Source organism: Lytechinus pictus, chromosome 11, assembly GCF_037042905.1.
Source record: "Lytechinus pictus isolate F3 Inbred chromosome 11, Lp3.0, whole genome shotgun sequence".
NCBI lineage: Eukaryota > Metazoa > Echinodermata > Echinoidea > Temnopleuroida > Toxopneustidae > Lytechinus > Lytechinus pictus.
The window spans coordinates 12,505,740-12,577,828 of NC_087255.1; the positions used below are offsets into that span (position 1 = coordinate 12,505,740).

Sequence of the window (72,089 nt, forward strand, 5' to 3'; positions counted from 1 at the left end):
ATGCAATGTCAATCGGCAATATCACAAATGCATTTTACAACTATAATCTCAGTTTTCTGAATTCATCGGTTCACTTGCGTAATGCATTGGTGTAGATTCCTTGCATTAACTATCTAGAGTAGATCGTATACATCGTTTATATACAAATTAATCTCCATTATTGTTTAATATTACTGAAAAATAGCGAATTTAAGTGCTCTTCACCAACAACCTTAAAACAAGCCTTAAGAAGGACAAAAAATCCCCAAATTTATCTTAATCCCCAAATATTTTTTCATCTCCAAAGGATTCTAAAAACAAAATTTAAAAAAATTGGGAAACTGATGGAAACCCCCAGATGGCAACGCTGATGACACGGCATTCTACGGTATATGTACTACAAAACAAGACCAGTTCATAGATACAATCTGCACATTGACATTCAGTAAAACTTATTTTTGTAAAATCAAATTACAAAATGCTACTGAAAAGCCCGCTGAAAAGTGCCTTTGTTAACTACTCGGTGCGTGACTGCGCGTAACGTCTTCGTACACGGTCGATATACCGATTAAATTAGCTATTCTTCAGCCAAAGGCCACACACACAAAAGGTGCATTTTGGTTGAGATAATCTTAAAAAAGGGACTTTTTTCACTGAGTGGGATCAGATGATATATTTAGGGGTCATTCATATTGAATTTATAGTCTTGGTTTGTACGCAGGCTTTGTAGCGTGCGCCTGTAATCCAAGCTGCATGGGGTAAGTTATAAATACGAATCAATGCCGAGGTTCGAGTCCCTGTCACGTCTTTTGGATGGTGAAGGTTTGCCCAGACGTAGATATTCGTACCGATTGAAGTCTCTAAACACTCATTTTTGTTTCCATTGATCTTCAAGAATATTTCTACAGAATTCACATCGATCTACATGTATATTGTTTGTTACATAATTTGACCATCCCCTCCATGACCCCCTCTCTTAATCACCTTCTTTCGCTTCTATATCCTCTCAGTCAACCCCCCTCTCCCCTACACTATACCTCTCTCGATTTGGTGACACGACAATTGCTCCTACGACATTTGCTCCGGGTTCAGTATCTCAGAGGGTTATAAGAGTTGGGATTGTGATAAAGTTTTTGGTATAATATAAAAATGATGACAGGTTTATTTAGTTATTTATGTTAGATTTTATGTGACTGTATCTTAACTTAGATATTTACTATCGGAGCAATTGTCGCCGGAACAAATGTCATGGAACCCACGATTTACCCAATCTCTTATAGACCCCTCCCCCCCTCATGACACTTTCTCTTGTCTCCCTCGAGGCATGATCGCTAGTCAATGAAGCATGAATCAACATTTCGTATTCGGGAGAAAGGAGAATGACGAATGCGTCAATCCCCTTTTGTTATTATTGCGTAATAAATAAAGTTTCTCTTTGTATTCAACTCACAGGAAAAGGAAGTAGATAGCAAGAAATCTCCAAACGAGGAAAAGCGATGTATATCACTTCTTCCCCGTTTAGAAGTAATCTCTATTTTTCTAATTTCGGTCGCCATTTAACGAGATTGGTGGTTTGGTGTTACGCACAGTCATGATGTTCTTTTTGAGTTTGTCTTTGTAACTGCTTCACTGTTGATTATTCATTCCTGTTTTTTCTTGTTCGAAACTTCTGATTTGTATACAAATTAAAGTGTGTCGAAGGAAACCGAGTTGAAGATGAATTATTTCTTCACAGAAACCCAAACTACATTGTGTTATTTGTTGTTTCTGATGTGTGTCTTTCAAGGTAATTCATTAATCTTTTATTTAATTATTTAATATAAAGTTTGATTTGTCATATTACATATTGCACACAAGATTGGGTCCGTTTATGGGTGTCTCATAAGCTGAATTCAAATTGAAATAAATTATCTTCAAGATTTAATTAATAACCCGGCAATCGGTATTGAATGGCAATAGTGATGATTCATTTTACAATCCAATGATTTGGGGGTGTTTTTATCAAGTAGAGTTAAATTTAAAATCGATTTAAAGGTTGAACCCCTGATTGTTTTTTGTTGATATTGTACTTAAGTTTCATTCCACTCTTATTCAGGAATCATCCCATTTTTCTGATAGAACATCCCTCATTTATATTCACCCTTATCATATTAACTTCCAATCCTTCATGTACAGCTAGCTCTCTTACACATTAACACATGCATGCTGTACACTCCTCACACAAGGTCCTTTTGTAAAAACTCAGCTTTTTTCACTCCTCTCTCTCTTTCTCTCCCTCTCCTTCTACCTCTCCCTTTCTGATTGGTTTAAGAGGATGCAGTCAAGCTTAGACAACAATTTGCATATAGTTTGAATAGTCAATTTATTTAGCAATTTATTAAGCAAAAAAAGAAATTGCATATGCGTTCAGCTTCGAGACATGTCTGTTCACCTTATAATAAGATAACGAATATCCCTGTATTCTTGTTGAGTATCATTTTGTTTCCCTTCAATGATGGCTAGTTTTATGTACAAATACGTGTAGGCCTAAACAAGCTTGAGGGTAATACTATTATGTAGGTCTATACATGTAGGCATTTACATCTAGGCCTATACATGTAGGCTTACACATTAACGCAGTTAAAATGATTTAAACAATGTTGTTCACTATGTGAATCGCACAGTAGTTGTTTAAACATGTTAAACAAGTGTTATAATCTTTAACAACAAAGTTTGATGTACAAATACGTGTAGGCCTAAACACGCATGAGGGTAATAATATTATGTAGGTCTATACATGTAGGCATTTACATCTAGGCCTATACATGTAAGCTTACACATTTACGCAGTTAAAAATGATTTAAACAATGTTGTTCACTATGTGAATCGCACAGTAGTTGTTTAAACATGCTAAACAAGTGTTTAAAATCTTCAACAACAAAGTTTGAATTAAAATATTAAATCATCAATTATTTAAGCACGGTTGTTTAAGATTTTAAGCACTTGCTTAAACTGTTTAAACAACTACTGTGCGATCCACATAGTAAACAACGTTGTTTAAATTATTTTTTAACAGGGTAGGCCTATACATGAAGGTCTGTACAAAAAAGCCTATAAAAAGTAAAGGAGAAGTCACACACTAGTTGGCGAATTGGTTAGCTTGACGAAGGCACCACAACATCTATAAATAAATCCTAGTTCTTGATATCCAGAATTAAATTCTTGATATAAAAAATGTCAAATATTACATCACAAACTGATTTCTTTATATCAAATATTAACCTTTTTACAAAATTTTCATTAATTCTGTATGTACACATTTATGACTATCTTCTGCAAATGTATCGATTAACGATTGTATTATAAACAAAACGATTAAATATTGTAAGCCAATGAAAAAAAAGATCAAACGAAAAAAAAGGCTTTTCAAAAGTTGTTTTCGATCAACAGACCTACATTTTAGACACTGGCGGATCCAGAGGATATGCCGTTCTAACACACGTGTGCCCCCCTCCCCCCTTTGAAAGCGAAGACATTTTTTGTCAATTTTCCTCGGGAAAATGTGCACCCCCCCCCATTTGGGAAATCCTGGATCCGCCCCTGACTTTAGACAAGCAATATCTCGAATGGTGACAACCTTTAGTGAGCTTACTTATCGTATTTTTAAAATTATTTGATCATTAATCTTCGTTTGTTGTCATATATCTGTTTTTTTTTTATTCAACTTGAAATTGAACTGGTACATGCTTACACATTATTGAGGCTTCGAAATCAGTATGCATACTAAATTAATAAATTAAAAGTATATTAGTTGGTAAGCATTATAAGTGGCCACAATTTGTAGTATTCGTAGTCTAATAGCAACATCAGACGTATATCGCCTGCGTTTAGCATAACAGCTGAAGGTGGAGGTGGAGGTGTCGAATCCGAGTGGTTTAAGGCGCCTGACTATACATTGAAAGTCCGGGGTTCGGTCCCCGGCCGCGGCACCTATGCCTGTGAGCAAGGCATTCAATCGACAATGCTATTTTATCCTGCATTGTCGATTAAATGGAAATGCTATACGCATTCTTGGTAACTAGGTGTGCACTTTATGTTTAAAAAAAAATTAAAAAAATAACAGCAAAGGCAAGTACAATAACTGCAGCCTCCGCCAAGATTATCGGCTCAGAGAGACCGCGGAGTGCCGGAGTATATCTAGACCCCTCCGTGTAGGGTGTTAACAAAAGGAAGACCAAAGACTTTAAAAAATCCCCCAAATTGTCTTAAATTCTTTGAATTCATCTTTTTACTGGGCAATCGTGTGACCCGGGGCAGATATTTTCATCTAAAATATCATATTTAATCAAATTTGGTAACACCTCATTCATTTACCCCGTGTTGCGCTTTTTTTTCTACAGTAAACATCTGATATGCCATTCAAATAGTTTTATTTTTCCCTTGCCACTTTGCCTAGTTTATAGTCAACAATGCCCTGATTCTTTCATCGAGTTCGGAGATGCAAAATACTGTTACCGCCATGGAGGAGTACCGTTTGACAGCGCACGGGTCTACTGCAAAGAAATCGGTGGAGATTTAACAATTATTACATCCCAGGAACAAAATGTAAGTAAAAATAATATTTATCACCAACAAATGTAAATCAATCGATTTATGGATTGCTTTCTTGGTTTTGTTTAAAATGCTTCTCTGTCAAATCTACTATTTTGTCACAGTGCTTGTTTTGGGACACTGGTGTCATTTTATATATTGTTTTAAATGTTTACTCTCGGTTGCGTAGAACATTTACAGATGTTGATTTGATATGTATTATCATTGTTGTTATTTCAATTATATCATCATCATTATTCTTCTTATTATTGCTTTAGTCAATATTGCCATAATTATAATTACTATCGTCATTCTGGTCACCTAATAATAATTTCCCAACATAAGCGAATAATTATATATTGATTCTTATTTTTGGTTATAATTATTTGAAAACTAAAGCGGCAGTTGTGGGTATCTTTTTCTACACCGGGGTCTCGTAGCAAAAAGGTTAGCGATTAATCGTATGGTTGGTTTTCACGATAGATTGTACATTGTAGTCAATGAAATCAATCGTAGACAAATGTTCTACGATCATTGCTAAGCTTTGTGTTACGGGCCCCTGCACCACTATTGCGCATAACGTTAGAACAAGCAACTTCATATAGTAATACACTGTGAAAACTGGACCCCGTCGTACAAAGAGTTGAGATCGATCCGATCAATCATAACTATGGACGGCTAGCAACATCAACATCTAAAATGCAAATTTGTTCAAAATATTTTCCAGGTATGACGTATATTGATACAATCGTCATTCTCTTGAAGATTCAGTGTGATTGTCTTTGTTTAATAAGGAGATGATAATAATAATAATAGCTGGATTTATAAAGCGTTTTTTGTCAGAGGATACAAAGCGCTGCTATTATTACCCCGGCTTTAGCTCGAGATTGTGCAAATTTCCTGTAGAAAAAAAAAGTTGAGATTGATTGGATAAATCGTAACTCTTTGTAGGACGGGGCCCTGATGTGTTTAAACAGGGGTGTTAAGAATGACAACTATTGGTGTCCCGAGAGGACCACACCATTGGGTGCTAAAATTACACCAAGAGATTGAATATAACACCAAAGAAGTAAAAGTAAGAACAAGCAATATAGAATAAACGCTGTGAAATTCTGATGTGTTTCAACCGGGGTTTTAAGAATGATACCAGTTGGTTTTCCGAGAGGACCACACCATTTGGTGTCAAAATTACACCAATAGATCGAACATAACACCAAAGAGTGTAAAAGTAAGAACAAGCAATATAGAATAATACACTGTGAAAAAACTGATGTGTTTAAACTGGGGTGTTAAGAATGATACCTATTGGTGTCCCGAGAGGACAACACCATTGGGTGTTAAAAGTACACCAATAGATTGAACATAACACCAAAGAGTGTAAAAGTAAGAACAAGCAATATAGAACAATACACTGTGAAAAACCGATGTGCTTACACTGGGGCGTTAAAAATGACACCAATTGATGTCGTCCCGAGAGGACCACACGATTAATTACACCAAGAGATTGAAAATAACACCAAAGAGTGTAAAAGTACGAACAAGCAATATAGAATAACACACTGTGAAAAAACGGGGGTGTTAAGAATGTCACCAATTTGTGTCCCGAGATGCATCACGCCATTGGGTGTTAAAAGTACACCAAGAGATTGAAAATAGCACCAAAGAGTAAGAGTTACAACCAAAGGTGTTGCAATAACACCCACAGGTGTTGAATTACCACCAACAATTTAAAACCGGAGTAGAATGACTGGTGCTATGTACACCGCTCAACAACATAGTGTTTGTTGTGCACTTTGAACATAATGCACCACATTTCAAGTATTTATGTTATGATTCTGAATGACGTTCATCCACAGGAATTTCTCGCAGAAAATTTGGTATCGGCACCTTCAAGCTCCAACGACAGATATCGTTACTGGATTGGCTTGAATAGAAATGACAATGGCAATCTGCGGTACATCAATGGAGACGCTCCAAGGTAAATGTTTAGAGAGAGAGGAATAATTTTTGGGAAAATTGGTGATGATAATAAACATAATGATGACGACGACGATGATGATGATGATGATAATAATAATAGTAGTTATATTGGCAATTTCCATATAGATACGGAGATATGGATATATTCAACTGAGCATTACATGGGAGATAACAATAAGATAAAATCATAAAGGATTACTTCCAATTAATAATTATTGATGTATAATCTCCTCAACCACATAAATACAATACTATTTAGCATTTTTCGTTGCCCCGACTGACTAATATTCCAATATTTCTTTAAAATGCAGCAGCTAATCAATGATACAAAATCATAAAGTTGATTATCATAATCGGATAGACAGAGAGATAAATCTGTATATAAATATTCTTCTATTTTTTTTTTATTCTGCATTTATATGTAATACAATACAGGGATAGAAGACCAAACATGTAATAATCCTAACGCACATTGCTCGATTTGACCGCGACCGTCACAGTCTTGAGTAGGCCTACTTTTTATTGAATACTGCTTTGTCTTACACATTTGCTTTGATCTGAAAAGTAAAAAAATGAAATAATAAAAAACCCTCAATATCGAGAGAAAGAGTGCCAAATAATTGATTGAAAATAGAAGAAAAGAAAAAGTTAGAGAGTGGTTGGTTGACTGGTCATTAAACTTGCAAACGCACTTTCATTCTAAAAATGATTTGTCAAAATAACCATTCTCTGGGTTAATATGATTGTGTCCGACCGCTGAAATTTGTCAAAATCAACCGAACACTTGCAAGTAGATTGTAGCCAACATGGGCGGAAATCCCAGGGGGGACAGGGGGGACGTGTCCCCCCTACTCAAAATAGTAGGGGGGACACAATATCAAATGTCCCCCCTACTATTTTTTGTCTGTTATGATGGTAAGAAATACATCATTCTAAATCGAAATAAAACATGTATTTTGGGACGAGTTGGGACGAGATGACCGTACTTTTGGGATGATAACCTTTTTTTTGCTTGTCAAATTTTCCCGCCCCTTGTCCTCATAGGCGGATCCAGGGGGGCCGAGGCCCCCCCCCCCCCCCCTATTGGCGGAGCAAAAAAAGGAAAAAACGGGAAAGAAAGAAGGAAAAAGGAAAAAAGGAGGGAAAAAGAGAGGAGAAAAAGAAGAGGAGGACGACCAGTGCATAAAATAAGATGAGGGGAAAACTTGGAAAATAAAAAGAATCTTTCGTGCCACTATATAAAATTTTCGCTCGCGCTTCGCGCTCGCATTGCCTGTTAGGTGATTTACATATCTTGTTCAATATGGAGCTCAAATATCAAGTGTAGAAGTCAATATACAAAACATATTTCACCTCGGAGATCGCACTTTCATTATTTTGTGTGATTTACAAATTGATTTTTAAAAAGTGCTCTGTAAAAATGTCAGTTTTATGGTCTGAATAATTTTATCAACATTTGCTGCTTGCGCTGCGCGCTTGCAAATTGTGATTTATCAGGTACCTATTATTTTCATATATTCCATAAAGTTTTCAAAATATCCCTTCTCAGGTCTGATTGTCAAGACGTATCAGCTAGCGCTGCACGCTGGCATTTTGATTGGCGAGTTATGTATGTTTTAATATTGATTATACAACAAACTACTTAAAATCCCCTTTTCATGACGGTTTATCAAAAATGTTAGCTCGCGATTTGCGCTCACATTAATGGTTAAAAATATATTAACTGATGCATCCTATTCATAATTACAAAAGTGAAATGTCCATTTCTTATGCCATAATATCATAAGATTTCGCGCCCTCATTAGGTGTTAATAAATATGATATTAATTTAATAATTAAATTGTCCCTTTTGTTTCATCTCGCGCTTAGCAAGAGGAATAGGAAGATAGTCATCATTTTCATGACATGTCGTAAGGATGTCCCGGTCCTATATAAAAACTCAAAGTAATAATAATGACAATTTTAGCTCTTTTTTTAAAGTGCAATCCATATCCACCTTACAATTTTCCTACAAAGTGCTTGAAATATAAAGCTGTAATTGACTCTTTTTTCAGATCGGAATATCAAAGTTTCATGATTTTCATGATTAAAGATGTATTTAGAATGCCTTGATTCTAGGTCTAAATATGAAACACGCGCGCGCATGTTTATTAAAATACTCAACTTGTTCTCTATTTAAATCATTATCCAGTTTCAGATCACAATATCAAAATTTTTCTGCTCGCGCTTTGTGCTCGCATTATTGATGTAGGAAGACCCCCTATTACTCATCCTTTTCATGATTTACAAAACATTGATTTTGATTGATTTATTTTATTTAAACACGGTAAATAGCCCTCGATCAGCCTATGGCTGTTTACAAAACATGAACAGGGTGGCCCATTTTTAGGTCTAAATCTCGATTTTTTTCTGCTCGCGCTTCGCGCTCGCATCAATTGTTGAATTATATAGCTATCCTGTTCACGATTACAAAAATTGATTAAAATTTTCCATTCTTTCTTTAGAAATTTTCAAAAATTTTCAGCTCGCGCTTCGCGCTCGCATTTTTTTATTGTTGAAATATGTAACGCCTTCATGGCTAAGTGCAAGTAGTCCTTAACAGGTACCTTTTCAACAGGTACGTATATAAAAATTTTCTGCTCGCGCTATGCGCTCGCATGACTAATACTCATCCTTTTCATGATTTACAAAACATGAATAGAGTGTCTCGTTCAGTAAATATTAAAGGACTAAATCTCGAAATTTTCCGCTCGCGCTTCGCGCTCGCATCAATTGTCTTCTTATATACCTATCCTGCTTGAGTTACAAAAAGTGCTTAGAATTTCTATTCTTTAGGTGAAAATTTCAAAATAATCAGCTCGCGCTCGCATTATTTGATTGTTAAATGCTAACTGCACGCAGTCTTTAAAAGGTATCTTTTCCATCAGTTCATTTCTGCTCGCGCTTTGCGTTCGTAGTAATTATTAAGTTGCATACAGATTTTTTTTCACGATAACAAACATTGCCCAGAATGTTCAAATTTTAAGAAAAAATACATGAAAATTTCCAAAATATTAGCTCGCGCTTCGCGCTCGCATCATATAATTAAGGATTATGATATTACATATGAATAAAGCTTAGAAGTGACTGATGAGGACTACCCCTTCAAAGAAACAAACACAAATCATCTTCGAGCTGCCGATCGGGGAAAATATGGCTGAAACAAATTTCCGAACCCCCCCTATTGGCGAAGGCTGGATCCGCCCCTGTGTCCCCCCTACCTTTTGGGAGAGATTTCCGCCCCTGGTAGCCAATAATTTGGTTAATTTTGGCCCATTTTCTCGTTCGGACACATAAAAACCAAAAAGAATGGTAATTTAAACTAATTCTTATTCGAGAGTACTAATAATTCTTTTTTTTGGTCTCTGTTAGCTATACAAACTGGGTATCACCAGCGGCAGAAAACGATTGTGCTTTTATCATAGGATCTCAGCTCGACATACATGGACAATGGGACAGAAATCCATGTTCAAACTTTCGCCGAAGTATTTGTCAAATATTTAAAGGTAAGGACAAATTAGAGGACGAAGCTGTGAAACAAATTTACTGAAAAAAAGCAATGACAAGAAATGTAAGGACCGACAGAAAACATGGTAGATAAAGCCAATACACTCTTAAAAATATCGAGCAAGATCTCGACTAGATTTTCTGGTCACTCTATTGGAACGACGTTTTAGTGTTTTTACCAGATTCTAGTCATTTCGACCAAAATTCTATTTACTCTCCAAAACGTTTGGCTATCTATAAATTATTACTAGTATTGTTTTGTGCTCTGACTAGTTTCGGTGACTAGAAATGATAAAGCGCTCAGGGGATCTTATAATATTCTAGTAGTTACACTCTAAAAAAAAGTTTACCCAATATTGGGTAAAATGGGAACGTGCATGTTTGTTAGGTAAAAAGATGCTAAATATTTTGTAAATTTACGTAATGTTGCGTTGAAATTTATCCTTAAAACATGCATTTTGCCCAATATGCGGTGAAAAAAATACCCAGCAAATATGCAGATTCTCTTTTTACCCAATATTGGGCAAAATTTTTTCCCCAGTGTTTTTAGAGTGTAGATATTACAACCTTCCATGCAAATTTGACTTAGTTTTTCTGAGGGGGTGTGTTGCACGTCAATTTTTGTTCCCAAAGTCAATCATAAATCTAGCAATTAATTGCAAATGTGCACTTGATCTTCTTCTTGCAACAAGAATTAAAAATAAAGTTTGCTTATAGTAAAAATTGATATATCAATTGTAAATTAGCAACAGAAATTTGCAATTGATTCCAAATATTTTATAGCAACACCCCCTCACAGTGTATCACACCTTAAATCAGGGCCGGTTTCATTATGGCAACTACCACTGTAAAAGTCGTAGAAGCCACTCACAATCAAGGTTTCCATGACAGTTACAACAAGGGCAAAGTTACCATAGTTGTATACAACCATAGTAACTCTTTATCAAACCGATACGGGATTTTGCAAATTGGGTTTAGTGATCTGTAATCATGGAGGGGTTGGGGGCTGGGGGCATTTCTGATACCTTTTATTGAATTTGTCTACAGAGCCAATTGCGGTTTGTGCGTTAAGAGAGTCAAACACATCAGTGGCGTAGTCAGCCAAAAACAAAATGAAGGGGCCAAACATGGCGTATGGGGCAAAATTCATAAAAAGCTGGAGCGATCTTTTAAAGAAAAAAATACCCAATGTTTAAGAAGATATAATATAATATTTTCCGTTTTTTTTCTACCCCCCCTTTTCCTTGGTTGTATTTTTTTTATATCTTTTTTTTGTGGGGGGGGGGGGGGGTGATCCATGGCCCCCATCTGTACGCCAGTGAAATACATGTCAATCGGAGATGGAATCGATTAATCTGTGACCCGATTTTGTTATCCATCCTGGTTTTCGACATGACTTTTGCTTAAAACTATATCAGAATATATGTCTATTCACTGTTTTATTCTCCCACGAAAGAAAACTCCTTTTTTGTATGTAACCTTCCTATTCCGTTATCACTGTTGCTGATATTCTTTTTTGAATGATTCCTTATTGAAAGATGAAGGCTTTTTAATTCCAACTAAGAAGGAGAGGGAGGAGAAGATCGAAAACGAAGAAAAAGAAGAAGAAGTAGAAGAAGAACACGAAGAAGAGAAAAGAGATAAAAGAGAATGTTCTTTTTACTCTTCAAATGCCTCAAATTCAACCACAATATACGTTTAAATTCCAAGGAAGTACAATAATCCCTCGTGTTAACAGTTGGATTTGTTAGATTTGCATTTTCTGACCATCTCTAAATCTTACTTTCGGAAGTTCATAGTCACTGTAGGGTTGGAGTTATGCAACGTGTCTGTTGACTTAACTGGTAAAAGTCGTCAAACTGATATTTTACTAACGACATTACTATCAAAATCTAAAAAGCAAATAGAGGATTAATCAAAGGAAGTATTTTTTTTTAATAAAAAAATTCTCTCATTTCACTTATTCAAGCTTTACCCTTGAACAGCTGGGTACCAATAGGAAACACTCTTTACCACGTGACAGAAGACTGGACCTCTCGAACTTATAACGGCGCCAAAGAATACTGTTTGAACCTTGGAGGGAGTCTCGCTCAACCACGATCTCAACGAGCCAACGTAAGTACAGAGCCTCTCTGCCAAAAAAAAATAATAAAAAATAACCTTTGCTATCCACTGGTAATAAGCTTTCGAGCTTTCATGGGTTATCCTGTTCAAGTCTACTGATTTTATTGTTATTGTATAAAACCCATTAATAGGGTTTGGTGACTTGGCTAATGAAATCAATCAGTCGATCAATGGCATTTAAAAAAGAGCAAATTTCATCTTATGGAACAAAGAACAGTGCTTGTAAATGTCACCCGGGGCCCGTAACACAAAACTTAGCAATGATCGTAGAACAGTTTTCTACGATTGATTCCATTGACTACAATTTACAATCAATCGTGAAAATCAAGCGTACGATCAATCGCTAACCTTTGTGTTACAGGACCCTGAAGGGGTTTTACCAGTGAGTTTCAATCCCAAATTTGAATTTTTTTTCCAGGGCCCCGTTGCATAAAAGTTACTCTTATGGTAACTTTGCCATCCAATGGTAACTACTGTGGTATCAACGCCAGTCAGAAGTAAGGATTCCTAGCAAGTTACCATTACATGGAAAAGTAACCATAATGGTAACTTTTATGCAACGGGGCCTTCGTCATGACAATTGTTGATGAAACGCGCCCTCAAAATCAAGTCGTTTTTTTTCCGCGTCCCCCTTTGGCAAGACGTTTGTCTGCATTTGCCACTCTCCACCCAGGTGCAGTAAATGGGTACCCGGTAGGAAGAACTCCTTGAATGCTGGAGCACCTAATCATGGTAGCCGTGCTAAAGTCGGATAATAGTATGCAGCGATAGATAAGCGCTAAATAATTGTTCATATCAATATTATTTATGATGATGATGATGATTATTATTATCATTATTTTTATTATCACCATCTCCATCATTATTATTATCGTTATCATTATCTTATTTGTGATTGATTGCAACTCGTTCTCCAAAGAGTCCCAGAACTGCAAGTGTGATCTAAATATATTATTCGAGATTATAATATGTATGTACGGTTTGCTCAAACCAACTACCATTCTCATAATTCATAGAAAAGCGTACGTGTCTCCTCGGAAGTGTCATAATCTGTTTGTATTTTGCATCACTTGCAGGATTTATTACAAGCTGATAGTGGAAGTTCTGGAGTATGGATTGGATTAAATGATATCAATGAAGAAGGAACATACCAATGGGAGGATGGTACACTGCTAGGAGGAAGGTACTCAGCTCTTCTCAATTTTTTTCTCGATATACACGTCTATAACAAAAAGTGTGGGTGTGTGTGTTGTGTGTGAGGTGCCGTAGCCGAGTGGTCTAAGGCGCCTGACCATAAATGGAAATTCCGGGGGTCGATCCCCGGCCGCGGCACCTAGGCATTTAATCGACCATGCTCTTTTATCCTGCATTCAAATAAATGAAAATGTATGCATTCTTGGTAACCAGGTGTGCACTTGTTAAAAAAAAAAGTGTGTGTATGCGTATGTGTGTGTGTGTGTGTGTGTGGGGGGGGGTGCTTCCGCGCAACCGCTGCTAACGAAAAACTTTTCTGGAATTATATCAAACCTTTGGACTATCCACCTATATAGAATTGTAGTTTTGGAAGCCTCATATATCATTAAAAGCTTTCAAAATGAGGATGATATAAGAAAACAGTGTCACTATGGCTTATATGCTTTTCACACTGCACATATTTTCCTTGACCTACGGGAACAAATAGTATGGGGCTAAGAAAAAAAGCTTAGCCCACTTCAGTTTCACACTACATTTTGGTAAAGTGGGCTAGCAGGGAAAATAGTACGGTACTGGCCCTGCAAAAAAGCAGGGTTAGCCGGCTTATTGCCGTGCTAATGCTAGCACCACAATTGTGCTTACAGATGCAGTGTGAAAAGAAACAGGGCTAAGGAAAACTGGGGCTAAGAATTAGCCAATCACAGAAGTCGAAATTGCACGTAAATCACGCTATGTGTGGCAAAAATCATTAATATTAATGAGCTGTGCGATAGTCCGGGGTTAAGGATAGTATGAGGTTAAGGAAATGCAGTGTGAAAAGCATATATCTGTGTTTATAGGGTCAACATGAGTGATTAAAAGCTCCCCAATAATAATTGATGAACTCAATATTGTTTACTTTTCTCTTAGTTCACCTTGGTGGGAAGATGGCGAGCCTACAGCGAACTCTGGTTTGGATTGTGTTCAATTGTCTCCGAATGGATGGAGAGTACAAACATGTTATGCTCAACTCAGATTTGCTTGTCAATTAAATCAAGGTACAATCAGTATTATCATCAATACGCTAATTTCATTTTTTTTTCATCATGTCATCTTATTGATGTTTTCGATCACCATAATTTATATCGATGTTACTTTCATCATTTTATCACTTAATTTTCTTGTTATAATCATTATCATTACTATTATTTAATTTTCATTGTTACAATAACTATCAGCATTTTATTGTATATCATATTATTATCATTATTGATTATATTATTGTTGCTATTATGATTAGTAGAATGATAATAATAATATAGATATAATTACCCAGGGTATCCACTACAGTTCTGAAAACTGTTCTCCCAGCGGGCCCTGCTATTATTATTACCTCGGCTTTAGCTGGGCTGCCTAGGCACTCAAGCATTCGAGGAATTTCTCCCTACCAGGTACCCATTCACCTCACCTGGGTTGAGTGCAGCACAATGTGGATAAATTTCTTGCTGAAGGAAATTACGCCATGGCTGGGATTCGAACCCTCGACCCTCCGTTTCAAAGGCAGAAGACTTATCCACTGGGCCACAACACTTATTATTATTACTATTATGATGATTATTATTATCACTATAAATAGTAATTAAATAGTGCATACATCTAATTTCCAGTTTAAATCTCACTGTGTCATTTCCCATTAGCACTTCCACTCGGTAATTGGATCCCATTTGGTAAGAACGACTACTTCAGGTTGCCATCTTGGCTGACTCTCCCCTTCCTAGATGCAAGGGATTATTGTCAAACTCTGGGCGGAGATATCGCACAACCGAAGGACGATCAGTCACACGTATGTATCCATTCTTATAATAATTAAAGGGATGGTCCGGGCTGAAAATATTTATATCTAAATAAATAGAGTAAAATTCACAGAGCAAAATGCTGAAAATTTCATCAAAATCGGATACCAAATAACGAAGTTATTGAATTTTAAAGTTCATCAATATTTTGATGAACATCGTCATGAATATTGATTAGGTGGTCTAAAGCTGTCACATCCCCTCTTTCCTTTTTCTTATGTTATTACATGAAATAATAAATGTTTCATATTTTCATACATGTGTAAATGATGTGTCTCCATTATGATGAAATAAGTTGCGGCAATAAATAACTAATGCCCTTAATCAGTTGTCAATCCAATTGTTATAGTTCTTGGTAGAAAAAAATTAAATAAACCTAATTTCATATAGTAAAATACAAAAGAACAAGTGGGGATATGACATCATCAGCCCACCTAATGAATATTTATAAAGACACGCCTAGAACTGTTTCACCGGAATAATGCAAATCTTGAAAATTCAATAACTTTGTTATTTGTTATCCGACTTTGATCAAATTTTCAGCATTTTGCTTTGTGAATTTTACTCTATTTATTGAGATATAAATATTTCCAGCCTGGACCATCTCTCGAACTTTCATGAGTTTTAACATTTTATGGTTCAGTCACGTCGGCCCTTATTAACCAATTTGTAAAAATTGAAATATTGTATAATTGTATAATTAATGAGTTCTGCATATAACTTTTTTTTGTGAAAAATAAGCGAAACTTTAGTTAAAATGTCATAACTTTCTTATTTACATCCGATTTTGATAAAATTTTCAACAATATGCTTGTTGGAATTTTCTCTATTGATTCAAATCAACATTTTTCTGGACTTGATTTTCAAAGGTGGACCACGCCTTAATCAGAGCGCGGATCGAGCTGGATTAAAATAGGCAGTACTATATAGGGTCATTTTGTTTTTGCACAACAGTCGGTTAATTCTCAAAGGTATTGTGTATAATCTAGCTGGATCCGCGCCTGCCTTCATTTTAGATAATTTTATTTCTACTTTCTGCATACGATAAAGCGACTGAGCGAAAAATTTGTATTCTATCAATCATATGCCTATCGATAAACTATAACCCCCCAAATGTTTAAAGTATTTCGACCATTTATGCTAGCCAACTAGTATAGCCTTGGTTTTGACATTACAATAACTTGGCTCCTGCAGTTTATATAAAATATATTACAGTAAACATCGTTATGTATGCCTCTCAAATTAATGCCAGGATTTCCTTCAAGAAACGGTCGATACAGCGTTTTGGATAGGATTATCTGACACGGAGGAAGAAGGGACATATTTATGGATAGATGGGACTATACAAGGAAACAGGTAATTATCCTTATATTTCATCTATCAAAACACCCACATTCTGTGATAAAAATCCTTGGAAACTCCATAAAATGATTCTCATTTGACTGTTATTCTGAAGAAACTTACATGTAGTTTGTCAACCTGTTGGATATTGATTTCTAAAAAAAATTACCAATAATGACCAAAATATATTATATTCTGGGCAATTATTATCCAATTGAGCAAATTTATTTCCCAAATTATTAGCTTTTATTACCTGATTTAGGCAGACTTTAACCACTAGTTGTGCGGACAGTATGTTGCCCATGCATGCAGGGTTGGTTAAAAGTTGGGCAAAAAATGTAAGCAACAAAACCCCTATACCTTGCGTGCGGGTAAAATTGCAAAATTATTCATGTGTCTACTCTAATTACGTCACAGTCGTTGTTTGACAGTTTAAACAATTAACCATTCTTATTTTAATGAATGTTTCTTGAAAAGATGTTAGACACTTTTTTAAAATGTTAAAGTGACGTTCATTTAGTGATCAGCGTTGTATAAAAGATAATTATGCACATGTTCAACAGAATTCTATTGGAGTACTAAGCGTTCTTGGGGAACGTTCCCGTCCTTCGTCGTAAAGTCCCTAAAGGCGACCGCACACCTAACGATTGGTCTACGACCCGATTTCATAATAAAATGTTGTAGAATTTGATGCTAATATTGAGACTTGGAATATCTTACTGTGTAATGTTCGAAATCACCGTACGAATACATATGTTCAAATCTGTGACTATGCTATCATCCACCTTAGAACAAAAGCGAATTTAATATTTGTTTGTTTGTTTGTTTGATTTCCGTCATAAAAAAAATACATAACAATATATATACAAGAGATACAAGGAGTAACATACACATACATAATGAAATAAATTCTAAACATTGATTAAAAAAGAAAAGAAAAAAAAATGATTGATTGAAACATGTTAAGGAAGTTAAAAGATCAAACTTAAGACAAGAGACGGTTGGATAACCCATATTCAGCTGCACCAATTATATGTGCGGCTGGTCTTCCATGGGGACCAAGTAAAAGAGAGTCATAGGGAGCGGAAAATGAGAACAGAAAAGAAAAGACAAAAGAGGGAAATGAAGGAAGAAAGAAAAGAAAAGGTAGAAAAAAAAAAGAAAAAAAATATATATATTGTCGTAATGACGTCATAGCAGTCGTACGATTGGCTACGATTTGAAACTAATTTGGCCTTTACTCAAAAATAAAGGTTTGCAATCTTTCAAAATGGTTATATTAGTATTCTTTCAATTAATCTTAACCTCAAATAAAATGATATGTTCCATTCACATTTTCAGAAAATGAGCAAAGTGCGATTTGTTCCAAAATCGGATCGCGAACAGTCGTAAGGTGTGCGGTGGCCTTAATACACGTACTATCTACTTTGTGAATTATTCTCCTGCAGCTTTCCTCCATGGGCACAGGGATCTACACCTCAACCCAGTGAAAACAATGACTGCGTTTACATTCGAAGAGCCGGTGGCTGGAGTGTCAGGGAGTGCACCGCAGCAACACGATTTGTCTGCGAAAAGTCGCGAGGTAAATTTTGATTGGTCAACCAATGTGAGACAAAACCCCGAACTGTAATTAATCAAAGTAGGGTTATGAGAGAAGATGGAATGAAACAAATATAAACTAGGCAAACAACCGCCGGATGAAACCTTCAACAAACTAATGATATAGCTTTTTACTCATTTACAGGTATTTTATTTGACTATAGGTGAGTTGCGTCTGTTCTGGGTATTTATCTAAACATTCCTGACATTTCACTGTCAGAGCAAATGGGTATAAGAGTAGCCAAAGTTAGTTCAGCGGAACAATCGATCCTACAGAGACGGAAGCTTTGGTACAGTAGAGAAGTTGCCATGAAAATTGAAATTGGTTGTTTTCTAATTAGATTAACCAAATTTTCTCGATTTGTTAATGCTTATAGAGTAACCAACCGAAAATTAATCTTGAAAATTATGAACCAGGTTATCTACTTCAATCAATAGAGATCATAATAAGACCATTTCAAATCCGTTTTAGGTCTACAAAAATATGGATTCATCTAGTTGACCTATTCGTTTAATATTTCTCCCATGCAGCTCCGGAGCCGATTCTACCTATCCGTCTAACCGCCGCAACCCAAACGCCATTCGGTTCCGACTCCGGAGCTCTGAGGTACCTGTGCCTCTTGAGCTCTCCTGATGCTGATGATCCTACCATCACTGTCACCACACAGAGACTTGTAAAGCTCAGCCAGTCATCTGTTGATGATGACCTGACCGTGCCTGGGGTCAATGAGGCCATGAACCCGGATTCCTTACCCGTAGTCATTGATCAGAGCTTACCCTTAGATGCTAATGGGATGGGTGTGTTCGAATGCAAGGCCTCATTGTCACCCGCCGGATCAACAACCTCGGTATCAACAGTCATATTGCTACATTCAAGTAAGTATAATTAATCTTTATTTTTATTCAATTTGATTTATGTAAAAAAGGCAAATAATAATGAATATAAGGGAATAGAATTTTGTTGGATCGTTCTTATAGCTGTGCCATCGCACTTTATTTTACTGTGGAGTAACGTTAGATAGTAATACATCTGTCTCTTTTTTTCCATCAATAAGGATAGAAATTGGTAGTAATGACAATTGCTATCATCCTTCTTACTGATAGTGCTACTGAGACTTATCCAATGAGTCACAACACCTCAAATATTCTAAGATATCTTCTGATGAAATTCCATGCCATATAGGACAGTATCAACCGGCTGATGGTCGATTCACGAAGTCAGTCTACCCTGGGGGTAACATATCACTGGGTGTCAGTAAACTAGAGATGGACATGGATCTCTCGAAGGTGATATGGCGGAGATTCTCAAACCTCAATTCATTGGACTCGACGCTGGGCCAGAGCATGGGACAGCTCCACCATGACGTCACAATGGCAGAGAGTCAAGATGCTGATGTCTACGGGACTTACACGGATGGAGAGATCATTAACCATGAACAAAGCTTCATTCGATTGATCGTGATTGGTGAGCTAATGATTTAAAAGTCTTTAAACCGTAACATGAATGACGTCAACAGTATTTCTGATATTTTTATTGGTATTAAAGGCAAAAAGAATGTGACACTGAGAAGAATCCCACTGCCACGACTGGGATGTTTCTTTTCTCATATTATTTTTCGCTGATTCTCCTAAATCCTAACAATTTGGTGTTATGCACAGGCGGTGATTTCATTAGATATTTTGTCCATGGGGTGGGGGGGGGGGTGGGAGAAGATGACCCTCTCCAATATAGCCTGTACAAGACACAAAAATCTAGAAAGGGGGGCACCTGGGATCGCAACAAATGGAATTGTGTTTCAGTGGTCATTCGATGTACTCTATGATCATTCAAAGGGCTAGCTTGTTTGTATTTCCATGATCTTTCGACAGACGCTCATTTTTTTTTTGGGGGGGGGGGATGGAGATCAAGAGATCCTTGAAATATCACTAAAAGAACAGCGAAAGAACGTAAGGCTTGTCTAACTTCAGAAAGACAAGAATTTTCAGTCAGTCCTTCAAAATTCTCTTCGGGCACTTGGTGACTTTTTCCGAGTTCTGTAAGTGGTCTTGGTTAGTCTTTTAGAGATTTTGAGTGATCTGTCAAACATCTCTGGCAGTACACAACATAATCGTTTAGTGATCTCTTACTCGTCCTAATGGTCTCTCATTGAACCTTCCACAGTATTCAATGACTTACAGGAATCTTATTGGGTTATCTTTGGCCTTTCAGTGGCCTTTCAGGAATTTTTAAAACCATTCTACAAAGACTGTTAATTCAGTAATCTTGGAGACTGCTCAAATAAGTATTAGTAGTAGTATTAGTAGTAGTAGTAGTAGTAGTAGTAGTAGTAGTAGTAGTAGAAGTAGTAGTTGTTGTTGTTGTAATCCTTAATCTGGTTTTCGTCCAAGTGCATTTTCGGTATTTTGAGAGTCTCAGATCAGTGGAATGGGGGCCTTACCCAGCTTAGCCGTTGACACGTTAAAAGCCTTGCCTGATTGACTCTCATACTTCACAGTTCAAAAACTGTATCGGGTCTTATTATCTTATCATTTACATGATATCTCTTGCTTTGTATCTTTTGTTGACAGGTTGCCCAGAAGGACGTTGGGATCCTCCTAGTTGCCTAGGTGTTTGTGATAATTGTTACAATGGAGGGATCTGTCATCAGCAATCAGGGACCTGTGTCTGTCCGCCGGGGTTCTCTGGAAAGAATTGCCTAACAGGTGAATATAATTATTTGTTGTGCCTGGGAGGCGAAAAGTGAACTGAATCACTGTGACCCGCAGGCCTCTCTCCTCCCAATATAACTGATTAGGGGAGTGCAAGTGGATATACCAACAATGATACACACAAATAATGATACATAAATAATATTGAGACACAATGACACGTTTTTCTAATGTTTGCCAAATTGACTAACCTAGAAAGCAGTCAGAATATTTAGCTGGATTTCAGCAGGGGAGTGACAATTAACCTATGATCTGTGGCCCAGTTTATGAAGAGTAACAACTAAACTCAATAGCTTATCAAAATCAAGGTTTCCAGGGAAATTACAGAAATGGCAAAGTTGCAATAGCTTTGCTAACTATTTATGAAATGGACCGCCGGTATTCGAGCTTGATTTCATCTTTTAACCTCTCTAGCTTGTGGTGAGCATCGATACGGCTGGGCATGTGAGTTTGAATGTGGCTCAGGACAGCCTTTGGACCAGTGTGCCGGAAGTCAGATCTGTCTACCCGACCCTTATGGATGCAACTGTTTGGCTGGTTATACAGGAGTCTACTGCAATGAAAGTGAGTATCAAGTTATGTATAGATCCCGGGGTATTTTATGAAAGGACTCGCCCGAGGTTTCCTCAGGCAAAGTCTGTTTTACCCAATAGTTACCACAAGAACTTTGCTTTTTAGCCAATCAAAACCAAGGAAAGTTTTCGGATCTGACTTGTCGGACGACAAATGTTGATAAAATGCTCCCCTGTTTCATTATAAGGGAGTATAATATCCCCTGTATTTTCTCTAGAACAAGAGTAGATACATTTACTAGCAGTTTTGAAAGAAACATGTCTTCGGGGTCAGTTTGTAGAAAATGCAGACAGAAGGCTGGCTGTCCCACAGATGTTTCCGTAGACCAGTTCACAATCATATCTCCCTGACGGCCAAAAAACGGTAATTCTGCTAATATGTGCATGAATCAGAGAATGACTGATTGGTTGATATTCGTCTTGTAAAGTCGTACCAAAATAGAAATACAGGACTAAGTAATGAAATACCTTGATGTGATAGCGAAGTTCCTATTAAGCCGTTAATGGTAAATCTTTCTACCTACTTTGTTTTTTGGGGAAACCTCACAGCTTGCCAGGAAAAAAGGTTTGGTGTTGACTGTATTCTAGATTGCCATTGCTCACAGGAATCATTGTGTAACCCTTACAATGGAAGCTGCTCAGCAGGATGCGAGAATGGTTGGTCTGGACCGTCTTGTCAAGGTAGGTTCTAAACAGTTCAACAAGCAGTTTTAACGTTGTGAGAATGATAATACTACATAATTTAAGAAGAATTTGTGCGGTGCACTTTCCATCTTAATTAGATGCCCAAGGTGCTTCAGAGCAAAATGAGAGAAAGAAAAAAAAATACATCACTGGTTCAATTTTTACACGTGAATACATGGATGTCTGTCGAAAAGCACCATTATACAGGTATGTCTTTAGGTATCAGTGAATTACAAATGAAATTCATTAGTACTAGGGATAATCAATCCATTAATTTCATAGTATCAGAGCTACTACTTCTACCGTACACTGCCGTATGAGGATATTAGAAAAATGAAATAAACCACGCGTGTAATTGTTGTATACATCTCCTCAGCTGTTATTTATCTTTGCTATTAAAACCATGAAGGTAAAAGTACCTCCATTGATAAACATAGCTTTATAACCTCTAACACTTAATACTTTTGGAACGTTTGGAAATAGTTTCTAAAAAAACGAATGATGATCCTCTTTAATGGTTAAATGATGATATTTTCTTGTACCGATTTCTTGTAAGCAATAAAAGAGCAAAGTTGATATGGGGTGCAAAGGGCAAATGATAGATGATACTGATAAGACAGCTGTAGCTGATGGATCATATCTCATGTAAAGAATGTTAAGGAAATCTCATCCATGTTTCCCGTTCTTTTTTACTCTGAATTTGCAGTACCTTACACATGCAGTAATGGCTACTACGGAGACAACTGCACAGAGAAGTGCAACTGCCTTGACGGACGCCCATGTGATAAGGTTACAGGATCTTGTCTAGAATCAGAGGGCGAGTGTGCTGTTGGGTATATCCCAGATCCTGAAGGACCCTATGATAACTGCAGATTATGTAAGCAGCAAAGTCCCTTTGAAAATCTACCTCCTTCTTCTTCCCAGTACAGACCACAACATGTCTAAGAAAATGCGCAGTTCACTCCAGAAGGAGGTATAATGCACTCTCAAAAGATGTAAATCCCACTCCAAAATGACTGGTCCCTTTTCTCACTCCAAGAGGAGTGTGATTGGGAACCAGATTAGCACTTACGCATTTAAAGAGTAGTAATATCCTGGTTCTGGAAAATGGGATTACTTAGCTCCGTGTTCGCACTGCCTTCCACACAAACGTTTCATAAAGACCCTGCAAATGTTGTAACTTTGCTATTATGGCAACTGCTGTGGCAACAGGGCTCAGCAGCCAATCAGAATCAAGGTTACCATGGTAGTTGCCATAATGGAAAAGTTAATACAGTTGTAACTCCTTATGAAACGGGCCCCAGGTCGAAAGTTAATACTTCAGATATGAAACCCAAATTACACTGTCTTATTTTTTCATTTTTATTAGATTCTGGATGCTATGATTCTTGTTCCAGTACTTGCCATTGTTTTGATGGATCAGCCGATTGTAACAGTGTTACCGGGTCTTGTTTCTCAGAGACATGTTCTCTGAGAAGGTCTGGAGATAAATGCCAAACAGGTAGGGCCTACGTCTTTATCAAACCATTTCGGGTGGGTGTTTCATAAAGCTGTTCGTAAGTTACAAATAAATTATGACGACTGTTGACCCTTTCTAGTGCTAAATGATGTATCCTATGTAGCTGACTAACCACCTAAGTGCGTGTTGCAGTCGTGTGTAAAGTCATGCGTAACTTTATGAACAACTTTATGAAATACCAACCAGTTCATTATGCGTGGGTACTTGGGTTAGAGTAAACAAAATAATGACGTCGTGGTTTCTGAAAAGTGCTCAATAAATGCAAGGTATATTCAATTCGTGTTTAGATAATTTCCACTTTTAGAAACGAAACATGAATGAATAACAAAAAATATTTTTTTCTGCTACTTTCGTTCTGGCGAAACATTTTATTAAACCTAATCATAAAATCAAATGAACAATTATTAATGATCAATAATGCGGCATGCATCAATCAAGAGACATTTTAATTCAGCTACAATTACTCCTGCCCATTTTGGATAGGGTTTTGATAGGGTTTCTAGCAAAATCACCTTATAAATGTGAGGATTCGGATTAGGGTTAGTGTTTGGTTAGGAGAAAGCATTTATGTTTAGCTCATGGTGCTAATTTCTAATTTACTCTTTTTTTTTCTTCCACAGATCGGTTCAGCATTCAAACCGAGAAGACCAACCCCGGCCTAGCCCTTGTCCACTGCATGTTCTCTTCCATCGGCCAATCGATGCCATCAGAAAGTATCAACATATCTCGAAATGATACCTTTATCGGTCAAGCATCAATAATCCAATCCAACTATTCAACCGAGGACAATGTTTCAAGAGGGTCCTTCTATCTGGAATCTGTTGGTCCAGATGACATCCTTTATTGTACGGTTGGTTTGATTAATGGCACTCAACGGCCGATGAGCTATGCCCGGATACCCAAGAGAGAATATTATGGTTTGTACATAACTAAAAAGTTATACTTGGGGATGAAAATACTACGAACGAAGGAATAAGTCTTAAATTGTATAGAGAGGAATGGCTTATGTCCATGACGACGTTGTTTTAATTGTTATAAGGTTCAAAATTTCATCTCAACTTCCAAGTGTTAACTGAACTTCATATGTAACTCCCAATCGACAAGTAATAAACTTTTTAGATATTGTTAATTGTACGGAATTTTCTGTTGATTTTATCTCAATAAATGCCCTTGCACCATACTGGATATGGTCTGGGCCATACAATCAGTTATAAATAGTAAGGCTGGTAATTAATAAATGGCTGATTGTGACATGAAACATGCCCGGCCATGCGGTAACTAGAAATATAATTTGCCTCCCCCACCCCCTCGTTCGAGGTGACATTAATTTTTTGATGAAAATAGCTGTTCAGACGAGAAGATAAATTCTATCGAGAATACCTGTTTTAATAAAATGACCCGTTTTAGTGACGACAATACGCGTTTTAAATAGAGACTCGTGTTAACAAGAAGAAATCGTTTTAACGACTTGTCCCATGACACTCATCCTTATTCTAATTGTCTCTTTCCATATCAACAGTACTTCCAGAACTTGCAACACAACCTTCTGTCTCCACGATTGGACTTGATCAGGTGATGGTCATGTGGCGTCCGTGGACTCCTGAAAAAGACTTGGGCGATGGGCCGATCATTGGTTATTACATCTACGTCAGATCATCGGATGATGACGTCACAAAAGAATGGATACCATCTCCACAACCTGACCAGCAAAGGACTGGGAACTCTACCAAATCAAATAGAATGCTACAGAATGAAACTTTGCATCGCAATATTACCGATTTACAACCAGATTCCACGTATTTGTTATCATTGAGTGTTGTCAGAGAGGGTCTGAATGGGGAAGGAGCCGAAGGAGATGAAAGTCAATTCATGACTCTTCCAATCCGTGAGTACCTCATTTCAAACTTTTTTTTCGAGATTAATGAATGAGAATTTACTTTATTATTAGATTTTACTTATCGATGAGTCATTAGCGACTTTTCGTTGCAGTACAGGCTCGTTCCCGAGAACACTAGATACTGCAATAAAATGTTAATTGGTATTCTTAGACTAGTCAAAGCATCAGCGTTATAGTTTAATTCCATTGCATCGTATGGAAAGTTAATTATTGTTTGGAGTGGCTGTACCATATACTGCATGTTGCCCCTATCAAATACTTCGCTTATTATTGGCTAAGAACTCAGAGATTCAATGATTAAAGTATCCAATTTCGGACAGAATACTTGTACGATATTTTTTTTTACTGGTGAATTTATACAATACTGTATATTATAGTGATAGTGAAAATACATCATTTTCTTTTGTCATGTAGCTACAACTGTACCGCCTACCACGGTACCACCTACCACGCCTACCGTAGAACCGGGTAGTATGAGCCGACAAAATAATGTTACGTCGATTGCTGCTGGATGTTCCGCTGGATTCATATTGGTTATTTTGATTGTGATTGTCATTATACTCTTCGTAAGATATCGGAATAGGTAATCTAATTTCATTTTCATAATTATATTGCTACCTTTTCTTGGGCATATGATGCTCACATAATTATGTATAAACACCTACTTGGTATTGATTGGCCTTTAGCAATGTTCCAACTTTTGGTATTCATTTAATGTGATCCACTAATATATTATACACAAAAATTACTTCAAAGGCAACACTTATGAAATATACGGGATTTATATCAGGGATAATTTATTCTGAAATTGCTTTCTCTTCAACATTGCTTCTATGATTTGTTAACTATCTATTTTACGCTTATCCACTCTAAATTGAGATGGAAAGGGGTACATCACTCCTTAGTTACTGCGTTTTAAACAGGGTGAAAAACGCCTTTTACCCTCTGGTCCTTTCTCACCATTTCTACTCTTCCTTTTTTTGTTAGAGTGTACAAAGAAACAACAACAATGCTTACAATATATACTTTGCGGTAATTGTTGGTTTAAGCATGGACCTATTACGAAATAGGTCCATGGTTTAAGGATACATATTGTAAACATGTTTGGAAGTTATTGTATCAAGTTGTATAATTCCATCACATAAAAAACGTTTCATTTATGTCTCTGACATGAAATGTGCTGATTATATTTGGATATAATCTTTGGACGTAGCTTTCTGATGTGAGGTCACAAACAAGATCAATGTTCAAATTACCCTTTATAAAGAAAAAGAAAAATAAAACATACCGAGTGAGGGTGCTAAATATCCTTGAATATAAATTACAGTTTTCACATACATGTAGATTGACATTTAATCTCATTTGTTGTATTACTGTAGGAAGACGAAGACAGGAAGAAGAAATCAAGAGTCACTGCATTATGTGAATACACCCAAGACTTGTTATGAAGAAGGTATCATTGTCATTACATTGAACTTGTCATTGTATTATTTGTAGTGATGGGTATTATAGGCCTACTGCGGTAGATGAATACTACTCCTATACTACTACTACTACTACTACTACTACTACTATTAATAATACTTTTCTAAAAAGATGCAAAGCGCATTACATAGAGAGGAAAAATTAGTTGCAATATAATAAGACATTGACTTACACAAACACACCCACCCACCCACACCCTCACACACGCACACAAATGAGAATGAAAAATACCGATGTTGACATGCGGGTGTTAAAGGAAAAGATGCGTTTTAGTAGATCTTTCGTGAATACATCAAATCAATACCAAGGACTTCTCAGCTGTGGAACTCAGTGCCAGCACATTTCCTTAAGCCCCCAACATGGATATATATTTTTTTTTAGAATAGTTTTAATAGAATTATAAAAATAATCAACACATAATACTTTTAAATACAAATGTTATCTGAGGTAACTTTATTTATTGAATTGTGTTCCTTAAATCTATGATTGTGTTATATATATTATATTATATCTTGTAGTATTTTCGACACTGTTATGTTATGTTTATCATAATATGTACAATTGTGGAAACGGAAATCAATAAATCAAATCAAATAAAAATATATTGGCTTATTGATATAGACGTACATATTGTTATATATAATTCAAGAAATCACCTATCGAAGAAAGGTATACTTCTGTTTCGTAATCTATTGTATTATATTCTTTTGAGTTCATTCTATTCCCTTTCCTTTCGTTTCATTTAATTAAATTCCTTGCTATGGCACGTGTATCCCGGATCTTCAATTGAACAAACCCTAATTTATATGGTTTCAGATGGGACCGGGATGGATGATCTAGATGGCAATGGGAAAGACGTCCTTCCTTATGTTAACATGGAGGAACTAAGTTCTACAGACAACATTCTGCAACAAACGGCCAACTCACCAGGTCCCAACCCACCGAGCCGGGCATGGACGTCACCAGAAAAGAAACCGGTAGCATCGGTTGAACCGATAGCCCAAAGTGACCGGATACCCGTGGATGAGTTCCCGGCCTTTGTCCAGAAGAACCGGCATACCGATTTTTTTAAAGAGGAGTTTAGTGTTAGTATGAGCGTGGTATATTCGGATGCTGGTCTACAGGGATGGGTTATGCCCCTTGTCAAATACTAGCATTATATCTCCCACTTTTTCAAATCTTAAGCTAGGTTAAGTTATTTAAACTGTCATTGATTACTTGGAATGAGTTTCAGGTCATATACATCATATACATGTAATATGGTATCATCACAAAAACTTAACCAAAAGGTTCAAGATTATTTTATGGTCAATGAACTTTAGCCATGTTGTGGTGTCATCACAAAAACTTAACCAAAAGGTTAAAGATTATGGTAGATAAAATTAACCGGAATATACCGCATAAATGACTATGTTCACTTGTACTGAAAGAGTATTTTGTGAATTTAGATGAAAACTAATTCATCATAAAACAAGTAAAGGCTTTATACTGAAGAATTTACGTGTCATGTATTTTTTTTAATTGGAAAGTTATTGATCCTTAACAAAGACCTGCCCAAGCCAGATTCAATAAAGAATTTCTTACCGTTGTTGTTTAGGAGTTGCAATTGGTGCTCAATCTTGGTAGCGGATTATCTGCGCCGATGAGTTTCTGTGTAATTATCGGTGCTTTTGTACTGTCTTCTGGACAGTGAGATAATTAATCAGTAAAGCAGGAGGGCACTATAGGCTCCATCAGGATGCAGCTAGGAATTCCAGTGAATGTTGCAAAATTAAGCATCCGCCAATGTTTGTACCCTTTTTTCCGTTGTGTAATTTATATGCAGAAGTTGCTTTTTTGTGTGGCTCGTTTAATATAATTATACAAGAGAACTGTTGCTTGGCTTGCGTCATGAGCATCTTTAGACAGTGTCCATGCTCTATAGAACAATACCATCATTATAAATGCTAATGATATGCCTTTTCCATAGTAGTGTTTTATCCTTGGCTTTAACATTGTCTTTGTCATCCATTGTAATCTTGTTTTTACCAACATCAATTCGGAAAGTGAACTCTCAAGTCGTAAAGCTGGTGATCCTGGGGAGCCTTTATGAAAGGACTTGTTCGAAGTTTTACCCGACAGTTACCATAGTGACAGTGCTTCTCAGCCAATCAAAATCAATGAAAATTGTCAGATCTGACAACCTGTCGGGCAAATATGTTAATGAAACACTCCCTAAGTATGACATTAGGGGGTGTTGCAAGGAAATATTTGCAATCAATTGTAAATATTCTGCTGCAATTTTACTACTGATAGATCAATTTCAACTGTAGCAAATCAGATTACACTCCTTGTTTCATGGAGCAGATTAGCAATCAATCACAAATTTGCAATTAATTGCACGGCATATGCTTGATTTCAGGAACGAAAATAGACTTACAATTGATGGCAAGTTTCTTGCAACACCCTAAAAGACATAGAAAACTGAATTGAAAAAAAAAAATCATTCTTTTTATTTGTATTTTAGTCGTTGCCCAGTGGTATTCAATATCGGCAGACAGTAGCAGAGCGTCCGATCAATGCTCAAAAGAATAGATACAAGAACATCCTACCTTGTAAGTATATACTTGAAGTTATTCCTCAGAATAACTCTTTAAAAAATTACATATGATGTTAGTGTGACCCATTCTGTTATGTATACATAACAGAATGGGTCACACTAACATCATACTAGTGATATCATGCAGGAATCAATTAAATTTAATTCATTCCACCTCCTCTTTGACTTTGAAATTTGTGTTTTAACTGTGGAGGAGGTACGGTTATCACTTATCTTTCCTTTACTTGCATTAAAATTCGCTTTATCACATATTCTTTTCGATTACTCATGTCGCATGTTACACCTTTTTACATTAATAGTACTTATTGTTTATTTATTTTTGCATATTGTAAACCAACCATTGGAACTAGGACAGGTGGCTTTATGCCACGGTAATTTAGTTAACGTTTTATGTCCCTGGCGTTCCTATGGTTGATATTCCTTATGTTGTATTGTTTATACTGAAATGTATTTATTCTTGTATTTTCTTTGCCAAATATATAATACTAATGATAACAAACAACATATCATAATAATCTAAATGATATCCAAGACAATAACCATAATATTATACAAAACAGGAAGAAAAAAACTCGTTGGTATGAATTATTATTCATGATAATACTAGATGGGTTTATATAACGCTTTTTACAAGACGATACAAAGCCCAAAATATATATTATTACCCTGGGTTTAGCTCGAGCTACAACGTTATCACCAGCGCTCAGTGCATTCAAGTAATAGGGAGTTTACTACGTGGAAACTCTCAACAATGCGTCGATTCCTTTGAAAATACAATTAAAATTACAATCATGACAATGGAGAGCTGAGAGGATTTTGTCGAAAGTTTTTCTTTTCTTTTTAAAGAAAGACTTTATTCACTTTTTCTCAGCAAATCATATAATCAAATGCAATATGCATGTAATACACTGGGGGTCTGGGACAGCAGATCATCCGAAGATATGCACCAGACGAACAATTGCAAATATGTTGTTGTCCAGTGTCAAGAAATTCCGATGCTTTCCGGGTCAACCAACATTCGACAAAAGCCTTTCATCTCTCCATTGTGATTTGACTTGCATTTTCAAAGGAATTGGTGCGTTGTAAAGGGTTTCACCGTAGTAAATGCGAAAAGTCCTGATTATTCCTACCGGGTACCAATAACTCAATAAGCTGTCTAATGTTTAACTTTGGTTCATTATAATCTGTTTTATTTTGATTTCGAAAATTAAGCAAAAAAGTGAATATCAAAAAGTACTGGTTTAAATATGATACCTGCAAGATTTTTAAAAGATGGGGCAAGAAATTTGTACAAACCTTTGAATTATGTTATTAATTTATCTCTTATGTCTTCTACCTTTCCTGATGATATGAAATTCGCAAAAGTTACCCCGCTACATAAAAAGAAAGATAAAACTGACGTTAGTAATTATAGGCCAATAAGTGTATTAAGTGTAGTGTCGAAGATTTTGGAAAAATCTGTTCATGCTCAAGTGGAGAAATACTTCCAAGAAACCAACCTAATATATAAATTTCAGTCCGGCTTTCGTAACGGATATTCCACTGAAACTTGTTTAATACATTTAACAGATTTTATCAGGAATGAAATTTCACATGGACGCATGGTTGGAATGGTTCTCCTAGACTTACAAAAAGCCTTTGATACTGTAAATCATAGCATACTTTTAAAGAAATTAGAAGTGATGGGTTTAGACTCTGCTTGTGTGACATGGTTTAGATCATATTTATCTAACCGTTATCAGGTAGTTACCATGCAGACGGTTCTTTCTGATTCACTACCTATTAAATGCGGAGTCCCTCAAGGAAGCATTTTAGGCCCCATTCTTTTTATGTCTTACATCAATGATATGTGTACCTGTATTAACGAATCTAAATTAATTTTATATGCTGATGATAGTGTCTTGCTATATTCGGATACAAATCCCAAGATAATTGATAAAAAACTTAGTGCTGATTTGGCTAATTGCATCGAATGGATGTCTGACAACAAGCTTAGTTTACACGTTGGGAAAACGGAAAGCATTTTATTTTGTTCTAAACGAAAGTTAAGATATACACACGATTTCAAAGTTTCATATAATAATCAGGTAATTGAAAGAAAAGATTCAGTAAGATATTTGGGAATCAATTTAACAAGTAACCTATCATGGACGGGTTTGGTAGACTCAATCGCCAAAAAGGCTAATTCACGCTTGAAATTTTTTGTATAGATATCAAACCTGTTTGAATATGAAGTCTAGACGTATTTTATGCTTTGCGTTAATACAATGTTTATTCGACTATGCTAATGCGGCTTGGTACGGTAGTCTGGGTGTTACGGATAAGAAAAAGCTAAGAATAATTCAAAATAAAATTGTGAGATATATAAATGTTTTAGGACCAAGAGCACATGTCGGATATAATGAACTTGAAAAGGCAGGATTGCTTCATGTAGATCACAGGTCACAACAATTAGTATTACACCACGTGCATAAAATATTCTATTCTGATAAATTAGATCATTATATAGCAAATAATTTCACCCGGGTTTCAAATATCCATAGGTACGATACTCGAAATAGTAATTTTAATTTCGTATTACCAAAACGTGAAGGACATATTGGAAACACTTTTTATTTTAATGGCATCCAATCTTGGAATGCTCTTCCTGATAAAATAAAAGCTGTTAAATTATTTTGTCAATTTAAGAGTGCATTAAAAAATCACCTAAAACTGGAAGCTGCCCGAGAACAGCATTACCAGTAAAATAACACATTTTGTACAGTTGGTTTCTAGTATTGTAGATAATGTATACATTAGGGTATGTTAAAAAATAATCTTGTTTCACATATTAGGAAGATTATTGTTTGCTTCAGATGTTTGCAAATTATATGACTGATGGATATGTTTGTATGTATTTTATTCCCCCCCCCCCCAATATTCCAGTACTTGTCGTAGTTTATATTTTTTGTTACAATATGTTAATGTTTTATACTAACTATAGGACCCCATTGGAAATAAGCCTTTCGGCTTAAATGGGCTATCCTGTCAAGGTATTTCCTCAATTTCATTGTAATCTCCTGTGATATTCTTGACGAATAAAATCAATCAATCAATCAATCAATCAAATATTTTGTCCTATTATCAAAAGAGCATTCAACCCATTTTTCTTTCAGATGACGCCCATAGAGTGGTTTTAGCACACATAGACGATGAGCACGAAACGGATTACTATAACGCCTCCTATATATCTGTAAGTCATTGATTTAATTTGTTTATGATGGCATAAAAATTGTAGAGTATACCTTTCATTCCTGCCATGGCCGTACGCATAAATTTTTCGCTGGGGGGGGGGGGGGCAGCAGGCGTAAACTTTTTTTTGGGAAAAACTCAAAACGGAGGGCGAAGCGACTGAGCTTGTCATTGAGGTGCTTTTTTGTATTTTGTAAAGAGAAATTGATGGAATTTGTGCATGCTTTTGATGAATTTTGTGAAAAATCTTCAGTAAAAAAATGAAAGTTTTCCAAATTTCGGGGGGGGGGGGGGCAACTACCCCCCCCCCCTGTTTATGGCCATCATTCTTGCACCCTATGTAAAAAGGCTTGATTTGCATCCTTCAAATGTCATACTGGAATATCTATTTTGGGCCCAACTTTTTCTCCAAGAAGATTTTCGCACCTTTAAGTACGCAGATGCACCATAAGCGGTGCAGTTTTATACCTTTATGGAAATTTTAAATTTTGCACCATTTATTTATTCATTTAAAAATCGTATACCTTAGATTATGCAAAGTTGCAAGATTTAGGGTGAAGACAAGAAAAAAACAAGGAAATGATTGCATATTTCCACATTTTCCTCTGGGTGGCATGGTGTTGCTTTTATATCATTTAGGATGCTAACTTTCTTAGTGTGTGTGGATGTACAAGATTGATTCATCGACTTAATTGATTCCTGCATAAACATTCTAAAAATCAGACAAAAATGTCATAAGTTTTATGATCAAGATATATCATTACGTTTCTATATTGGTTATAAAAACTTGTAATTACAATGCTTTACCTTGATCAGGACACTGCTCATTTATAATAATGTAATACACCATACTTGTAGCAGATGCCGTGGCCAAGTGGTCTAAGGCGTGTGACTATACTTGGCAAGTCCGGGTTCGATCCCCGGCCGCCACACCTATGCCCGTGGGCATGCAAGGCATTTAATTGACAATGGTCTTTTATCCTGCATTCAAATAAACAAAAATGCTGTACGCATTCTTTGTAACTAGATGTGCACTTGTTAAAATAAATAAATAAATAAACCGTACTGATAATTGTACTGCTTTATCGTACGAGCTGTCTGATACACTGATCAGTAAACTGCAGCGAATACAAATGATCAGCAATGTCTGAAAAGTCATAATCCATTGCAGATGGAACTTAACTCAAGAAAAGTAGTAAAGTTTACTCTTTATTTTCAGAGAACTTTTTAAATCAAGATGATAATATCTAATTCTTGAGAAAGTGAAAAAGAAAGTGAAAATTTACCTTCAAAACTTTGAATTTAGAAAATTTATTTTTCCCTATTTTTTTTTAGAATTTCAAGTGTGACCGAGCGTACATCGCAGCACAAGGTAACACTTCAAATAAAAATTAGGAGTGATATGTTGTATTCTCATAAATATATAATATCTCATAAAGGTTTGTTGATGTAATTACTAACTTTCCAGGTGGTCGTTTTATAAAGGACTTACGAGTATTGTAACTTTTTCATTACCTTAACTTCCATAGTAACAGGGCTCAGCAGCAAATTGAAATGAAACTCCTGAATTATGATAACAAAGCATTCAAAACGGAGCAATATTTACCATTCTTTGTTCACATATTTAGCAGGTTATCATTTTTTATTCTAAACTAAGAAGAGATGCTCAATATTAGCACAAATAATACCAATTTGGGGAAACAATTGATTTGGTAATCATACTTGGTCTATATAGCGCTGAACATTTTTATTTTATTTAAGCACTCTACATTAAATGCAGCATAATTGATACCCTTCAATGGTCCTACTTTATTAATGTATCTGCCATGTGATGTGAGAAAATGCTATTGGAGGAATGTAATTATATATCTATTTCCCAAAACATAATTTCTCTCTAAATATTTTGTGAATAAAGTTGGGAATTTCCTGTAAATGTAAATAATTAAATGGAAGGATTAATGGAGGAATAGTTAAATTAGTGAATGAATGAATGAACAATGAACGAATTTATGAATGAACGAATGAGCGAGTGAATGAAGGAATGGACAAACGAATGAATGAATGATTAAATGAACAAACGAATGATTGAATAAACGAAATGAATGAATAATGAAGGAACGAATAAATTAATGAATTAATTAATGATGATATCGGACGTGGGGAGTGTGACTTTGTAAGTTCAGACATCTTATATCATCTCTAAACTGATGAATATTAAACCTTAGTTTTTTTTTGTTTTTTTTTCAGGGCCTAATACGGCATCTGAAACAGATTTCTGGAGAATGGTCTGGCAAGAAAAAGTAAAAACTATTGCCATGGTAACTAATCTAAAAGAAGGAAATAAGGTTAGTTCAATGTATTCAACTCTACCGTTTAGATGAACGTGTAGCCTATATTTGGAGATAACTATAACTCTGGATATCAAGATTGAAATCACTTCATGTCTTTGTGTACATATTTTAGGAATAAATTAAGAGTATTTCATGTTTATGCAAGTTGAGTGCTACATCTATATTGTATTTTAGGTAAAAACATTCGAGTAATTGTCGAGGAATATTCATTTAGGAAGAGGAAGACATTCATGATACAAAAGAATGTAATATTAAAAATTATTTGCTCGAGTGTTCAGAATTGCAATTTATTTTTAAATGTCTTTACTTCATTTAAAAGAGAAAATGTCAGAAGTACTGGCCTAATGATATCAACCATACGATGCAGTTTGGACCGTATCAAGTTGTGCTTAAATCGTCAGTAGACGGCGCCGCCTGGGTTGTACGGCATCTAATAATAAGACGGGTAAGGAAATATTCAGAATTTAAACTTAAAAGTTCATTTTTTCACTAGTCTTGAGCAAATGGTACTTTCTAGAATTTAGATATTACATCATTTTTCTCATCGCAAAACATTTACAAATGTTTTCCAACTATTTGGCACTTTCAAAGTATTTCTAGAAAAGAGTATTTTGCAAATTTGAAATAACCAAACTCATACAAACCGATAAAAGCAATTTTGTTCCAGTTTTCATCGGAATGACATTTTTTTCATATTTCTTTTACCTTGGAATAATCAGCATAACTTTTCTTTAATAAAAAAGAAATATTAAGATCATTTCATAAAAATATTAGGTATATTTTCATCTGAACAATTGACAGTTTGTTGATGTATATCTATAAAACACTTAAAGACTTCGTTCTGATGTATAGAGTGTTACATTAAAATGGGATATTTTCTATGTAATAAGACGATTTGTACCTTGGGTATATCTCCTAATTAGGCTGTTTACATAAAATAAGATGATTTGTATATTAACTATATTGCCTATATAACTTTAGAATATAAGACTATACTTTAAAAAATGAGACTATTTGTACATTAGGTATGATCCCTATAGGCTATATTCCTAAAAATAAGACAATTTGTACTAAAGAGGAGGCCAGGTGACAATACCAACATACAACCAACACACACACACAAAAGGCGACCAGTGGAACGTATATTATAACGAAGATAACAAAGTTCATGGGTCTGTTGCAGAAAGAGTTGCGTTTAAACGCAAAATATCAAGCGCAGGTCCCGGATACGGGTGCTTTATTGGCTGAAAATCAAGTTACACAAGATATTTTGAGATGCGTTTGATCGCAACTCTTTCTACAACACGACGGGCCGCAGTTCATGTAACTGTATCAGATCAAGGATGATTATGGTGGCAATTAATCTTGGTCTTACAGACTTTCTCATGTAACAGGGTTTACCACAACTGCTTTCCTATATCTTTTTTAGGATACTGAGTCTCATAATGTCTGCCAGCATCATTATACTGAATGGCCTGACAAAGGTGTACCCAAACATACGTCATCGCTTCTTATGTTTCTGAGAGAGGTCCAAGCGCACCATGGCCAGAATGAAACTCCATTGCTTATTCACTGCAGGTAAGCATTCTTTATTGTTTGTCTATGTATAGGTCTGTATTTATAGAATTTTTTTCCCCCTTACCTGATTGAAAGGATGATATTATTCAAAAGGTGGCGAGAATGTAATGAAACGACTTTGATCAATCCAAACTACTTTGTAGAATGTTACAATAAGAACAATACCTCCTCTCATTGTTATTATTATTAGCAGCAGCAGCAGCAGCAGTAGTAGTAGCAGTAGTAGTATATTCATTTGCTGCAATTTGATATTTTGTTAGTATATTCTTACTAAAATCTTTGGTTTCTGTTTTCTACTTAAAATAATATAAGTCCCCTTTGAAATCTGTAAGCGCTTAGATACATACAATGTATGTCTTAAGTGCCTTATGAATATCCAGATTATCATTCTTATTATTACCATTACTTTTATTGTTATAATTATAATAATTATTAATATTATTATTTTTATCATTATCATTGTCATCATTATTATTACTAATATTATTTGTTATTATTATTGTTACTATTATTATCATTATCACTATTATCATTATCATTATCAATCATTATCATTATCTTCTTTTCATTATTCTAATTATTGCTATTATATTTTTCCAGTGCTGGAGTTGGTCGAACAGGTGTGATGATAGGTATTGATGGTATAGTAGGTGGAGCCAAAGCTACTGGCTTTGTCGATGTCTTTAGCTTCGTATCTAACATGAGACAGAACAGACCACAAATGGTACAAACAGCGGTAAGTTTATCATCAGGGTCCCGTTTCATACAGACTTGTTATAATAACAAATGAACCGTTTCTATAACAAAATTTGCTCTCAGCCAATCAGATTGCAGGATTTCAGTAGCTTTTAACTGTTATTGCAAGTTTGTTGTTATAACAAGTTTCATGGAACGGATCTTTTTGGTTCCCCCCAAATCAATCACGTTTTCCATGTAATTACAAATTTGCGATTGATTGCCGAGATGCTTCTTGAAAGCTTGCAACAAGGAGTGTAAACTAATTTGCAAACTGAGTTGACTACTCAAATTTATCTATCAAAATAATGTAAAATTATAACAGAAATTTGAAATTGGGTTGATTGGTGCATTGTCTTTGACCTGGTTCATTCCGTATGATTTGGCGTCGAGTAATGAATTCCAAGAATCATCCCTACTGAAAAGAACAGTGTCCCACAGTGTGTGACACAGTGTGTTCATAGTGTGGAACACAATGAGGAATCACCTCCACACTGTTAAATTTGAGCATTTCAACAGTGTTAGTCACATATTTGCATAGTCGACCATGTAAACAAGTTGTGAAAAGTCACGCTGTCGAGGTGTCCACAGTGTGAAAATATTTTCACACTGTTGAATTTTAACACACTGTGATCACACTGGGCACTGTTCTTTTCAGCACGGGTGATCATCAATACCATGGAATTTTCATTTTTGTGATTGCAGTTTCTTTATTTTGTAAATGAAGTATAAACTTTAGAACTATCTATTTGAGAAATATAAACATACATTCATCATTTACCAGCTATGTGGACTACACATGACAATATCTCATCAATATCTTAGAAAGCAGGGGCCGATTGCACGAAAGGGTCTTTGCAAGGACCGTCTTTCGTGTCGCCCATCTTTTATGATACGCCATGTGAAACGCATTTCAAATAAATTATCTGCAAATATATTTTATTTGTCCGTTAGAATAAACAAAGATATTTTTTATAAAATGATGTGATATCTCATGAAATTGTATAAAATTTGATTTAAAAGCTAGCCTACGAATTTTATTTGTTTATCATAAATTTCAGAAACACGTACCCCCCTTATAATTATAGCGCATCATAAAAGATGGGCGACACGAAAGACGGTCCTTGGAAAGACCCTTTCGTGCAATCGGCCCCTGATATTTATTTTGTTTTCTAATCTAGGAGCAATATGAGTTTCTTTACCACGCTGTTCTTGAGGATCTCGTGTTTGAAAACACATCGATTCCGTTTGAGAACTTCCCATCATACCTCAAAGGGTTAAAGGAACTGCTTCCGGGAGGAAAACAAACCGGTCTTTCAAAACAGTTTAAGGTAACTATCGCAACGAAATATCGTAACCGTGAAATCCAGGAGCGTGTTCTATAAACTTGTTATAATAATATTAATTTTCAGTAATAATTAAATGTTACTGAAATCATTCAGTTTGATTGGCTGTTATAACTTGTTAGAGAAAAGTACATTTATCATCATCTCTAACAAGTCTTTATGAAATGGGATCTGGATTCCTAAAGATAAACCACAGTTTATAGTTTTACTTGTATTTTTAATGATCGGGTCTGTTGAATGAAATTACTTTAAATATTACTTTGCAAACAGCAAATGTCAATTAAAATCAGGGTTTCTAAAACAAATCAGTATATTGTGTTGTCTATGGGAGGAGGGGAGGGGGAATAAATTACTTTTTTAATCTTTGCCCTAACCAGGGGCCCCGTTTCATAAGGATTGACATATTTATGGTAACTTTGTTATTATTGTAACTACAATGGAAACCTTGATTGTGATTGGCTGTTGAGCTTACCTTTCTGATACCTCACCCTGATCTGCAGACTCATGTCTTCTATCAGTGATTTTGTATATAATAGCATATATTCATTTTCATAATTCATTTGAGCAACACCGGCTGGTAAAGGATTTTATGTGAAATGAATATTCTTGGCAAATTTATTTTGAAGAAGGATATCCGTCTTGAGGATTTTAAATGTCGATTTCTTCATTTCAAGATTAAACAAATACAATCAAGACATATATTGTGACTGTGTGTTAACTGTAATTCACTTCTAAAGAATCTACAAGTGGTGAGTCCAGATCCCCCTGAAGCCATGAATCGTACAGCTCTTCTCGCAGAAAACCAATCAAAGAATAGATATGGACACATCTTACCATGTAAGTCCGACAGTTAGGCGTACTAATACTGCTAATTTGCTCAGATTTTGTTTCAGTTTGTCAACTAAATAAGTCTGATGAATGATGTTTGAAAGAGACTCGATAATGAACCGGGTATAGTGCATGTGCCTGCTTTAATCTTATTATTGAAAGAAATTGGATTATAATGAAAAGTTTGAATTCTTTTCTTAAAGAATACATTGCGTCTTCTGTTTTTTTATGCCCATTTTGTGCTTCAAATGTTTGCCAAATTCATGTTAAAGCTAGATGATTGAAAATTAATATAGAAAACATAGAACTGAATTTATTCAAACTTTGAATTACAAATACATAACTGAAAGAACTGTACATGTAGAATTTACAATGTGATTCCTATATTCAAGATCATCTATTTCAATGTCGGGTTGCAGACGATATTTTTATTTCAGGAAAAAGGCATATTTTCTAAAAATTAATCTCTCTGAAAGTTTGATGATGCATATTCGAATGAAGATAAAACACGGATTTCTAATTTGTTATGATGAACTGGATTTCATTTAGACTTCGAGTTGAATTACAAACTGTAAACTGAAAGAGTTAGGGTGATTCCTATATTTAAGGTCATTCATATCAATGTGGAGATTTGCATAAATCAATTTTGACAAATGCTAAATGAAATAATTATCTTTGAAACACATTTCAGTGCAGAGAAATCGTGTGATACTCCAATCTCGGGACTCTGAGGAAGACTACATCAACGCAAGTTTTGTCAAGGTAAGGTCCTCATTCTGAACTATAATCTTCACTAGCCTTCGTGAATATTTTTCCAAACATATTGCTTACCGTTATGGTTATTTTTTAATAATAAAAATATTACTAGCCAATTTTTATATAGCGCTTTTCCCAGAACGGGTCAAAGCGCTTTACAGAATATTATTACCCCGGTCATTGGATTCATTTCAATCCTGCACGAAAAGTGCACAATTTCCACTCCCTGGGGAGCATTCCTTGCATTCATTGCAGCCTGATTATGGCGCTGGCAAATTCAAACATACAATATCTTTCGCATCCTACGGGTACCCATTTAGCACCTGGGTCGAGAGTGGCAGAGTGTGGATTAACGCCTTGCCAGAGGACGCTAGACCGCGGTGGGATTCAAACACACGACCCTCTGTTTACAAGGCGAGAGTCAGAACCACTACACCATGGCTCTTCCACAATTGATTAAAATAATCAATTCATTTATTTATGTATCAATCAATCTATTCATTCTGTTTAATTTCCAAGAATACAATGGCAATCTTAAAGATCGGTACAATTATGATAATGATTGATACATAAATACAATAACACAAGAGAGACAACACACACACAATGAAGCATCAGTTAATATATACAGACATTCACAATTTGAACAAGGAAATTTCACCCGGCCAGCATCCAGCTATGAATGAACATCATTGGTTTACAAGTAGAACACCACTGAAAATAGAATTCGCCGTCGAGAGACACAATTAGAAAACCATTGAAAATACATTAATTCACAATTGAGAACCCCGTTTACCATTGGACTACCATTCACGGACCATATTCGAGCAAACATCATTCAGACACCATTAACGTACCAATTATCAATGGACACACCATTGGTTATACATTTGAGAACATCATTTAACGTTGGACTACCATTCACCGACCATACAGCTATAAATTAATACCATTCAGATACCAATGATCAATGGACACAGTGACACACCATTGGTATCAAATGGTATTTAAATGGTAACCATTGAAATACCATTGGTAAATACCATTGGTATCCAATGGTGTTTCAATGGTCACCTTTGAAATTCCATTGGTAAATACCATTGGTATCCATTGGTATTTCAACGATAACCATTGAAATACCATTGGTAAATACCATTGGTATCCAATGGTATATCAATGGTAACCATTGAAATACCATTGGTAAATACCATTGGTATCCAATGGTATTTCAATGGTAACCACTGAAATGCCATTGGAAATTTCTGTTAGGGAGCTTTTGGAAGATAATTTATACCCCAATTTGTATTCAATCATGGTTTATTGAATTATAATACGCAGGTCTGTGTAAAACTTTGAACAATGCACTTGATCCAGCAGGATTTACAGTCCTGCACACAGTAAAAAAATAGCACATTGTTTAAGCCTGTCACTCTGTAGCCTAACAACAAGTTGTTTAAACTTGTTTGTATTGAGTTAAGAAAGTTTTACAGTTTTTACAGTGCAGGGGCGGATCTAAGGAGGGGGTTTGACCGAGAAATTTGACAAGCAGAAAAAAAATAAAAGTTTCACTACCGAAATTGCAAAAAAGGGGATCATTATAAAATGAACGTAATTTGGGGTTTGTTCCAAAATGTAGGCCATCATTTTTTTTTACTAGGCAGCCTAAGGGGGGGGGGGGGTTAAACCCCTACCCCGTAGATGGCGTAGACCCGCCACTGAATAAGGACTATTCAGTTCCTACAACTTATTTCTTATCTGATTAATGATAAGAACGCATGGACTCAATTGATGTAGACGAAGCTTTCAAATATTTTTTTCAATATCACGAAATTACTTAATATATCAGTATTTAGCTGAACCCCCTCGTCAAAGCAAACTCCACGCTCGACATAAAACATTGGCAAACCCAAACGGCCACTCAATCAGCACATGCAATAATGCAAACAAAATTCTCAGATATGCTCACATTATTTCTCTTTTGCAACAAACTTTTAATCATTACAGGGTCCGTACTTCAGTTTCATTACGACTGCGATGCCGATGACGAACACGGTACGTGATTTCTGGGCCATGATCTATGATTACCAACCATCACATATCGTCATGCTCAATGATGTACACGAAGATAAGGTAAAAAAAAATCTACTTTGATTAAAGGCAAATTTTAGTTACTAGTAAATAGGAAAATGTGCTTTATATCTTAGGATTTTATATTGATGCAAAAATAGACATTTTTATTTGCTTTGTATGTGCTTTATAATTTGTGTTTAAGCCTATGGTTTATCTTGATGTAATTGTATTGTAATTTATATTTTAATCAGAGATACAAACTTGTATGGGTTATACAAATCTTTTTCTTTTTTTGGTATTCCATGACATATTTTACCTCTTTATCTAACTTGTCTGAACTAATACAGATACGAATCTGCAATTGGAGTCAAAATTTAAGTTATAGATTTTGTTGTTTATTATGTTTATTATGTTTAATATTTGAGGGAACAAAATATTGAAAGTAAACTCATATGGGTAATTCCATAATGCCTGTACGGCCGACCCCCTATCGTGGAACCGTCCCGAGGTGATTGGCCTCTTTCTAGTTTATAATTTATGAAAGGTTCCAATGCTCTCAAAATAATGACTTGAGCTTAAAAAATTTAATACTGTTCAATTATTTTATTGAGTCGCCAACAAACAAATTAACCTCTCGTATGACCAAAGTAAAAAAAAATCATTTTCAAAATTACCTTAGTTCGGCAAGTGGAAGGGCAATATGGTTGATATTGTCGGAAAACATTGTTTTTGTCTCACCTGCATAGCAGAGTGAGACTATAGGCGCCGCTTTTCCGGCGGCGGCGGCCTCAACACCAAATCTTAACCTAAGGTTAAGTTTTTGAAATGACAGCATAACTTAGAAAGTATATAGACCTAGTTCACGAAACTTGGCCATAAGGTTAATCAAGTATTACTGAACATCCTGCCTGAGTTTCATGTCACAGTACCAAGGTCAAAGGTCATTTAGGGTCAATGAACTTAGACCATGTTGGGGGAATCATCATAAAAATCTTAACCTAAGGTTAAGTTTTTGAAATGTCATCATAACTTAGAAAATACATGTATATGAACCTAGTTCATAAAACTTGGACATAATAGTAATCAAGTATTACTGAACATCCTGTGCACGTTTCAGGTCACATGATCAAGGTAAAAGGTCATTTAGGGTCAATGAACTTTGGCCAAATTGGGGGTATTTGTTGAATTACCATCATAACTTTGAAAGTATGTTGGTCTAGTTCATAAAACTTGGACATAAGAGTAATCAAGTATCACTGAACATCCTGTGCGAGTTTCAGGTCACATGATCAAGGTCAAAGGTCATGTAAGGTCAATGAACTTTGGCCACGTTGGGGGTATTTGTTGAATTGCCATCATATCTAGCTGTAAGTGTATTGGTCTAGTTCATAAAACGTGGAAATAAGAGTAACCAAGTATCACTGAACATCTTGTGCGAGTTACAGTAGTTTTCAAAGTCAGCACTGCTGCTATATTGAATCGCGTGATGCAGGTGAGACCGCCATAGGCATTTCACTTGTTTATTTTTCTTTTGTTTTCTACATTTTCTGATGAGTATTTCAATAAAAACTGGTATTGGAAATTTTAGTATAGTAGTATAGTATATTATTCTATTCAAACCAAATCAATCACAAACAGTGGTACAAAGCATAACATCATAGAACTCAGAATGATAGGTTTGGGACCCCAGTGAAACACAGCTTGTTGACGGGGCCCCTTTACATAGTGGTATATCATATAAGTATTTACAATGCGTATAACTTAAGAACAATTAATGATGTAACATTATAATAATAGGGGTAGGTTATAAAATGGTGATGTTTCTGCTTGCCCAATGCCCCTTTTACATGCCCTACGAAATGAAATGAATTTCTTAATTCTTCTTTATCAATTATTGTAGACGTGTGAGCAGTATTGGTCAGAAAAGAGCGCTATAACTCAGGGATGTTTTACCATCACGGTGACGTCATCAAAGAGAGACAACAACGTCATCAGGAGAAAACTTCGAGTTCAGCATTCAAAATCATTGGTATGTATACAGTATGTAGTAGAGAATATCAAAATCAGTTTCAATTGGTATCAAATATTGTCAGGTACCTGTAACTAACCTGAGGTCCATTGCAGATAGTGTTGTGTTTAAACGCATCTAAAAAATATATATATCATTATTTTTTCTTTTGGTTTTTGTTTTCCTTTGTCGATTTTGTCTTTAGTTCACTATTGCGTATGAACCTTGGAGAGTGAATGTTGAAAGACTTTAGTATAAACTCAGCGCTATTTTTAGATTTTGTGATGAGCAAGAGCATTTCATTTACACATCTTTCTTTTAACAGGTATATCATGATGTTGATCAATACCAGTTGCTACAATGGTGCCGGGATGGACATTATTCATCACTTCTTACGATCATTGATCAGGTCCAGGAGTCTTCAGAAACACTGGCAGAGCCATCCATCCTAGTCCATTGCTTGTAAGTCTCATTATCATCACGATGAAGATTAATTAATGCTGTACGAATTGTCCCAGGTATTGGATGCCCGAAGCCGGGGGGCCGGGGGGGCTAGTATGGTCAATTGAACCTCCTAAAATTTCAAAAGCAAAATAAAATTGGGAAGTCATTTTTTTTCTGAGACGAAATGGCCATAGTTTGACTGATGACCTTTTTTCTTGCTTTGTAATATATCTCAGCCAAGATAGAGAAGGAATTGAACCCCCTAAATGAAAACCCTGGCTACAGGCTGTATTTAAATAAGATAAATTTTGAGAATGAAAAGCTAATTCTGAAACTAATTATAGAAGTATTTATGGTTATTCTTGTAGCTTTGTACACTTTCCCAAAGCTTTGAAGCAGCCTGCCACTTTATACTTTTCAAAGTTTTTAAGTCATGTTGCCCCCCCCCCCCGAAGAAATGAATAGTGTGTTTGTTGGTGCTGTACATAAAGTAAGATAGTGCTATCGTTATCAATCTACTGAACATCTTATGGATATTACACAGTATTGACAGTATTATTTTCATATAGCTGTTCTGCAAATGTTATAGCCTTACAGTGTGTAAATATCCAGCTACTAGATTTAACAAACACACAAACAAACATTAGTTACCAACTATGTCTTTTTGCCTTTAGTTATTACCATAATAAAAGAGAGAAGATATATATAGATGGTTCCTAAAACAAATGAAGAAAGAAATCAAATCATATGCAACTGTAATTTGAGGCTGACTTTAATCAATCGCAAGTGCATATAGCTCCCATTTTCTATAAATGCTTTTATTAAATAGAGCTACACTCTAAAAATATTTAACCTATGAACCTACCAACCGTTTATTAAAGGAAATTAATATTGTATGTCAATTGAATGTAGATTTTTCTTAACCAACATTTGGGAGGATTATGAATTATATGAGAGTGCATAAACCAGAATGTATAAGCCAAAAGCAGAGCGAATGAAGAGCTCTGATACTACTGTTTTTCTTCTATTTTCTGTAGGAGTGGTGTTGGACGAACAGGTGCATTTTGTAGTGTAATGGAGTGCATCGCACAGATTGCTGAAACGGGTAACGTCGATGTCTTTCAAACAATCAAGGAGCTAAGAGTTGAACGAACGCACTTTGTTCAAACAGAGGTAAATTGTTCTTCTATTAAGACTAATTTGATTTACTTGATGATTGAAATACAGATTTTTCTTAAGTCTAAGGCATATATGTATGCATTCGATCATTGTTTGAATAAACAATTCATATCACTTATCCTAACTTTACCTTTCAATTTGGTAATACTTTTGTGTTAAGTGATGGCAATATATTACGATAAATCGAAGGTTTGTTTCACATTGTGGTAGGACAGCATTCTTATCATTTCCTTTGACACTTTTAATTTTCAATGTTCATCAATATTTATTACTATAAATAAATAAATAGAGGGTTTGTTTCATATTGTGTAAAGACAGTATTATTCTTTTTCTGTTATACTATAATTTGAATTTATTCAGGTGCATATAAAGCATTTGACAAAGCATAGTAAAGAATTTGACACCCTTAACCACGATATTTCACTTTCCAAACTCAACCATTATGGAATACGAGGTCAATCTCTTTCATGGTTTAAAGATTACTTGAATAATAGAAGGCAATATGTAACTTTTAATAAGAATGATTCTGATTCTCTTTTAGTTCCTTGCGGTGTTCCTCAAGGTTCCATTTTAGGCCCACTTTTATTTTTACTTTATGTTAATGACATTATCAAAACCTCCAATTTGTCATTTGTTTTATTTGCTGACGAAACAAAAATAACAAAGACATCAATTCATTAAACAATATCGTAAATCGTGAAATCAACAGCGTATCAAAGTGGTTCAAAGCCAATAAACTTTTCCAGAATACAAAAAAGACACATTTTATGTATTTTAGACATAAGTCCCATAACGATAACACACCGACTTACATTAATATTGACGGGACACCATTAGAAAAGAAAAATAACTCAAATTTTTAGGTGTTATCAAGGGTGAATTTTTTACCTGGAACCAACACATGCATCATGTTACAATGTGCATTTCAAAATGAATTGGGGTAATTTCCAAGTTAAAGTTTCTTCTTCCTCATAAAACTTTATTCTTATTATACAATTCTTTAGTCCTCCCTTTTATTACATACTGTAATGCCGTCTGGGCAACCTGTGGTTCTTCCAAACTCAATTCTATTTGTAAACTCCAAACGCAGCTATACGTATGTGTACAGGATCACATTACTTGTCTCACACCGACCCCCTGTTTCATGAACTTAAAACTTGAAAAAAAAATTGATATAAATAGGATTCAAATTGCTATCTTTATGTTCAAGTATATCAATAATCTACTTCCTCCATCATTTTAATAACATGTTTAGGCCTGACAGGTTCGTCCATTCCTACCCAACCCGCATATTTGGATCCATCTCAATAACCCCAATTATTAATAACCCATAAATATATTCGACATTATGGCCCCGATATTTGGAACAATTTTCCATACAATATTAAATCATGCTCAACAATATACTCTTTGAAAGAAAATCTTAAAAGATACATTATCCCATCTTATGCATCACACTCTTCAAATTAAACAACTGCTCCCTACAGCACTTGCACCTACATTGCACCTACTTGATCAATGTAGAAACACGTACCTTTTAAATACGAGGCCACCATCATTATCAAGCCTAATCGCTCATTATTATTATTATGTTCATTATTATTATTATTACTATTATTATCATTATTACTACTATTATCATTATTATTATTATTATCATTATTATGATAATCACCATTTTGGGGAGAGTTTGATATAAATTGAGAAGTTTTATATATTGTGTTTTTTTACTTACAGTCGGACTATGAGGACACATATATGATTCTACAAGATTTCCTGTGCAAGGCTAACACCGAGTTAACACCGTCCGATAACAGTGACATGGAACCTACATACGCTAACAGGGAGAGTGTATACGCTAACATCGAACCTCAGCCTGACAGTGGTAATGGAGGCCATGCCGAAAATAGAACTCTGCTACGCGGTCAAACGAATGCAGTGTATGAAAACGTGTCATTTGATCCTCATGAAGAATAGATACTTTTTATGTCATTCTCATTCTAGGATCACTCGTCTTTCCTTGTCAGTACTGTACCGCATACCTGCAAATTAGCTGCGATGCAGCTTTCCCCCTCTACTGCATGATCCAGGCCAGCTCCCTCCTCTCCTTAAAGGTCAAGTCCACCCCGGAAAAATGTTATTTGAATCAATCAATAGAGAAAAATCAAACAAGCATAATGCTGAAATTTCATCAAAATCAGATCGCTTGTTTGTCACAAAATGGTTATATGCACAACTCAGTGACATGCAAGTGAGAGTCGATGATGTCCATCACTCACTATTTCTTTTTATTTTTATTGTTTTAATTATACAATATTTCATTTTTCCAATTTGACATTACGAAACAACTTAACTGAACCATAAAATGTTATAACAATGGTCATACCACATGTTCAGGGAGGAATAAAACTTTGTTTCACAGGACAATAAGGAGAATGTTAGAATATTACATATTTCATATAATAAAATACAAAAGAATTAGTAAGTGGATGACGTCATCAGTCTCCTCATTTGCATATAACTGTTTTGTGAAATTAAGCAAAACTTTAAAATGTCATAACTTTCTTATTTTACATCCGATTTTCATGACATTTTTTGTATTATGCTTGTCGGATTTTTCTCTTTTCATTCAAACCAACTTTTTGTTGGGGTGGACTTGCCCGTGGACTTGTCCTTTAAATTATTACCAACACTGGATCAATTCAAACAAACCTAGAAGACCTACCTCTTCTAATATCCTGATCATTTATGACCTGGACTGAGAACAGTACTGACACTGCCTGGTAATTTGTATAATCTCCTATGCTGACCAGGGCTGGCATCTCAATCAAAGTACTTTGTATCTCATGAAAAAGGCGCTCTAGAAATATACGTATTAGTATCATCAATGAAGGGTGGAATGGAATGGAACGTCATAGTATGCAGATGATGATGATGATGTAAAATGAAATAATAAAATGGTATGAAAAAATAAAAATTATGAATTTTTCATTGTGTCAAAAAAACAGATGTATAACGACAACATATTTTATATTACGCATTTCCTTGTCAGTAAGTTGCCTCAAGTGTTCTCCTTTTACTTTTACAAATCGTTTTGCACATTATTTATCTTCTTACGAATTTTTATATGATTACATTAGAAAATCATTTCTTTTTTAAATTGCAGGTATATGTATCATGTAGTATGTATGCAGAAAAGGGTTTTTTAAGTATCCCAATAACTCATCGCATCATGTGGGGACGTCGTGGTCTAGTGGTTATATGACTCTTGTCTTTCAATGTGAGGGGCGTGGGTTCGATTCCCAGCCTTGGCATGTTTTCCTTCAGCAAGAGATTTACCCACATTGTGCTGCACTCAACCCAGGTGAGGTGAATGGGTAACCGGTAGGAAGAAATTCCTTGAATGCTTCAGCGCCTATATGGCAGCACGGCTGGAGCTGGGCTGATAACAGCAGCGCTTTGTATCCTCGGGCAAAAAACGCTTAATAAATCGCTTAATAAATCCAGCTATTTATTATCATTATCAATATTATTTTGATTCATCATGAAAATATATTTTGTATTCTTTATGTGGTGCATATATATATTCTAAGTTATCGCAGTTTTATTTTTGTAATTAATAACATGATGTAATAATCAAACTATCTGATATACACAACTCATTCTAATTCGTTATCTGAAGCTGATGATGAAATTTGTAGAATTTGAAACGTTTATAATGCAGTCGTGAAAATGGTCTGTAACAGTCATTGTATTAGAGTCCCTGAATTTTAGTAAAGGATCAAGTGAAGAAAAAATATGTGAACATCCTTATGTTTAGAGCTTATGTATTCATGGTTCAGTTTGTGTACATATGGCATTTTTGACCTAAAATGCCAAGACAATCACATTTTTTCTTTTAGCGGAAGACGACAAGAGGGACATAACACAAGCTTATATATTTTTTTGTATTAAGCACTGAGAGATTGAGATATAAGAAAAACCTTGTGTGGAAGTTACTTCTAATTCCTAGCCATTTCAGTATTTTTTTCCCTGTAATGTAATGTCTTTGGTGCATTCGCTGCAAGCTGTGCTTTCAGAGTTGTCACCTTTAGTATAAATCATAGAATGACATAATTTGAACAATGATTTGGAAATTAATCTTTAATTGAACTTAATTGTTGTTGATTGGTTTTTAACGGCGCTCTTATTAAAAAAAAAGATTATATGCGGAAATCAAAATTATTCTTATCATATCAAAAGAATGTTTTTATTTTATTATTCTCACTAGATATGGCCCTGTATTTTAAGAGACTTTGAAAGATATAAGGCTGTTGATTTTATAGAGGAAATTTCGCCAGCGCACGCAAGCCATGTTACACTTAACCTGCTTAATACGCACTGAGTTAACTGAAACTGTGCTTTTTATATAGACTCTTCAGAGCTATATATAAACTAGTGGTTCGTGGAGTGCTCGTGAACCCCCCCCCAAAAAAAAAAATAATCATAATAATAATTAATAAATAGATAAATAAATGAATAAAAATAAATGAATGAATAAATAAATTAAAAAATATATATATAAAAATAAAAAATGAAAAATAATGGGGGAGCAAAAGGTTGATCTTTAATAATTTAGACCTGAAGATTTTTTTTTTGTATTTATATGTTTTATTGGGTCAACACAGACCAAGTATAAACAAAAACAACAAATCAAACATAAATAATCTATTTAGTAATCATAACATCATTAGAAAAAACAGACAAAAAAACACAAATATAAATAATGATTTTAAAAAAGCGGAAATTTTATGCAATGGCACAGACGTGATATTTTACACAACTTTGATGGCAAGTTTTCGTATGCTCATACACAGTGAACAGGATACATACGATGATACATGTGCAGATGACAAAAATGAAAATTCAAACTTCCATTTCTTAAAATAAGCCGCGAATTTCTGTCTTTTTTGGCCACACAATTTTCAATTTCTTTTTGCTTCTTAAAAGATCTAAATGCTCCAAATTTTGCTGAATTTACAAATGAAAATAAAGTACTTCAATAATAAAGATAAGTAGGATATAAACTTATCATCCGGATCACCAAACATTGTTCCGAAATTAGATAAAGTAAAATTGCAATTAAACTTCTGTATTAAAATAGTTAACAAATCTTGCCACAGGGGTTAAACCTTTTCACAGTCACAAAATATATGAACCAATGTTTCAGGAATTGAAGATTTTTGTTTCGCTTGTTAAATTCTCGAGTATTTGGGTGTTGACAGATGTGTGCGAGAAATTGAAACTTTTTGGTGAGATAACTGTAGACCCATTCTATTCCTTCACTGAAGACTTTTTTTCACAAAAAACAACTTATTTTTGACCAAGTAACCCCACTCTAAAGATCCTGTACGGGCCCGCTCCTCACTGTAAAATAGCTGTTTAAAATTTCAGGACGTTGTTAAAGCCCGTTAATCTAACAATATCGTATAAATTTCTAATCAAGTTGTGCAAATGAACTTTTAGACAAGTTGTTTAAACTTTAAAACAAATCGTTTAAACATTCGAAGACAACTTACAGGTGACGTCGTTTCGTTTTTCATCGACCGAATAAAAGGGATTGAGCTACAAGACCCAAATCTCATATTTTGGTATTTTCTCCCCTTTCCCTCCCTTTCACTCCCTAAAAACAAAACACACAAATGATGCCACCCCTGTCCCCGAGCGGCGCCCCTGACTTGCTCCCACCTCACACACCCACTTACTCTTCATCACAACTAAATATTACCATATAACATATTTTGGCATTGGGGTGTGTAATCCAAACACGATAGAATATATTTGTCCCAGAAAAAAACGTAGGATAGGCCTAACTTAAAAAAAAATCATCAGATAATGTTCAAACTAGGTAAGACTGTCTCCCTGCAATTTTTTTTTCAAATATGTTTGTATAGATGTGTTGGATAGATGTGCACAGAGGAGTTTTTGCAGAGCAGAACATACTTGGAAAAAGTTATCCTATGTTTTTTTTGCGACAAATGTATCCTATGTAATTATGTTTGGATTGCATGTTCCAATGCCGAAATACCATAATTAATGTATTGTAATATTTAGGTGTGATAAAGAATTGGTATGTATGGTGCGAGATGGTAGAAAGTCAGGGGCGCCATGCAATTCAGGGGACAGGGGTGACATCTTATGTTTTTTTTTTCAGGGAGTGATACGAGGAAAAGGAGGGGGCGAAATATTATATATGGGTCCTGTAGCTCAATCCCTATCATTCAGTTGACGAAAAACCATGTCCCCTTTACGTTGTCTTTAAATGTTTAAACAATTTGTTTCAATCCGTTGCCGACTGGAACCTGGTGCACGGGCGTAAATCCCGGGGAAAGGGGAGGGATACATCCCCTTTTTTTCGGAGAGGGGGGATGGCATGTACAATCATCCCCCTTTTTTTTTTATAGACAGAAACGATATTTTTTTAATTATGAAATGATTAATACTCTAGATAATGCGTGGATTCATCTGTAAATGCAATGAAAGTGCGTGTATTTCCCTAATTTTGCATTCTGAAAAGTCTTGAAAGAATTTGGCCATGGTAAATCCTTACGTTAAGCTTATTGCCAAGGTTTTATCTGCTTTCATGAGAGTATGGTTAAAGAGACCTATGATTCAGATGAACTGTTTGAAAATTGGCAGTGCCCGAAATGTATTTTCCAAAGTGTATTACCTTTTTGGAATGATCCTGATCTATCTACTGAAGTCGTGTATAACTGTAATAATATTTCTGTCGACGCACATGATGATAGGTCAACCGAAACTAATGATTTTGCTCTAAAAGATATTAAAGGTATAAAATTAGCTCATCTTAATGTCAGAAGCATTGTTAATAAAGTTGCTGATTTACAATGTTGGCTGAATAATAACCCTTATGATCTACTAGGAGTGTCAGAAACATGGTTAACAAAAGAACATTCTGATAGCTTGATTTCTGTTAAAGGTTATAAGTTTGAGAGGAAGGATAGATGTACTCATGGAGGTGGAGTGGGATGTTTTATATCAGAAAATTTATCGTATATAAGGAGATTGGATCTTGAATCTGTTGCCTTAGAAATAATTTGGTTGGAGTTGCAACGTAGCAATAGTAGCTCATTATTTATTGGTATATTGTATAGAAAACCGGATAATCATTTAGATTTTTTTGACAGTCTTGAAAGTAATCTTGAGAAATTGTATACAGTTACAAACAACGTCATCCTTCTTGGTGATTTTAACTGTAATATGCAAACCATAAATAATCTTTCTAGAAAAGTTTCCAGTCTCCTTACTACAATGCAAATGACACAGGTTATATCTGAACCCACTAGAAGTTCACCAAATAGCCAGTCAGTAATCGATTTGATATGTATTTCTGATGCACTTGTTGACAATATTATTAAGTCAGGAGTGCAGTCAGCTGGACTTAGTGATCACTCTGTGATATTTACTGCAATTAAAGGGAAACATCAATCCCTTTCTCCGAAAATAACTAAATGTCGTTCATTCAAGTACTTTGACAGTGAGAAATTTAAAGATGATGTAAGGAAAGTTGATTGGCATGAGTTTTATTCCTGTGGGACTGACGTTGAAAAATTGTGGCACTACTTTAAAAACACACTCCTGGACATTTGTGACATGCATGCCCCCGTGATATCAGTGCGGCAAAAACAAAGAGGGGTACCTTGGATAAATGATGATTTTTTGGTGTTAGCACGCGAAAGGGATTATTATCGAAAGCAATTTAGAAAAACAAGATTAATGTATTGGTGGAATAAATTTCAGTTTTCCCGTAACAGAGCTAATAACTTGATTAAAAATTTGAAAAAGAAGTATTATCAGGACAAATTTAAGGACTGCGAAAATGACATAAAAAAGAACTGGAACATTTTATCGAAGCTTATACCTAAGAAAAATAAAACCACGAGTCATGATGTTAAATTAACAATTGATAATGATCAAATACCTAACAATGAAATAGCTCACGTTCTAAACAAAGCCTTTAATGAAGTCGGCTCAAGGTTGCAAGCCGCTTCGGGTAATTTCTCGAAAGATTTATTAAACAATTTACAAACTCTGTTTATTCCAGATTGTGAATTTAAATTTTATGCAATCAAAAAGGAGTATGTTTTGAAAGAACTATTACATATTGATTGTTCGAAAGCGGTCGGAGTAGATGGCATTCACCCTAAGTTTCTTAAGCTGGCAGCAGAGAGTATAGCTGGCCCTTTAACCCATTTATTTAATGCAACTTTACAAACTAGTGTTATTCCAGAAGATTGTAAAACAGCAAGAATTACTCCTGTACATAAGGGAGGATCATTTGATATTGACAATTATAGACCAATTTCTGTGCTTCCAGTCCTGTCCAAAATACTAGAGAGAGCAATACATGATCAATTGTATAAGTACTTAAATGTAAATGATCTACTTGCAAATTGTCAGTCTGGCTTCAGACCGTCTTATTCTACTGCCACTTGTCTAACTGAGATTACAGACTTTTTGTATGATAAAATGGACCGAAAACATGTTACTGGTGGTATTTTCTTGGACTTACGCAAAGCTTTTGATGTTATTCCTCACAATTTTATACTTGCAAAACTTAAGTACTATGGTATTACTGGCAATGAATACAACTGGATGGAATCGTATTTAACAGACAGAAGGCAATTTGTAATGATTAACAATTGTCGCAGTGAATTTTTGAAGATAAAATCAGGTGTCCCACAAGGATCTATACTGGGTCCATTGATATTTTGTATTTTTATTAATGACATGTGTAATTTGAAATTGCATGTACATTCTAAAATGTATCTTTATGCTGATGATACCGCCATTTTTAATCACGGTGAATCAATTAAGGAGGTACAAAAGTATTTGCAAGATGATTTTGATTCAATAAGTAAATGGCTAGACTTAAATAATATGCATTTACACCCGCAAAAAACAAAAGCCATGGTATTTGGTCAAAAGAAAAAGTTGAGGGGTGCTCATTTGTCAGTGAAATTCAGGAACATACAATTAGAAAATGTAAAAAAGATTAAATACTTAGGTGTCATGCTCGATCCGGGCTTGACTTGGTGCGAACATATTACTAATATCGTTTGTAAAATATCTCGGGCAATAGGTTGTGTAAGGCGGATTAAGCACTTACTGTCCTTTGATATTATGAAGAAGCTGTACTTTTCTATGGTTTTACCTTACATTGATTACTGTATTACATCTTGGGGAAGCAGAGCAAAAATACATTTAGATAAGATACAAAAACTTCAAAATAAATATGCCAGAATGCTTTTGAAAAAAGATTATAATACATCACAAATTTCTTTGTTGCAGTCACTGAAGTGGCAATCAGTAGATCAGCGTATAAAATATCAGTATTGTGTTCTTGTATATAAAATAATGAATGATTTAGTTCCAAATTATTTAAAACCTTTAGTATGTAAACGGCCCGTGAAATACAGGACACGGTATTCTTTACGATGCCCCCTTCAGCTTCCCAAAGCTAGAATTGAACATAAAAGAAAATCTTTCGCATATGTCGGACCCAAATTATTTAATGCACTTCCTTCAAATTTACAAGTTTGTACCTCCTTGTTAGTTTTTAAAAAATTATGCAAAGCCTTTCATACGAATTGATAAAGAGCGAAATGATATTCCTTTGATTTACAATGCTATGTATGTTTAAATTGTCACTTCCCACTCTATATTTTGGTGTTAATTGTTTCTGATGTTAGATATTTTGTATTTTGTATTTTTGATGTTGTTTGTTGTTGTTGTTCATAGTTATCTTGACATGTATTTTAAACTGCAGGGCGCCTTTGTAAAGCAGTTTTAAGAACTGAACAGGCCTACCCTGCAGTATAAAATAAATAAAACAAAATAAATAAATAAATAAATAAATAAATAAGTAAATCCATTTATGAATTGAATAATTCAAATGACTTAAATATATTGGTTACAACTTTGATCATAAAACATTGAAAATGTTCCTTGAAAACACTGGCAGGGGGTGGGGGTCATATCCTGGCATCATTGCGGAAGCGGGAGATAAGTTGTACGAAAAATACACCCCATACTTCAAGTTTATTGTACGATGAGTTACTGACATTGATCAAACTAATCATTGCCGTTAATGAAACACTTGTAGGCTTGTTACAACAAACAATATTTCCCACATATCCTAACAATTTTATTTATTTTTATAGGATACTGTCACATGATGAATATGTCAAATATGAATTTTGTCCAAAGTTTTGAACGTCGCATCATCTCCCAATTATAAATATTATTCACATTTTTTCCCCTTTTTGTTGTCTTTTTCCTTTCATTTGCATCATTGTACCATTTTCGTATTTTTGGAAGCTTATATGATGTGATGGGCTTAAAATCATTTCATAAGGCAGCGTTTTTTCCCGATAGTCATGATCCCGTATTTTTATTCTCAACTCACCTCTTACTAGTGAGCAATTTTCATTGAACAAATCTCGACTGTTTAATCCTTTTTTTAATATATATATAACAGCTTTATTTCCATTTCGTTATTGATACCCTTACTACACACTAAATTCTAAGGATTTAAGATAAATCCAGATCGGCTGTGAATAGTGACCAGGCGAATATTAGATTTAGATTTAAACCTTGTTGATAGATCTAAAAGATTTGAATTCAAATCTTTTGAGATTTAGAAGTTAATCCTTTAGATTTAAAATAAATAAAAAATTTGGCTGGTCACTATTCACACCCGATCTGGATTTATTTTAAATCCTTGGAATTTATACCCTTTATCATGCACATTATTTTAAACGACTGAAGCAACCTTTTAAAGACTCTTTCACGTTCGCTCGCCGCTATTCTCCCTTTATTCCACATCCTTTGTTTTTGGACATCATTCTGAGTTACAACTACTGAAATTTGCTAGCTCGCTTCGCTTGCTCACATTAGGATATTAACTGTAATTCAATAGTTGATATCACAACAAAACCGTTATAATAGCCATAAAAAAAATAAATAGGCTTAAAACTGTCATCTCCAAAAGAGATATAGTACTATGTACAAAGTACCCAGGATACATAGCCCTTAATAATTACACACTTGAAAGACGTTTTGGACACCATCCTGTCTTTCAACTACTAAAAATTTGCTCGCTCGCTTCGCTCACTCGCATGACAATATAAACTGTTTTTACTAGTTAAGGTCAAAATATTGCTTTCATCCCCCCCCCCCCCCACTGCTCGGACCGGACTTACGCCAGTGACCTCGTGATCCCTGCATGTACAAAGTCTATGGGAAATACTGAATTCAGTATTCAACGGATTAAAATTTAAACAATTTGTCTAAAAGTTTAAACAACTTGATTATAAGTTTAAACGGTATTGTTAGAGTAATGGGCTTCAACAACGTGATGAAAATTTAAACAGCTATTTTACAACGGGGAGCGGACCCGTATAAGCTTTCAAAAAGGGTCACTTGGTCAAAAATGTTTTTTTTTTTTGGTGATAAAAGAGTCCTCAGTGAGGGGCTACATCTCGACCAACCCCCCTGCCCCAAAAGTTTTCATTCCACCAAACAAATTTGTCACTACCCAAATACTCGAGAATTTCACAAGCGAAAATAAGAGAAAATATTCAAGTCTAAATTATTAAAGACCAACATTTTTTCTCCCCCCTTTTTTCCTTTTTTTTTGGGGGGGGGGGGGAGGGGGGAGTCACGAGCACCCCACGAACCACTAGTTTATATAGCCCCAAAGAGTCTATATAAAAACACAGTTTCGGTTAACTCGGTTCAATTCAAGATTTATTTCAAACCCAGGGGTCACTGTCATTGAAGAGTGGGAAACATGCGCGACTCCCCCCCCCCCCCAAAAAAAAAAAAAAAAAAAAAAAAACGCGGGAAGAGGGGTGTTTTGTTTTTCGCGGGTAGGCGCGAATTGCGAATAGAGTGTAAAAAATGCCAAAAAAATAGAAAAAAGCCCCTAAATCACGATGGCCTAAACTTTGAATAGAGTATGTAATTTGCACGGGCCGACGGGAAGCCACTTGCACAACACACACACTTCCACAAAAAAGCATATCAAAATGCAGATCAAAATAAAGTCAACAACCTAGATGGCATAAAAATAAGAAAGAATCTTGGATACAAAAATACTTTTATTGTTCATGATAAATACAAATTTTGCTTTCAAAGCAGTTTCTAGAAAATTATCTATACATGTATATACGGCCTCACCAATTATATTCTGCCGAGAAGGGTGAGAACACTGTAAAAACACTATTTAAAATTTCAAGCACGTCGTTTAAGCCCGTCACTCTAACAACTATTGTTTAAACTTTTTAAACAACTTATTGTTAGAGTGGCAGTCTAATTTTTAGATTTTACTGCGAGGAGAAGAAGAGGAGAAGATGAAGAATAGTAAATTGAAGATCAGACAAGAGAGAGAGAGAAGGAACTATAATATTATTATAAGGCAACAGATATGTAAAACATGTGGCAGTGAATTGTCCTGGCCTTTATCACGAGATAACTGAACGAATAAAAAGAAAATGATTTGACCCCATTATCTTTCTCAACTTATTTATTTATTTATTTATTTATTGATATATTCATATTCCACAATCATCAAAGTACATTTATAATAAATCATTTTAACACTGAAAAAAAATGCATAACACACAGGATTGAAACGTAGCAATGAAATGAAAAAAGTGGAGGGGTCTACTAAAAAGCAAAGCTTGTAAAATGTAGACCCCCTATCAAAATTTTATACAAGGGTAATATGATATAAGTAGAGTAAAATAATCAGCAAAATTCTATAAAATTATATATAAACACTGTAACACAAATGGATTTACACTATATACAAAATTAAATATTGACTTTAAAATAATCAATATCTACCGTGGGTAAGTATATGAGGTTCACAAAATATTTGATTGAATCAATAAGAATTCAGAATAAATTTTTTGATGAGTAATTTAAATCGGTTTAGATTAGCTGCCTCTTTTATTACTCTGTCCAGAGAATTCCAGAGTTTTGGTCCTGTGAAAAATACAGTTTTGCTAGAAAATACTGTTCTACTTTTGGGTAAGTGATAGTCATTTGAATGTCTCGTATTATATGAATGTAAAGTATTGTTTCTCATAAATTTCTTTTGTAGGACATTAGGTACACTATTTCTATCTAGCTGATACATGAATTGGAATAGTTGCAAGCGGTACAGGTCATTGACTTTAAGGATACGTTTATGACGAAACAATTCATCTGTATGAGCTCTAAAGGACATATTGCATATTATTCTCAGTACTTTTTTCTGAAGTAGCAGGACTTTATTGAGTCTCTTTTGAGAGGCATTACCCCATGCCAGAATTCCATAATTAAGATATGGTAGAATTAATGCACAATACAACATGGATAGCGCCTGTGCTGGAAGAGCGTTTTTAAGCTTATTGATGACTCCAATATTTCTTGCCACAGTTTTGCAAATATTGTTGATATGAGCATTCCACGTAAGCTTGTGATCAATAGTAAGACCTAAGAATTTTGTTGTTTGCACTTCTTTGATTTCAGTATTATCTAAAAGTATTTGACGCGGTAGATGTTTCAATGAATGACTAAAAAGCATATAATTAGTTTTTTGCAGATTCAATGACAGTTTGTTGGCTTTAATCCAGTTTGTTACTTTTTTAAATTCTGCATTCATAGTGCTCACAAGTACATGTGGATCATGATGTGTAAAGAAAATATTGGAATCATCAGCAAAGAGAATAAATGAGAGAACATGAGATGAATTTTTCATATCATTAACATAAAGTACAAATAGCAAAGGGCCAAGAATACTACCTTGTGGAATTCCACAGGAAACTGGCCTTGTTGGAGATTCTGATTCATTTACTGTAACAAACTGAATTCTATCAGTAAGATAACTCCTAAACCATTGTAAAGCTGTCCCTCTGATACCGTAATTTGATAGCTTACATAATAGTATTTCATGATCTATTGTATCAAACGCTTTTGAGAAGTCGAGGAATAACCCTATACGGTGTGATCAGAATCGTCAAAAGAAGTAGATATTTTATTTATTAATGTCAATATAGCATGAGTTGTATTATGTTTTTCTCTAAAACCGAATTGATTATCACATATAATACTATATTTCTTAAGGAAAGCAACTGTCCTTTTATAAATTATCCTTTCAAGAATTTTTGAGAACGAAGTTAACAAAGATATTGGGCGGTAATTACTAGTAATTAATTGGTCTCCCTTCTTGAAAATGGGTATAACTTTAGCTATTTTCATCTTCTTTGGGACCTGGCCAAGCTGCAACGATAAATTAAATATATGAAGCAGAGGATCAGCAAGAGAATGTATAATGTTTTTCACAACTCTATTTGTAATGCCATCATAACCGGGAGTCTTTTCTGCTTTCAAATTAAATACAATCTCAAGTAATTCTTCTCTATGAACTGGAGTAAGAAATATTGAACTTTCATTTTGTTTATCCAAAAAGTCCTTAAACGAATTTTCTACAGGCATAATATTTCCAGCTAACTTTGGTCCAATTTGAGAGAAATATGTACTAAATTCATTTGCTATAGAATGAGTATCTTCAACCATATTTCCATCTACACATAATTTATGAACAGCACTAGATTTGTTAATTTTGTTTAGGGCCCCATTTATTGTTTTCCATGTATTTTTAAGGTCGTTTTTATATGAATTTAATTTTTCTTAATAAAATATGAAAACAATGATTTCCTAGTTTAGAGTATCAATTATTCTGACAATTAATGAAACCCCCGTTTAGAGTGTACAAATCTGAGATATCTGAACAAAAATCCATGTTAAGAGTGTGCATTCCTAAGACATGTGCCCAAAATCCGCGTTTAGAGTGTCAGGCTTGCCGCCTGCCCTTGAATCCTCGTTTAGGGTGGTTTTGCCACGCCGATTTTCGCGCATGTTGTCCACTCTTCAATTGGCAGTGACCCCCCCCCCCCCCCGATTTCAAAATCATTAATTTTTCAAATCGTGACATTCCTGTAGGTTACAAAGTATTGGAGGTGACAATCCTGAAAGCGAATGCAGCTTGCAGCGAATGCACCGAAGATAATGTAAGAGAGAAGATTCAGCAATCTCGTACTGCCTGAAAATGGCACATCGCCCTCTTTCTTCCCGTTTTACTCAAAGAGGCTCATCGCCGACAGAGAAGAAAAGCATTTACACAGCAGCGTAGCAGGTGCATCGACTCGAATGCGTTGTAAATCCAAAGCCAGATCCGAGACGAGTGCACCGTACTGGACCCATACACGGTGCTGGTAGAAAACGCCATCAAATTCGCCCCAAATAAAGAGTATGAAGAGTAATTCTGCAGGACACTGGAGACAACATCAGTGACTATGACACTGTAGATATCATTATACACATCTGAATACCCTGAGGAGTAAATTCAACAGATTTTCGCCAGGAGCGAGAAGGAGGAGAGTGTATACCAGTTACCACCATAGTACCAGCGGCGAGAGCCCACTCTTGACGGGGCGAACATGGCGACTTTACTGCGCAAGCCTGTGGTATGCACAGCTGTGTTGATGTGGCTGTGTTTGGCTCTCGTTGTGTCTTCGATCCACGCTGAAAAGGCAAACAAATCCGTCGATGAACAGGACGACGAAGTTGATAATGACGCCAAGGATGATCCTACAAACTCTAAGAAGAAGTTGCCGGAGTTTCCCAATGGAGTTATAAAATTTAACAACCCAGATTTGCTGAAAGGGATAGCTGGATCTGGTCGCACAGCGGCGGGGAGCAAACGGGGTTATTCCGTGGTGGAGGCCGAGTTTCGTTCTGGAGTTACGACAAGTTTGGTAGATGAATCGAGAACGCTTGCTAAAAAATACAGTCAGATCATGGAGGAAGAGCTTGGATATACTGCTATGCAGGTAAGTCTTTCCCTCATGATGTTCTAAATTTTAATCTCTGGGTTTGTTTTGACAATCAGATGCAATTCCATTGACAATATTGGCCAAAAGTGCAAAGTGGATTCAAAGTTGATTTGAACTGAGGCTAGTCAGCCTAAAGTACTACAGCCAGGCCAGGTTACATAGATCTACAAAACATAATAATGCAGAAGAAAGTTGATTTTTTATAATTCTATACAATCTCAAAGTTCAAACAAATTTGTAATGAGGCAAGATTTTGTAAGAAAAGCACAGAGAAGAGTAGACAGGAATAACCGTCGTTTCTGGGGATTTATTCAACGATTTCTGACATTTTACTATCATCCCCATTCACCGACGGTAGTGTGTTAGTGTGAGCTCGCATGTGTTATCACATCCTCCCTTTTGTCGATTAACTGTCCAGACTTCGATTGCTTTTTTACATCGAATTTACACTCTAAGGATTTATCAACTACAAGATATCAATTTATAATATAATCAATGAATAAATGTCAAAGAAACATATCAAAAGGTATGAAAATGGTACTTTACCGATGTTTTCTTGCGACTTGGACACCAGAATCACTCTCAAAATAGCAGCCAAAATTACAAACGAACGGAGAGTGCATCGACAATTTACGAATGTGATATCGATATTGCTTTCGATATTAATTATTATGCGATCTGCTCCACGTGCGAGCTAAACCGCTACGATCACAGGTAGCAGACGACATTCGATATATCGAATAATGACGTCATTCAAGATGGCAACTTGCAAGAAAAACTGTCAGCTCAGGTGAAAATGTCAATAGATGAAAGATTTCTCGATCATCCAGAGGATTTTTATCAATAACTCCGGTCCAAGGTACGCAATTACATGTACTTATATTTCCCTGATAATGGAAACCATGAAACTGTTAATTTCGCTTAAAAAACAGTTTTAAATCGCGACCTATAAAACGTTAGTTCACTTATACGTTGGCTGTACGTACGGGCCTCCAAGCTCTTCAGTCTACATGTATGTATTGGTGAGTGGAGCCAACGTAGTTCAGCGGAACAACCAAAATACAGAGACTGAAGCTTTTGGTCTAAGAGAAGAGATGATCTGATGCATTATCTTTACTTTCTACAATACATTTATTGAAATGTTTTGTATTTTTATTTTGTTCATTGATTTGTCTATTCACTCATGATATGGCAGAGACAGAGCTGAGAGGGAGAGAGAGATAGACTGAGCGTGATTTATTAATGTAATGTACTTCTTTACCTGGGTCAACCAATCCCAATTCACCCAATAAAAATGCAATTTTGCATATTCTCAGAATTTATTGAAATTTGGTACACATGACATGGGCCAAGCACGGAACAAAAAAAATCAATGCGAATGGCCCGTCCATTCTCGCACTACAGCCAAAACTTTTCTCTTTGTTTTGACAAATATGGGTGTGACCTTCATTCATTTCTATCACACTGCTTTAAAATTTCTATCAGAAATAATTCTAACTTACATGAAAAAAAGAAGTTAGAACACACTAAGATTTCCTTCTAAAAAGATGGAAGATTGCATTTTAATACACCACTGTATGTGGGAAAAAGCCACATGGATGGTTTTACCTTCATCCTATCAAGAAAATATGAAAAATTTGAACGACCCACCAATATTTCCACTTTTTGTGACAGTTGATGAACATTACCCACATAAAGGAAACATTTGTCAAAAAGCCATTTGAAACTATTTCATCAAACTTCTTTGGAAAAGAGGCCTCATAGATCTGACATGATCTTACCATTCATACAGTACATGTATGTATTTATCAAACTTCACTATTTAAAAATGAACAATTCTTTTTTCTCTCTTTATAATACAAAAAATAATTTTGTTTCCAAAAACTATTTATTTTGTAATTTTAGATGGGGGAAAACAATTCAAATGACATCTCACATGTACTTCAGTAAATACGGGTGTATGGTTTGCCGTGGAAGACAATTCTGGCACTTTCACATTCAATATATTGTATATCTTGCTCCACAAAATTTATTTCGTGTACAGTGTAACAATTTTTGATTTTACAAAGGACTACAGAACATACACTACATGTACATGTACATGCACTTCTCTTATAACCAGAAATTAATCAGTTTTGCAAAAAAGTAAAACTATTCCCTGCACGTACATGTACATGTATGTGAACAAGTACTTTTAAATTAGTTTCATTCAAGTACTGTACGTGTTCATGTAATAATATTTTCCTTAAATCTACTGAAATGATACATCACGAACTGTCATTGTTTACATACAGTTCATGGTTGGTTTGTCATGGGATTTATTACAATCATTACAAGCTCATCAGATTTACCGCATGATTGGGGGTTAGGGGAGAAACTATTCACACATCATAAGATCTAAATTGCCCCATTTAGTTGCAGACTACATACATGTACTACATAGTACACATTGTTATGTTTAAATTCTGGACCAACACATTAAAAATGATAATAATGAACATATTTAACAAAATAAAGAAATAAGCCTAAATACTACAAAGCTTATCGTTTTGTTAACTTCCGTTTGTAATGGTTATGTAGCCTACATGTATACATGTATGTGTTCATTGTGTTTGGTATCTGCTATACTTTAAAGGTCAAGTTCGCCCCAGAAAATTGTTGATTTGAATCGATAGAGTAAAATCAAACAAACATAATGCTGCAAATTTCATCGAAATCGAATGTAAAATAAGAAATGTATGACATTTTAAAGTTTCGCTTATATTTCACAAAACAGTTAAATGCACAACTCAGCAATATGCAAATGAGAGAGTCGATGATGTCCATCACTCACTATTTCTTTTTTTGTTATTGTTTGAATTATACAGTATTTCAATTTTTACAGATTTGACAATAAGGACCAACTTAACTTAACCATAAACTGTTAAAATAATGGTAATTCTACATGTTCAGGGAGAAATGCAACTTTGTTTCAATTGACAAGAAGGAGAAAATAAGAATATTTCATATAATGAAATACAAAAGAAATAGTGAGTGGGTAACGTCATCAGTCTGCCAATTTGCATACTGACCAGGATGTGCATATAACTGTTTTGTGAAAGTAAGCGAAACTTTGAAATGTCATAACTTTCTTATTTTACATCCGATTTTGATGAAGTTTTCAGTGTTTTGCTTGTTGGATTTGTCTCCTTTTTTTCAAATCAACTTTTTGTTGGGGTGGACTTGTCCTTTAAGTATCACAATGTTAGATTTTGAGCATTGTATGTTTTGCATGTAACTCTCCGTCAAAGTCATTTCCAAGAGAACTGTTTTTTGCACAGTCATATTACAATACAATCGGGTAGAGTTTAGATCATACATGGATTATTCAGTCCCTAGTGTTTGACTCTATACTTTTCAGCATATTTGCCTTGTTTAACTGCCTTTGTGTTATACAGAGCTCTCATAAACAACCTCTGTGTTGTTTGCCATGCGGTGAGGTGGCTGGGCATCTCTTTCGGTAAATATCAGGTTAAAGATTAAATTATGAAGGAAGAAATTTGTCTTAGAAGTTGAGCCCTGGGGTGCCTGATTTTCTTTTTTTTCTTCCTCCAGACTGAAGAAAGGAGTAGGCTAAGTTACTTGTTCACTTTATATGCATTAAAGCCAGGTTTGAGTCTTTGAGATTTGCCTATATAATTTAAGTCCATTATCTTTAAAAGAACAAAAGTCTGCAAATCTTCAAAATGTTTTGAAAAGGTGTGTTTTTGACACTGTTCAGTGGGATGTTTTTTTTTATTTTATGTTACCTATGGATAATCAAAATGTACATGTAGACCTACATTGTATGTTCTTCCACGCAGTATTGTGTGATTTGTGTCTTGAGCTACCTCTAGTTTAATTTCATGATGTGTTGTGATTCTAATACAGGATGACTATTATTAAAGGCTCCCCATCTTCCTGCATAATAAGAGCAGCATGCATTCACTATTCAGCCACACAACTGTAAATATAAGATAAAGATAAAACTGTTTGCATTAAAGATCAGAGACCGAGATAGTCCAAACCTGAACTGATTCTTTCTTCTTTCATGGCATCCATGCTGCTGTATTCACAATTTGCAATGCTCTCACATGTGTCGTTCTAATGACTGCATTTGCCCAAGTAAGTTTTATTATGAAGCATACAGAAGCCTCAAGAATTTGGAAATCTTGGCAGTGTTGGGTGCCCATGATAGTCAAACATAAAGCCAGAATAAAGTTGTTATTCTAGTTCGAGTGATAATAGTCTTGTGTAAAGAGTTCCTGAGTCATGTTTTTGTGCAGAAGTTGAACTGGTATACATGTAATATACTTGTATTTTCAAAGTTATCACAGATTTTAATGGGCATATGATCGGAGGAGCTCTGGTGCGTTAATGGTACAAATTTCTAGGCCTATTACAGGTTCATGTACCTACATGTATGATGTAGCCTACATTAGCAGGTTTCTTCATGATGTAAACTTTCTGTATTCTTCAAAATGAATCAATATTATATACAGTATATACATGTATGTATGTACATGTACAGTACTCGGTACAGTACACTACGTGTATATTAGCTCACATGTATGGCTTCACTTTATGTACATGTACTTGCAAAATATGGGCCTTTTTAGTAAAAAAAAAATATTGATATGTCCCTATAATATGTGGCACTTTACCTAAGATATATGTACATCATAGTTTGATATACATGTAGTTTTTGGTAAACTGAGTGAAATGAAAGCGTTGTACTGAATAGATAGATCTGTGTAAAGTCTAAAGATGTTGAGCTGCACAATCGATGGCTTCATTGATGTAGAAATTATCTTGTTTACAATACACACTTTTACAATGTTTCTGAACATGAACAGTATGCCTATAATAATATACAGATCAGGCCTACCACTGGATGTTCCCTTTATCATAAGAAACCATCTTGACCAACAGTACTCTACATGTACATGTACATGTAGCCACAAACAGGGACAATGGCGAGCTCTCGCAAGGACTGATTTAATGGGGTTAGATTCTCCACCAATGAACGCAAAAATATTCCAATAAAAACTGACAAGGTATTGCCTGCAATTTATTGACATGCCAGTACTAAAAGCAACACAAAATAAGAGAGGGAAAGGTCATTGATTTTATTTTGATAGAATAAGTGATGTTTTGTCTGCCAGATCTACTCCCTTTTTGTTATAAATTTATTGAAAGAGAGGCTTGTGATGTTTTGCTGATTTGGCATTGTATTTTTTGTGAAGTTGAAAGTATGACAAAGCTTTATAGTTAAAGTTCAATAATCTGAATTTGTATTGGAGAATCATCCTACAACATCTAAATCTTTCTAAAATTTTGAATTTTACTAAATATCAAGCTTCCCCTCAGCTCTGACATGATATTGCTTTATTTTTTGTTATCAAAAGCAGGGGTGTGAGAGTTCAGATTTTTATCTGATTTCAGATTTTTTTGTTTTGATTTTCAGCTTAATTTCAGCTTATTTTTGGCCTTCCTCTGTACAATAAGTATGGGAGCTCTTTCTATTTCAGACTTTTTCAACACTCTTCAGCTTTTTTTCAGATCTTTTTATTTGTGACCACTCACACCCCTGCAAAAGTTAACTTATAAATTTAGTCATCAGAAGAGAAAATAACGTATTTCACCCCATTTTTTTAAACCAGAAAGTACAGCTATTTTCATTTTGGTTGAGATCCAATCCAACACAAATGATTTCGGCGAATTAAGCTAAAATAAAAATGCATACATGTAGTTCTTTCTTTTCACCATTAAAATACTTATTTTTCATATCTTGTACATTGTAAGAGTTTAATGTGCTTTTCAGAGTACATTTTCTTCACCCGTAGGCCCGGACTATCCTTTACCCTGGACTGTCTTTTTTTAAACCTACACTGTACATGTATACACTGTATACAATGTAGGCTTTAGAACTATTTTTTATTGGGGGGGGGGGGTGCTCAGTGTATTCTGTTTTTCTTAAAGGAGAATGAAACTCTTGGAGCAAGTGAGCTTTTGTGAAAGCAGAAAAATCAAAGAATAAGATCAACAAAAGTTTGAGTAAAATAGGACTAGCAATAGAAGAGTTATGAGCATTTGAATGTCGAGATCACTAATGCTATGGAGATCCTCCCATTGGCAATGCGACCAAGATCTATGATGTCACAGATGAACAACTCTCCCCTTTTGGACACTGAAAATATACCCCAAAACATCTCTTTTTGCTCATTCTAATCATATGACAAACGATTCATCAATGATATAATGTTGTAAAACCTCTGTACTTGTCCTCTCATAAAGAGAACACCTCACCTTTTGATAGACTCTATAAAAGTGAGAATATAAGTGAAATAAGTACTAAAGTAATGAGGGAGTTGTACGTGTGTGACATCACAGATCTTGGTCGCATTGCCAATTGGAGGAACTACATGGCATTAGTGATCTCAATATTCAAATGCTCATAACTTTCTTATTATTCATTCAATCTTCCTCAAACTTTCAGCAATATGTTTCTTTGATTTTTCTCTTTGATATGGATTCAGCTGGTTTCAAGGGTTTCATTCTCCTTTAACCCCACACTATTTTCTTAGCCTCCCATCCAAACGACTTTCTCACATTTTATTTCATATATTGCAAACATTATTTTACGATGTACTGTAGGCCCATTTGTTACTGCTCCATGCCCTACCAAGATATGAAAGCATTGTAAACGTTTGTTGGGGCATCAGTATAAGGCACGCACTATCAATTTAGCTGTATGCATTGAGGGGATTCTGTAAAGGTAATTTGCAGTATTCCCTACATGTACACAAGACAAGAGATAGCCCACAGGATGGGGAGGAGGAGGAGGCTCCCCACTGTAGATGTGATTAGCATAGATGACATTTAGTCTTTTTGCCAGCCTGTTTGACTTAAAAATTCATTGTGTAAAGTTTATATGCCATTTCATTATTCTTTCTAGAGCAACCTTTAGCAAATGGCCTGTCCTTTTTTAAAAATGAAATTGGATAGGTAGTAATCAGTACTAAATTAATTGTTCATTTTTTAAAAGAAGGGGCTATTTTAACAATTCCCACTGTACCAGTCTGCAATAATCAGCCCTAATTCAATAATTTCAATTCAGTCTTTATTTTGCAAATGAGATATAAAAGAACATATAATTATAAAGTAACACTAAAATATCAGTCGATATAAAATTACTTTCGGGGCTTTCTTGTTGATGCAAGTTGGGAGAAAATATTTTTAATGTAGAGAGAGAGAAGGAAAAAAGTACGGGGGGGGGGGGGGCGAGGCTGGTCCCTGGGGTAATCAGAGGTAAGGTAAACACTCTTTTCTCTCCTTTTCCACAAAGAATCATATTTATGTGAAATACATGTACAGGTACAGTGTATGTTCTTTTTGTAATTCGCTGATTAGGCCTAAATGTACAATGTTTGTTTTTTATTTTGAATATGAAAATAAAATGAAAGATAGGTTGAATATCTAGGCATAGTATTATGTAAGTATTTTTTTCATAACAATATAATCAGACGAGAGTCGGAAACACATTTAAGTTCAACCCCCCCCCCCAAAAAAAAAACAGTCGAACTGGTATTTTTATAATGAAGGAGAGGGTTGAGTGAAAAAAAATTTAAAGAAGGATTGAGGAAACTACATGAAGCTTGAGTGAGAACTGAGAAGGCAGCCTTGTGATTATAACATCTTTAGAGAAAGGGATTTCAGCATAGGGTTGTCCTACAAAAGAATCTCCCATTGCTTTTTAATACCAGAGCTCTTTTGCCAACATGGGCCAATTGTAGTTTAGTGCATGGAAGGGACCCTTTGTATTACGATGGTGGGGTATGTGAATTGGTCTGTGGATGTATTGTTGTGGGGTCTGTGGATGTATTGTTGTGGGGTCTGTCAGTGTATTGTTGTGGGTTCTTTCTGTAATGAATGGTCTGCTTAAGGGCTAGAAATAATTACAGGATGAAAAGGAGTCAGGGACCCCAGAAGATATTGCCCTTTTTGTGTGGTGAGCCAACTATTACTGCATTGCATTCCCAGTGAATGTTTCAGCCAGTTTTAAAGGCCTGTATAATACACAACTGGTTTTCCTCTATGCATTAACACAACCTAAGCGAGAGGGGGCTGCAGCTTTAATATCTTTGCCATCATGATATTAAGCTACATGTATACACTGTAGTATAGGTCTACATCTGATGCGAAAGACACTTACATGTATTGGTTGTTTTAAATGTCCAGGATGCGGTGAGGGTTTTTACGTACGAAAAACTGCCACTGGACATCCATCGATTAAAAGAAAACGACAAAAGTAAGATCGGAGTGCATAGACATAGTTTTTTCTGCATCAGACATATCTCTGATGTTATATACATGATCAGACTCATAAAGACAAAGGAAAAGGCTACAGCCTTGGCAGTTATAGGCTAAAGCGTAATTTATAGATTTAATGTTGGTCATGTTCTCACAATGATTGTAGACCAATGTTCATGTACCAGTTTATGCTTGAGACATGTAGATTGCTCATTCCCACAAATCTCTTTCTCGCGCATGAATGAATCACAGCCTATCCCCATACATACACTGTACATGTACATGTAAATGCCCGTGATCTCACGCCAAATCACAGAAAATCTCATGCATAGCTGGTCTTTCAACTTGGCATCTCTGTCGTACATGTAGGCCCACATATAAGCCTTCGTGTATTGTAGGCTGTAGGTTATGTACATGGAGATGTGGACTATTGAAAAGGCCTACGTTATCTATAAATTTATAGGTCTAAATTGGTAGGGAAATGAGGACTTTTGCTGAAAGTTAAATTTTTCACCCTTTTAATCTCCTTGTACAAAAATCATTTTTTGAATATATATGGACATATGTAGGCCTAGGCATAAAGATGAAGTTGTAGTGCAAGTGTACATGTACATAGTCCTCTGATACTCTGACAAAGGGTGAGGCCCCGGGTTAGGATTTGTTCTCTTGCATCAAATTCTTCTTGAAGCACCAACATATTGCTATTATCTTTGAACACAAGTAAAGTAGGCCTTTGTACCATGGCTATTATGTTGACTTCTATATTTGTTTCCTCCACGTAGGCCTATATATACTAGTGAATGCAGTTTTGGAGATACAGTACAGTGATTCTTTGTAGGACTGAGGCATAACTTTCATTTAATGTGAAACCTGGGATAAATATATAAGTGAGAAATATTTGTGGTGGTACTGGTAGATTTGTCACAGTTGAAGACCAGCATGCTGGATATATTCTGAAATAATAAATCACAGACCAGCTCTGTCTCCCAAGCTGCTCTGCATCGTCACGCTTGGAAACCAGCATGTGGTTGCCAAAAGAGATCGGGCGTGTTCATATGCCAAATTTTTGGCGCCTGTAATAACGTTTTGAAACGTAATGTTAAAGGCTTACCAGGGAAGCTTTTGATACTCTGCATTGAAGATACAATTTATGGCTAGCACAATGTTAATGAGATTGCATAGAGATCGGGCGTGTTTATTTTCCAAAATTTTTGCGCCTGTAATAACGTTGTGAAACGTAATGTTAAAGGCTTACCAGGGAAGCTTTTGATACTCTACATTGAAGATACAATTTATGGCTAGCACAATGTTAATGAGATTGCCTATTCCATCTGAAAATAAGTCAGAAAAATGTTAGAAACGGTCATACGAACATGTTGAGTTTGAGGGATTGTTGTGTCCTTCTCGCCCATGTTCATGTCATTAAAGTAGACTGTATCAAAATGCACATGAATATTTGCATTTTTAGTTTTGAATCAAATCACATTAAAATTTTGGTGTCTGTAGTCATGCCTGCTGTTTGTTTATGTATACTGTATGTTTATACTACATTTCATTTTAAATATTGTGTATGTCACCAGAGATGTCACTAATATGGTATGTACATGTACAGGCTCTCTAATAACTTCTTACCGGGCGATAGACCAAGAGCCTCTC

The 72,089-nt window shown here is 35.2% G+C and overlaps 1 protein-coding gene across 1 annotated transcript; it reads left to right on the forward strand.

Moving 5' to 3' along the window:
• Positions 1–1,418: 1,418 nt before the first annotated feature.
• LOC129270827 (uncharacterized) lies at positions 1,419–50,312 on the forward strand. Its single transcript, XM_054908158.2, has 37 exons — positions 1,419–1,765; positions 4,415–4,563; positions 6,405–6,526; positions 9,940–10,073; positions 12,044–12,189; positions 13,275–13,381; positions 14,302–14,429; positions 15,069–15,214; positions 16,477–16,580; positions 18,014–18,147; positions 18,696–19,040; positions 19,348–19,629; positions 20,733–20,867; positions 21,288–21,437; positions 21,995–22,126; positions 22,836–23,006; positions 23,499–23,630; positions 24,269–24,565; positions 25,168–25,533; positions 25,960–26,128; positions 26,925–26,998; positions 27,847–28,115; positions 29,537–29,624; positions 32,785–32,861; positions 34,196–34,232; positions 35,108–35,205; positions 35,531–35,656; positions 36,641–36,789; positions 37,390–37,525; positions 38,706–38,855; positions 39,608–39,707; positions 40,390–40,460; positions 42,459–42,584; positions 44,425–44,553; positions 44,858–44,994; positions 46,014–46,149; positions 47,893–50,312. Exons 1-37 carry the CDS (start codon positions 1,696–1,698, stop codon positions 48,130–48,132), a joined length of 5,562 nt encoding a protein of 1,853 aa, XP_054764133.2. The 5' UTR covers positions 1,419–1,695; the 3' UTR covers positions 48,133–50,312.
• The last annotated feature ends 21,777 nt before the right edge of the window (positions 50,313–72,089 follow it).

Excerpts from the sequence above, each read along its gene's own strand:
- LOC129270827 (XM_054908158.2), top strand. The coding sequence starts at position 1,696 with ATGAATTATTTCTTCACAGAAACCCAAACTACATTGTGTTATTTGTTG. Across the intron at positions 20,868-21,287 it reads TGGAAAGAATTGCCTAACAG|CTTGTGGTGAGCATCGATAC; the intron begins GTGAATATAATT and ends TAACCTCTCTAG. Across the intron at positions 32,862-34,195 it reads ATAACGCCTCCTATATATCT|AATTTCAAGTGTGACCGAGC; the intron begins GTAAGTCATTGA and ends ATTTTTTTTTAG.